The 72,089-nt window shown below is 38.9% G+C and overlaps 2 protein-coding genes across 6 annotated transcripts in view; one reads left to right on the top strand and one right to left on the bottom strand.

Moving 5' to 3' along the window:
- Window positions 1-8,592, top strand: part of p24-1 (transmembrane emp24 domain-containing protein) — a 15,344-nt gene extending 6,752 nt beyond the window's left edge. Inside the window, exons 3-4 of the mRNA XM_053770798.2 lie at window positions 2,803-2,919; window positions 5,925-8,592. Of these exons, the coding sequence (XP_053626773.1) occupies window positions 2,803-2,919; window positions 5,925-6,155 (348 nt within the window). The 3' untranslated portion in view covers window positions 6,156-8,592. The remainder of the gene's footprint in view (window positions 1-2,802; window positions 2,920-5,924) is intronic.
- Window positions 8,593-21,623: 13,031 nt separating this feature from the next.
- On the bottom strand, window positions 21,624-52,707 carry LOC128684541 (ERI1 exoribonuclease 3). Of its 5 annotated transcripts, none has more exons than XM_053770791.2 (7): window positions 52,676-52,707; window positions 44,406-44,512; window positions 39,338-39,483; window positions 37,367-37,501; window positions 29,893-30,093; window positions 27,958-28,054; window positions 21,624-22,080 (listed from the first exon to the last, which is right to left on the bottom strand). In XM_053770791.2, exons 2-7 carry the CDS (start codon window positions 44,416-44,418, stop codon window positions 21,926-21,928), a joined length of 747 nt encoding a protein of 248 aa, XP_053626766.2. In that variant the 5' UTR covers window positions 44,419-44,512; window positions 52,676-52,707; the 3' UTR covers window positions 21,624-21,925. The 5 variants fall into 5 exon arrangements, with proteins under 5 accessions (XP_053626766.2, XP_053626765.2, XP_053626767.2 ...); XM_053770790.2 differs by lacking the exon at window positions 52,676-52,707 and adding an exon at window positions 52,090-52,218; XM_053770794.2 differs by lacking the exons at window positions 21,624-22,080; window positions 52,676-52,707 and adding exons at window positions 22,489-24,032; window positions 52,090-52,213.
- Between the last annotated feature and the right edge of the window lie 19,382 nt (window positions 52,708-72,089).

Here is a 72,089-nt window from a genome sequence, read left to right on the forward strand (position 1 = left end):
ATTTCTGTTAGGACCCTTTGGCATTCTTTTCCTATATTTTGCCTACAACAGTTGGCTAATGCCCAGGTATCTGTTTTCTGCTAAATGAACAGATGCATAAGCGTTAGGAGACTTTTCCCATATCTCACCCCAGCGCAGGATTGAACCTTCAGTTGCGAGTGAAATGTACTATTTTTTCACCTGTTAATACGTAGGAAGGGTGTTGGTGTCATTTGATAGAATGAAAGACATACTACTGAAATAGAGATGATTTTTGTTGGTTTCAGAATGGAAGTAACTTGAAATCAGGCTCAAAGTAGCAGAAATGTTATATTTTTTAGGATTTTCCTGAGAACTCTTATTGGTTTTTATTAAGTCTGATTCACTTGTTGGGATGCTGTAAACCATGACTAATCATTCCTGGTTATATTTCATTATCTGAGAAATAGGGTAATTTTTTTTTTCTTCATGATAATGCATTTAAAATGGATGGCAGATGTAATACTGGAGAGGCTTTAGTGCCTGGAATGTCTACTGTATTTATTTTGGACTGCTTTTTTTTTTTTTTTTTTTTTTTTAATTAATTTTGTGTAAGTCACCAAATTACTGATTTCTGCACACCTATAGTTTTGATGAATGAGTGATTTCTTATGCTTAAGCAGGCATACTAGCAGAGCAGCTTACTCTTCTCCTTTGTAATTCTATAAATTTTCCATCAGATTTTGTATTTGTGATGTCATTACCTTCAGAGAAAGATTCTCTTCCATTTCAGAAGAAAACTAATTAAAAAAATGCTAACACTGTGAGCACTTAATTTCAGGGCTTCCAACAGTGAAGGGGTTTGATTTTATTTAAACAGTATTTAGATTAGGGTAAAGAGGTTTTTGTGGCATTTATGGATTTAGAAAAGGTGTGTGACAGGGTGGATAGAGGGGCATTGTGGTAGATGTTGCAAATGTATGGAATAGGAGGTAGGTTATTGTAAGCAGTGAAGAGTTTTTATGAGGATAGTGAGGCTCAGGTTTGAGTATGTAAGAGAGAGGGAGATTTTCCCAGTAAAAGTAGGCCTTAGACAAGGATGTGTGATGTCACTATGGTTGTTCAATATATTTGTAGATGGGGTTGTAAGAGAAGTGAATGCTCAGGTGTTGGCAAGAGGTATGGGGTGGGGTAAAATATAAAGAATTAACACAAAGTGGGAGTTGTCACTGTTGCTCTTTTCTGATGACACTGTGCTTTTGTGAGATTCTGAAGAAAAGTTGCAGAGGTTAGTGGATGAGTTTGGTAGAGTATGTAAAGGAAGAAAATTAAAAGTGAATATAGGAAAGAGTAAGGTGATGAGGATAACAAAAAAATAGGTAACGAAAGATTAGATATCAGATTGGAGAGAGAGGGGTATGGAGGAGGTGAATATATTCAGATATTTAGGAGTAGACATGTCAGCAGATGGGTCTATGAAAGATGATGAAGGGAAAAGAGCAAGTGGTGCATTGAGGAGTCTATGAAGACAAAGAACTTTATTCATGGTAGCAAAGAGGAGAATGTATGAGAATATAGTTATACCAATGCTCTTATATGGGTGTGAAGCATGGGTGGTGAATGTTGCAGCAAGAAGGCTGAAGGAAGTGGAAATGTCGTGTGTGAGGGCAATGTGTGGTGTGGATATGCAGAGAATTCGTAGTTTGGAAACTAGGAGGAGGTGCAGGATTACCAAAACTATTACCCAGAGGGCTGAGGAGGGGTTGTTGAGGTGGTTTGGACATGTAGAGAGGATGGAACAAAATAGAATGACTTTGTATAAATCTGTAGTAGAGGGAAGGCGGGGTAGAGATCAGCCTAGGAAAGGTTGGAGGGAGGGGGTAAAGGAAGTTTTGTGTGAGGGGCTTGGACTTCCAGCAAGCATGCGTGAACATGTTAGATGGGAGCGAATGGAGACAAACCATTTTTAGGACTAGACGTGCTGTTGGAGTGTGAGCAGGGTAATATTTATGAAGGGATTCGGGGAAACCAGTAGGCCGTACTCGAGTCCTGGAGATGGGAAGTATAGTGCCTGCACTCTGAAGGAGGGGTGTTAATGTTAGTTTTATAACTGTGAAAGCTCGCCTTTGGCAAGGCAGTGATGGAGTGAATGATGGTAATGCAATTGGGCTGATGTGTTAATAATAAAAATAATAATAATAATTAAACTTGTACAGTTGTACTATTCTTGTTAGTAATTTCTGTACATGGGGCTGTCCTGTGGATCAGGGTTCTCACTGACTTGACAAGCTCTGTGATTTCTGCTGAAAGTACACATCAAGAGTATGGAGCTTTTTAAGGTGTAAAGCTATAGTTTACATAAGAGCAGTATTTCTGATGCCTGCTGGTTGCAGGTTAAATAGTTTTCATTATCATACAAAAACTTTAAAAAAATTTAATTTTATTTGATGAGGGATTCTCGGGTTATAAATGAATTTACATCAAAATGGGATGAAAAAAAATTCAGGTAACAACTTAAAGGTTCCTCTTCAGGGATACCTAATGATAATGCAAAGTGCCTGAGGAATGAAAGACAATCAGGTTTGATCCAAGGAAGGCCAGAGTATCTCCAGTTTCTTGGAACAGGTTGACAGAAGTGATTGTTGACTGAAATTTGTACAAATGTGTCTTCAGTTCATGAAAGGATTTCCCTTTACATGTCAGCTACTGTCTTGTGACTTTAGCATTTTATTTTTGTAATTTCATGTCTACTTACAAAAATGGAATTATTCAATTGTGTTAGAATAAGTTGTTGCATTTTTATTTTTTTTAGCAATCATATAGTATAAATGATATATTTTACAGGTGTGCTTCAGTAATGAGTTTTCAACGTTTAGTCACAAACTCATATACGTAGATTTTCAAGTTGGTGATGAGCCTCGGTTACCTGGTGTGGGAGAACAATTTACTGCTATGACTCAGGTGAGTTAAAAGTTAATGAATCTTACAGCATTTTTCTTCCCCTTCAAATATTGTGTTCCAAGGCACTGACACTTTCTCCTGCTTCAATCATCTAGATAATAGAGCATAGCCCTCAGTCAAAACCTTAGTAGATATTTCTCTGCAGCTAGGCTTGAGCATTGACAAAAATTCTTCTATCTCCCTTTCCCTCTCACTCGCACACTTGCATGTGCACACACTGCAGTGGATCCAAGAATATCTTAGGGGAAGGAAGCAGAGAGTGACTGTCAGGAAAGATATCAGAATGGGGAAGAGTAACTAGCAGGATTCTCTAAAGATTGGTTTTAGAACCAGTACTGTTTTTGGTTCATGTGACTGTCATTCCAGATGGGATTGATTCAGATATATCCTGTTTCCTGATGTAAAACTAACGAGAATAAAAATAGATGAGAACAAAGACTCCAATGGATCTAGACACATTGCAAGAATTGTCAGATAGGTGGTTGATTAAATTAGTATATGCAAAGTAATGAAGATTGGGAAAGGAGCAAGAAGATTCAGAAATGGGGTATAGACTAGGGGAAGAGGCTCCAGACTTCACTCATAGTGAAAGACTTAGGGGTGAGTATAGTGCCCAGTATAATACCAGACTCGTATCAGCTGAATAACCTCTTCAGTCAGTGTTCGTCTGGCAAATCTAAAAATAGCCTTCATGCATCTTAACCATCATTCGGGGTTCTTTATTAGCCCTTTGAGGGTTTTGGACATACTAGTACGGCTTACGACCCAGGATTTTTGACGTACTAGTACGCCTAAATTCTAGCGCCCTCAAATCTAGTAGGAGAAAGCTGGTAGGAAAGAATGGGTCTATGTGGTCAGTGTGCACAGTCTAAAAAAAATCCTGCAACACACAGTGAATAATGAGAAAAAAAAAACTTTGACCATTTTTTTGGAATAAAACAGCGACTTTGCACTGTATGTTTGTATGGTATTTATTGTTGTATTCTAGTTTTCTTGGTCTCATTTTATAGAATGGAAGACATATTACAGAAATTGAGATGATTTTGACTGGTTTTACAATGAAAGGTACCTTGAAATTGAGCTCAAAGTAGCAGAAATGTTCGATTTTTTCCAAATTTCAAAAGTAAACAAATCGTGCCAAGCGTCCAATACACGTCAACTAGTGAGTCTAATATTCTTTCACAAGTGCGCCAATAATATTTATACCATTTTTTACACTAATGCAGTAGTCTGCATAACAGTAAATCTTATAATTTTTTGTGAGAATAAAAATTCAAAGTGGAAAGCAAAAGAATATAAGAGAGGCCTTGAGACGTGACTAATAACCAGAGGAAATGTCATTTTAGTGCCAGGAATGTCTTTCTTGTTTATTCTGAACCCTATTCGGAAATTGGCATCTTTTGAAATTTGTGTGAAATTGGCAAAATTGCTAAATTCTGACCACTGTACTGGATAGTTGAATTTCATAAATGGGTGGTTTCTTGCACCCATTCGATAGAAAAAAATGGAGTTCTAGCGAAATATTCATGTTTTTTGTCGATTAGTACAGTGGAATTGGACGAAAATGGGGCTCAAAGTGAGCAAAATCGCTGATGCGTAAACATCGCCGAGACCGCTAATTTTGCGAGAGCATAATTCCGTAAGTTTTCCATCAAATTTCAAACTTTTGGTGTCCTTATGATCGGGAAAAGATTCTCTATCTTTTCATAAGAGAAAATTATTTTATTTTTTTTTTTTAAATTTGGCCGACCCTGAGAACGAGTTTCGGAGAGGGCCTGTCGACCCTCAAAGGGTTAAGCATACGTTAGGCCCATCTTGGAGTATGCAATACCAGTATGGACCTGTGCCTAAAAGAGTATGTTAAGAAACTGGAGAAAAACAGAAGTTTGCAGCTAATTTTGCTCCAGAGCTAAGGGGCATGAGCTATGAGGAAAGGCTAACGGAATTTGGTTTAACAACATTAGAGTACAGAAAACCCAGGGAGTACATAATAACATACAAAATACTCGGAGGAATTGATAAGGTAGACAGAGATAGATTGTGAGGCAAGAAGTGGAAACTTGGGGACACTGCTGGATGTTAGTCACAGATGAGCCACAGGAATGTTAGAAAGTATTTCTTCAATCAGAATGGTTGGGAAGTGGAATGATCTTGGCAAGGAAGTATTAGTGACAGGCTTCATACATAGTTTTAAGAGCTGGTACTATCATACCTGCATGAATCTGAAGTGCCAAGAGGCACAGCCAGGATCTGGTAATCAACCTCTGCAACCACAAACAGGAGAGTTCAAATAGGCAAGCACAGTGATTAAATGAATGACAGTGAAGCGTTTCCTCCTTTTCAGGTCACCCTACCTCAGTGGGAGATGGCTGTTGAGAAGTAGACATTGACCTGGCCTCATAGAAAGGATTTTTGGCTGTAATAAAATGATTTAACACAGAAATGTCAGTTTGTTCCAACAGTCAGCATCTTTAGATTGACTCTCCTGTTGATCAGAGGTACTGCTGTCTTTGTTCTCAGTCTTTACCATCCTGCAATGTTCCTCTGGATGATTTCCTCTAGCATTCCCACCTCTGATGCTGATAGTCTTATTTTAACTGAAACTATTTTTTTTACAGACTGTGACTGCCTCCTTTTGCTTACTTTCAGTACTGCTTTTCCTTTTACATTTTAGGCTTAGCCCTTTTTAGTAAGTAGTAGGCACCAGACAAGCCTGGCCCATGGCCAGGTCGTGGAAGTAGGAAAACTCTTGAACTCGGTTACAGGTATATCACAAGCATAAAATAATCCTTCATTCTCTTTACATTTGTAGAGAAATTTAATGTTTTACATTAATGTAAAGAAATTGTCCTGCAACAGGAACATCCTACATAGTTTTATTTGGCTTAATTCTGATTCAAACACTTGTTTTTGAAAGACTGGAAAGAATACAATACTGTATGTAATCTTCAAAAATTTTATTTTTGAATTATAAATACTGTAGTGGTTAATTTGATTTCCCACAGATGGAGTCCTCATCACAAAAGATTCACGAGGACCTAAACTCTGTCATAGATTACCAAACTCATCACCGCTTACGTGAAGCTCAAGGTCGCAAGAGTGCAGAAGATCTCAATGAACGTGTTCTCTTCTGGGCAGTTGGGGAGACTTTAGGAATTCTTGTTATTGCTGTTGGTCAGGTGATGGTTTTGAAGAATTTCTTTGCGGACAAGAAGACAAATCAAGCTGCCTATTGAACTCTGTTGAATCCACTAGAACAGCAACGTACTTCTCAAGGACAAACATGCCAGCTACAGATTAAATATTTTGCAACATTATTCTGACTTAACACAGGTATGCCATAGCTACCTATTCAGAGTAAATTATAAAAAGGATCGAAATATAATTACATTTAAGTTTAAATTGCCTGCATGAATTTGCATATTGGTATCCATGTTACTTTTTTTTAAAGTTCAGTTAGATTCACCCTTTCTATAAGCTTCTCCTATGTTGCCCTAGAAACCTAACCCTAAGTATCTGTACTTATCATGTTTACCACACTTTCCATACTACTCCATTTTAAATAGATTTTCATGCCAATATTTCTTTGGGATTCATAAGTGAATGCATTAACCTGAGAGTAAACATTTAAGAACTGTGAAGGTAATTTTTTTTTCTTCTATGATTTTGAGTAGGAATGTCACAGTTCAAAAAAAATACAAATTTTTATTAGTGTGAAAATCTCTGTGGGGTTCTCTTTTCACAATAGAAACTAGTTACCACAAATGTATATCTGGGCATGTAGCTAAAAATAGTGATGTAAGCACATGGGATTACATCGCTGACACCTGTGACGTCCGACCATTGTTATGTCAAACATCATGGCGACGTATACCTACAGAAGACTAACAATAATCTTGGCTAATAGAACTACTTAATTTATGTAGTGGTAATTTGTAAATTTATTACAGTACTGTCATTTCTTTTTAATCCTGTATACTGAAAAAAAAAAATTGAATACCTGTTGATCTTTGAGAAGATGTAAATTTTAAGGATAATTTGGTAAAACAGATTTTTCTGCCTGCCAGTAATAATTTATAGACTGTTATTAAATAATAACAAAGTAGGAAAACTGCTCTCTGGAACCTACAAAGTACCAAGACATTCAACTTCTCAACTATACGATAATATGCAGATAAATTTCGCTAAAAATAATTTTACCAAAAAAATCTTGACAAGCTCTGCCAACCAGGTGTAAAAGCAGGTACACTTTTGATGTTACTAACCTCTAAATATTTCTCGTTAATTAAGCAATTGAAATTTTTGTTTACCTGTTAGTAACTAAATATGAAATAAATTTATCAAAGTTTGAAGTGCTCAGTTTAAGAATTAAATTTACACATTACCATTAAAAATTAGATTGGTTCCATTAAGTGAAAATGCCATTAGTCTTCTAAAGTAATGTGTGAGCTTATGCTAAACTTGAAATTACTTTTCTAAATCTGTGGCAATGAGTGGCTAGATCTGATGCTATTATGCTGCACATTTATGGGACATTTTCTCCCCAGAAATCAGTGATTAGATTAACATGTATTAAAATAAGTGGGCAGGCATTTATCAAAGAATTTATTCTGAAAATGTCAGTGATCCTCTTGAATTTTATTTGAAATGATGATGCAATTAGCAATCGTGCGAGGCAGTTAGTTAAAGATCAGTTGCATCAACTGTTGCTGTAAGCCACTATTGCTAACATGGCCTCTCTCTGGGTTTGCTATTGTAAATCATTTACTGATTATGTATTGACAACTGTCAGCTTCCATCACCTTTTGGTTTAAGAATATTGATTATTCTTGTATTTGTTGGGAAGAGCTGAACTTACAAGGGTCGTACAGCATCTGGGGAATGGAAAGTAATCTGGTTTGGTCCAGGAAAGGGGAGAGTAGCTGCAGTTCCTTGGATCAACAGCCCAGCATCATGGCATTTCTCCCTAGAAAGGTTTAAACCTTTCAAGGGGAAAAGCTTTAAATTGTGAGAATGAAAGACATTTCTGGTTTACCTTTGTATTTAAGGAAAGTGGGTTTGCAAGCTTCGAAGGTTGAAAGATACCTTCTAGATTATTATAAAGTTAAAGAATATATAGTTTTGGCTGAGCGAGTGACCTGTAAATATGGAAACTTGTTATATTTGAATGGCAGATTTAATTTAAATGCAAGTCAAAGTTGTATTGTACTAACATTTACTTCGTGATTCTAAGATTTGGAAGCTATTTACAGTATGTTGATGTACAAGTGATGTGACTAATTTTACTATAGCCAAGTAAATTTACCATAGGATGGAAGATCTTCAGAAAACTTACTTTGTATTTACGTATACCAGCAAAGAATTGTGAAAGAAGTGTACACAGTTTAGAACATTTCTTAAAGGAATGTTTTGCCAAAAGTGGCTTAATCAGTCCTCATAGACTTATGAAGCCACTTGTGAAAAATTCACTTTAATATTTGTCCTGAATTGTACACAAGTGTCCTTTTCCACAGTTTGCTAGTATCAGCATACCATTTACAACCTGTAAAGAATTGTATCAAACATTCTGGCATAAAATATAATTGTAAAAAAATAATGTATGACTTTGTGTGGCTTAGTGTGATACATTATCATTTTGTATGTAATGTAATAAAATATTAGTTTAAAATTTTTCATTTAAATTTCATTTTTACTCCTCAATTATTTTTGGTCTTTTGTAAGATTAAGACCCATATGATACCTGGGTGCCTTTTATTATGAGACAGTGCAAAACAGGCTTACATAGTGGAGCCAGTAGGAGGCAGCAACAAGTGGTAGGTATCACAGCTGGGCAGGATCCATAAGTGGAAGTAAGTCATGTCTATGTGGGTCGAGGTTAGCAGTTTTACATTTCTGTACCAGCATTCCACAGTGCTGCTGTCACAGCCAAGTGTCAGAAGAAGGCATACAATACCAACCAGTTTGTGAGCGAGATGGGCAACACCTGAACATCTGTATGATTATTATAATCAAAAAGAAGTGCTAAGCCACAAGGGCTATACAGCGCTACCGAACATCTGTATGAGATTTTGCCAGCGCAGCAGGCTTTTTTTCAATCTGATATAGGGACATGTCAGATTTAGTGGAGCCAGTAGAAAAGATGAGTTACAACTGTTATAGACATTACAGATGGGCAATGTCTGCAATTCCCATCCTCTACTTGTTCTATTAGTCAATGACATCATATCCCTTTATTACTGAAAAAGCCTACTGAGCAGGTGAGAAGTTTCTCCAATAAAGATACCAAGGTGTTGTATGTGTCTACCTTTGATGTAATGACACTTGTCTGTCTGACACAGCAACACAATGGAATCCTGGTACAGAGGATATATTCTACAATTCCATTGCCAACCTATGGACATGACCTACTTCCACTAGTGAATCCTGCCTGTGTCAACATCTACAACTCCTGCAATTTGCCTCTTTTAAAGATTTCATTTTAAAAATCTATATTATGTCCCAGTGTTTGATTTAGAAGCCAGCTGTGCAGGTGTAGCATCCCCATTATTATTATTATAATCAAAAAGAAGCGCTAAGCCACAAGGACTATACAGCTGTAGCATCCCCAATAAATATACCCAGGTGTTACACGTATATGTCTTATTCATTGAGACCCTGGGTGCAAACTTGCTCAGTGTCAAAGATTTTCAAAAAAAAAAAAAAAAAAATTCTTATGAAATGATAATCTTTTTCTGAAGGTAATGAAACCAAAAGTTTGAAATTTGATGGAAAACTTGCAGAATTACTCTTGCAGAGTTGGTGGTCTCAGCGATACTTACACATCAGCGATTTCGCCCACTTTTAACCCTATTTTGGCCAATTCTTTTGTTCCACTTGACCAAACTCAGCTCTTTTGCTAGAACTCCTTTTATTCTATCGATTAAGTACAAGAAACTGCCCATTTACCTATTTCAACTATACAAAAAAAAGTTCAGGAATTACTAATTTGGCCAATTTCACACAAAATTCAAGAAAGGGCAATTTAAAATAGGGGCCAGAATAAACAGTACAGACATTCCTGGCACTAAAAGAACATTTTCTCTGTTCATTAGTCATATCTTGAGGCCCCTCTTACATTACGCTTGCTTTTCATTTTGAATTTTCATTCACAAAAAAAAAAAAAAGATTTACTGTTATTCAGACTACTGCATCATTGTAATAATTGTATAAATAATATCAGCATATTTGTGAATGCATATTAGACCCCGCAGTTGACGTGTATTAGACGCGTAACTATGATTTGTTTACTCCTGAACATCGTTAAAAATCGAATACTTCTGCTATTTTGAGCTCAACTTCAAGACACTTTTAGTTGGTAAACTATTCAAATTCTGTAACATATCTTCCATTCTATCAAATGAGACCAAGAAAACAAGAGTACAGCCATAAATACCATACAAAAATACACTGCAAAGTCACTGTTTTAAACCAAAAACATGGTTGCAGTTTTTTTTATTATGCACTGCTTGACGCAGGATTTTTTATACAGGGCAAACTGACCGTGCAGACCTATTCTCTCATATGCAGGCCTACCAGCTTTCTCCTGCAAGATCTGAAGCCGCTAGAATTTTGGCGGAGTATTATGGGACCAACACTAGCTTCAAAGCCATAATGGGACCAAAACAGAAGGGGTTAATTACTCTTTATATTGAAACAGGTGCTTTGATGTTGATGGACTCTGGATCCAAGGAACTGGAGCTATCCTCCCCTTCCTTTAATCAAACCCGATTACACAAAACCCAAGCTCTGTATAACTCCTACAATTTTAGCACTTTACCATATTTTTTTTTTTTTTTTTTCAACAAGTCGGTCGTCTCCCACCGAGGCAGGGTGACCCAAAAAAAGAAAGAAAATACTTTCATTATCATTCAACACTTTCACCACACTCACACATTAATTATCACTACCCCTCTTTCCTTCCCCTATAGATTTATATGCTTTCCATGTCATTCTTTGATCCATTCTCTCTAAATGACCAAACCACCTCAACAACCCCTCTTCTGCCCTCTGACTAATGCTTTTATTAACTCCACACCTTCTCCTAATTTCCACACTCTGAATTTTCTGCATAATATTTACACCACACATTGCCCTTAGACAGGACATCTCCACTGCCTCCAACCGTCTCCTCGCTGCTGCATTTACCACCCAAGCTTCACATCCATATAAGAGTGTTGGTACTACTATACTTTCATACATTCCCTTCTTTGCCTCCATAGATAACGTTTTTTGACTCCACATATACCTCAACGCACCACTCACCTTTTTTCCCTTATCAATTCTAAGATTAACCTCATCCTTCATAAATCCATCCGCCGACACTTCAACTCCCAAGTATCTGAAAACATTCACTTCTTCCATACTCCTCCCCAATTTGATATCCAATTTTTCTTTATCTAAATCCTTTGATACCCTCATCACCTTACTCTTTTCTATGTTCACTTTCAACTTTCTACCTTTACACACATTCTCAAACTCATCCACTAACCTTTGCAATTTTTCTTTAGAATCTCCCATAAGCACAGTATCATCAGCAAAAAGTAACTGTGTCAATTCCCATTTTGAATTTGATTCCCCAAAATTTAATCCCACCCCTCTCCCGAACACCCTAGCATTTACTTCTTTTACAACCCCATCTATAAATATATTAAACAACCATGGTGACATTACACATCCCTGTCTAAGACCTACTTTTACCGGGAAGTATTCTCCCTCTCTTCTACATACCCTAACCTGAGCCTCACTATCCTCATAAAAGCTCTTTACAGCATTTAGTAACTTACCACCTATTCCATAAACTTGCAACATCTGCCACATTGCTTCTCTATCCACTCTATCATATGCCTTTTCTAAATCCATAAATGCAATAAAAACTTCCCTACCTTTATCTAAATACTGTTCACATATATGCTTCAATGTAAACACTTGATCTACACATCCCCTACCCACTCTGAAGCCTCCTTGCTCATCCGCAATTCTACATTCTGTCTTACCTCTAATTCTTTCAATTATAACCCTACCGTATACTTTTCCTGGTATACTCAGTAAACTTATTCCTCTATAATTTTTACAATCTCTTTTGTCCCCTTTCCCTTTATATAAAGGGACTATACATGCTCTCCGCCAATCCCTAGGTACCTTCCCCTCTTTCATACATTTATTAAACAAAAGTACCAACCACTCCAATACTATATCCCCCCCTGCTTTTAACATTTCTGTCATGATCCCATCATTTCCAGCTGCTTTACCCCCTTTCATTCTAAGTAATGCCTCACGTACCTCCACCACACTTACATTCTGCTCTTCTTCACTCCTAAAAGATGGTATACCTCCCTGGCCAGTGCATGAAATTACCGCCTCCCTTTCTTCCTCAACATTTAAAAGTTCCTCAAAATATTCTCGCCATCTACCTAATACCTCCCTCTCCCCATCTACTAACTCCCCTACTCTGTTTTTAACTGACAAATCCATACTTTCCCTAGGCTTTCTTGACTTGTTTAACTCACTCCAAAATTTTTTCTTATTTTCATTAAAATTTCTTGACAGTGCCTCTCCCACTCTTTCATCTGCTCTCCTTTTGCACTCTCTCACCACTATCTTCACCTTTCTTTTACTCTCCATATACTCTGCTCTTCTTATAACACTTCTGCTTTGTAAAAACCTCTCGTAAGCTACCTTTTTCTCTTTTATCACACCCTTTACTTCATCATTCCATCAATCACTCCTCTTTCCTCCTGCCCCCACCCTCCTATGACCACAAACTTCTGCCCCACATTCTAATACTGCATTTTTAAAACTATTCCAACCCTCTTCAACCACCCCACTACTCATCTTTGCACTAGCCCACCTTTCTGCCAATAGTGGCTTATATCTCGCCCGAACTTCCTCCTTCCTTAGTTTATACACTTTCATCTCCCTCTTACTTGTTGTTGCCACCTTCCTCTTTTCCCATCTACCTCTTACTCTAACTGTAGCTACAACTAAATAATGATCCGATATATCAGTTGCCCCTCTATAAACATGTACAACCTGGAGCCTACCCATCAACCTTTTATCTACCAATACATAATCTAACAAACTACTTTGATTACGTGCTACATCATACCTTGTATATTTATTTATCCTCTTTCATAAAATATGTATTACTTATTACCAAATTTCTTTCTACACATAGCTCAATTAAAGGCTCCCCATTTACATTTACCCCTGGCACCCCAAATTTACCTACTACACCCTCCATAACATTTTTACCCACTTTAGCATTGAAATCCCCAACCACCATTACTCTCACACTTGATTCAAAACTCCCCACGCATTCATTCAACGTTTCCCAGAATCTCTCTCTCTCCTCTACACTTCTCTCTTCTCCAGGTGCATACACGCTTACTATAACCCACTTTTCACATCCAGTCTTTATTTTACTCCACATAATCCTTGAATTTATACATTTGTAGTCCCTCTTTTCCTGCCATAGCTTATCCTTCAACATTATTGCTACTCCTTCTTTAGCTCTAACTCTATTTGAAACCCCTGACCTAATCCCATTTATTCCTCTCCATTGAAACTCTCCCACCCCCTTCAGCTTTGTTTCACTTAAAGCCAGGACATCCAGTTTCTTCTCATTCATAACATCCACAATCATCTCTTTCTTATATATATATATATATATATATATATATATATATATATATATATATATATATATATATATATATATATATATATATATATATATATATATATATATATATATAATTATGACAGCAGTTCCAGTACACCATACTAGCATCCACTTCCCTAGATAAACAGGTCAACAATAGTGAGTTTCTACCTTAAAATACAGCTAAAAGCCTAAACCTCTGAAATGCTAATGTTGCAAAGTTCATAATTCAATGCATCTAGCCTATATATTGAGTCAATGTGACACTTAAGATAAGTGATGCCTGTATGAACATAAATGTAAATAATGACTTGGAAAAACAATTACTCACAAATATCAAGAATTAATTGTCAAACATCACATTTTACATATGATATGAAATATAATGATATGACATATTAACATATGTGAAAAATCACAAAACCCAATTCTTACCATTGCTGGTACCATAAAGGCTATTCTTGAAACACATTACAATACTATAAAAGTATTTATATCTACAAGGAGAAACATTTTATGTATCTAAAGACTAGTAAGGAGGGACAAATAAATACTGTAGAATCACTACACCAGTGATATTTCAAAAAATGCTATAAAAAAGGTCTTAACAGAAAACATTTAGGCATATACCCAATCATAATGACACTTGGCAACTGAAATAGATCAGGAAAGAGCATTATGGACAAAACCAGAAGGCAGGGACAGTTCCAGAAGTTTTATATAGGTAGGGCAGTCTGGTTGAAAGAGGGAAGATTATTAACCATACCCCCGGCCGGGATTGAACCCGCGGTCATAGTCTCAAAACTCCAGCCCGTCGCGTTAGCCACTAGACCAGCTAGCCACAATAAGATTCATCCAACTAGGTATATTTCTACACCATAGGAAGGTTAGCTAGCTGGAGATTCGCCTGTAAAAACTTGCATTTGTGGTCACAGTGGTGCCTGTGCTAACCTTCCTATGGTGTAGAAATATACCTAGTTGGATGAATCTTATTGTGGCTAGCTGGTCTAGTGGCTAACGCGACGGGCTGGAGTTTTGAGACTATGACTGCGGGTTCAATCCCGGCCGGGGGTATGGTTTGTTTGCAATCGTGTCATTACGATTTCTTGAGTCAGGGAAGATTATTATTATTATCGTAACGAAGAGCTAAACCCCAGGAAGAAGGAAGAAATAGAGGACCTGAAGCAGAATTATTTTTATTTGGTGGGTGACTTTTTTTTTTTTTTAGCAAAACTGGATACGTAAGTAGTGTGCTGCTACTCTACTCTATATACGATTATTGCAAAGTGGAGAAAAAAGTTGATTGTGTGTCCCTGTCGTATTCCATCATGCAGGATAGGGTTTATGCAGTGTTAAAAATCTTGTGAGGACAATGATATTGTCATTCACAACACTAAAGGCTTATCAGCTCCTCCAGCAGCCTCTTGAGTTTTTGTTCCAGCAGAGCTGGATTTACTATCACTTAGAAATTACAATTTCTCAAAATAGCTTATCACTCTCTCACACACACACACACACACACACACACACAGTAGGGACAGCGAGCGCACGAGTCACGCCTTCCGTGCTCCGGGAATATAAGTGTTTTTGAGGGCTACCCAAGTGTTCTGCAAGGGTTGCTAAGTGTGTCAGGGTAGTGAACAATCCTAGAAGTGATTTTTAATCTGCCTGAGCCACATAAGTGTGGGGAGAGCCACAATTTTGTAAGTGATCTAGAAAATAAAAACGTTGTGGCGCAGAGTGGGCAGGCTAGTGAGGGTGGTAAGGCGACGTTGTCAAGTGTCACCCAAGAAAGATAATAAAGTGAAACAATCGTGTGACCAGTGAGAGAAATACAGTGAACAGGGTACATTATTAACGAGAAGAAATTGAGGTGGATCTACGCCAGGACGTCACATCGAGCTGGACAATCTACAGGCTGCAACAGCTGCACTACAAGTACTGTATCCACCTATGAGTGGTTGTTTGGGTGTGGGGTTCAAGTTCCAATTAACCGCCAAGCTGAATGTGAATGGTCTAACTCTCATAGCATGATAAAGAATAGGCACTCAAATATTCAATAAGGAATAGCAATTGGTAATCCACTGAACAAGGCAGGTGGCAGGTCAGGCATAGGCAACATTGTAAGTAGGTGAGCGTAAGTCCCAGGAGGGTGGGAGTCAGGTCACAAGAGGTTGTGGACACAAGCAACCACTGAGAATCCACATTACACTCCAAGCACAAGCCACCTACTTTTCAGACACATAATAAACCCACACATAATTCGACACATAATTACACACACACAACCTACCCCCCTAACCATCCCTCCCTCACACACACACACAACCTACCCCCCCCTAACCATCCCTCCCTCACACACACACACACACACACAAGGGCAAACACTCATAGAAGCTTTAGACCCTAGTAGCAATTTCTGCTTTTTATAACCCAGAATTACTGGTATGTATTAACAGTATCTCCCCCTCATACACACATACACGCACACACCTGTACTAGGAAAAATGGTAACTAACTAGGCGAATACACACACACACACACACACACACACTGTAAGTACGTGCCAGTCAAGTCCCAGGAGGTTGGGGGTCAGGTCACACGAAGTTGTGGGCAGCCAAGGACCACTGAGACTACATTACAACGCACAAGCCACCTACCTTTCAGTACGTAATAAACCCACACATAATTCCACACAAAATTACACACACACACACACACATATCCAGACTCACACATACACTCCCCGCCTCACCACCGACATCTCACTACTTCCCCTGATCCCTCCCCTCCCTTGTTCACCCTCCCCTCCCCTGTTCACCCTCCCCCTCCCCACTCTTCTCCCACATAGCCACAGTTCCTTCACTACCTCCCCCCCCCACACTCTGACATACACACTACTAACCTAACATACAGAACTACATAGGTTTCCCACTCTGAGGCAATCAGGATAAAACAAAAATGGGTTGCCAGAGAGCAACAAGAAAAACCAAGGGACAGGAGGAGGAAGCTGCAAAGGAAGATTGGGCAGCAGAGCTCATAAAAAGGGATCATGAATGGGAAAAGAAACTAGAAGAACTTAGCATGAGAATGGAAGAGAGGATAGATATGGAAAGCAGGAAGTGGGAGGTGCATGTCAAAGCAGCAGAGGCTAGGATACAGAACTTAGAAGAGGAACTGAAAAATCTGAAACAGCCTAAAGAACTAAAGAACATTTTGGGATTGACAACAGAGACTGCTACCTCAGCCACAAATAAGAGGACTGTAGGGAAAGAAGGGGCACAACTGCATGGAGAAGCTCTATCAGAGGAGACTAGTAAATGAAAGAGCTAAGCTTTATGTGGAGGCCCTAACAGACAACAACAGAGCCCAAGGAAAGCCGAGAAGGGAAAATGACAGGCCACTGAGCCCAAGTACATTAGCCAGTGAAACTGAAGAAAGGAAAGCTGCAGTGGACGAAACCAAATTAAATGAGGGGATACACAGGGATATGCAGTGGGAGAATGAAAGGGTGAGGTCAGTCTTTGTGTATGGGTTCCAGGAAGTTGAAGGGGAAACATATGAAGCTAGAAAACAAGGGAAAAAAAAAAACAATTGAAAGCATCATGAAAGCAATAGGAGAAGACGACACGACCCAGCTGGAAAATTTTCGGAGAATAGGGGGGTTTGTAAAAAAAAGAACCCGGCCAGTGAAAGTGACCTTCAAGGCAGAAGCGACTCGGACAAGGATCCTGCAGGAGAAAGCACGATTAAGGGACATGCCGGCATACAGGAAGGTGTATCTTGACCGCGACAGAACACAAGAAGAAAGGCAGAAACTGAGAGATGGTACAAAGGCGAAAAGAGGAAAGAGGGGATGGAGAAGACAGACAGGAGATCCCAGACCCAGGAAGAAGATCAAATACAGCCTCCCTCACAACTTCCTATAGAAGCCTCCCAACCAGGTCAACCCCAGTGCAACCAAACACTCTAAATCAAAACACCCATGCCACATCCAATGCCCCCACCCACTACATTACAAACTCCACCCCCACAGCAACAACCCATAGCTCCTTACCAGGTCTCCCACTTCCCCAACCCCAATATACCTCCCAGACTACAGTCTTAGAAAAGAAGTTGAAGGTGTGGTATACAAATGCAGATGGAATAACAAACAAGTATGAGGAGTGGCACAAAAGAATCAAGGAGACATCCCCAGGCATAATAGCACTCACAGAAACAAAACTCACCAGAATAATAACAGATTCAATCTTTCCATCCGGATATCAAATCCTCAGGAAAGACAGAGGGAGGAGAGGGGGAGGAGGAGTTGCACTGCTCATTAAAAACCAGTGGGGTTTTGAGAACATGGAAGGAATGGATGGTACGGGCGAAAGGGACTACTTAGTAGGAACAATCCAGTCTGAGGGACATAAGGTGATAATTGCAGTAATGTACAACCCACCACAGAACTGCAGGAGGCCAAGAGAAGAATACGATGAGAGCAACAGAGCAATGATCGACACACTAGCCGAGGTGGCCAGGAGAGCACACATGGGGGGAGCAAAGTTACTAGTTATGGGTGATTTCAATCACAAGGAGATTGACTGGGAAAACCTGGAGCCCCATGGGGGTCCCGAAACATGGAGAGCCAAGATGATGGATGTGGTACTGGGAAACCTCATGCATCAACATGTTAGACACACTACCAGAGAGAGAGAGGAAAGGATGAACCAGCAAGGCTGGACCTTGTATATACCTTGAGTAGTTCGGACATCGAGGGTTTCATGTATGAAAGGCCCCTGGGAGCTAGTGATCATGTGGTTCTGTGCTTCGACTACATAGTTGAGCTCCAAGTGGAGAGAGTAGCAGGAATAGGCTGGGAAAAACCAAACTACAAAAGGGGGAACTACTCAGGCATGAGGAACTTCCTTCAAGACATTCAGTGGGAGAGGGAACTGACAGGAAAACCAGTACAAGAAATGGACTATGTGGCAACAAAATGCAAGGAGGCAGAGGAGAGGTTTGTTCCCAAGGGAAACAGAAATAATGGGAAGAACAGAACGAGTCCTTGGTTCACCCAAAGGTGTAGGGAGGCAAAAACTAGGTGTACTAGAGAATGGAAAAGGTACAGAAGAGAGAACTCAGGAAAATAAAGAAATCAGCCGAAGAGCCAGAAACAAATATGCACAGATAAGAAGGGAGGCTCAGAGACAATATGAAAATGACATAGCATCAAAAGTAAAGACTGACCCGAAGCTGTTGTACAGCCACATCAGGAGGAAAACAACAGTCAAGGACCAGGTAATCAGACTGAGGAAGGGTGATGGGGAATTCACAAGAAATGACCAAGAGATATGTCAGGAGCTCAACACAAGATTTAAAGAGGTATTTACAGTGGAAACCAGTAGGACTCCAGGAAATCAGAACAGGGGGGCACAGCTGCTATGCGAACTTGACACCTCAAAGGCGGTGGGACCAGACAACATCTCTCCATGGGTCCTTAAAGAGGGAGCAGAGACACTGTGTGAGCCATTAACAAAGATCTTCAACACATCATTTGAAACTGGACAACTCCCTGAGGTACAGAAAATGGCAAATGTAGTCCCATTTTTAAAAAGGGAGACAGACATGAGGCACTAAACTACAGACCTGTATCACTAACGTGTATAGTATGCAAGGTCATGGAGAAGATCATCAGGAGGAGAGTGGTGAGGCACCTGGAAAGAAACAAGTGTATAATTGACAACCAGCACGGTTTCAGGGAAGGAAAATCCTGTGTCACAAACCTACTAGAGTTTTATGACAAGGTGACAGAAGTAAGACAAGAGAGAGAGGGGTGGATCGACTACATATTTTTGGACTGCAAGAAGGCCTTCAACACAGTTCCTCACAAGAGGTTACTGCAAAAGCTAGAGGATCAGGCACACATAAAAGGAAAGGCACTGCAATGGATCAGAGAATATCTGACAGGGAGGCAACAACGAGTCATGGTACGCGACGAGGTGTCAGAGTGGGCACCTGTGACAAGCGGGGTTCCACAGGGGTCAGTCCTAGGACCTGTGCTGTTCTTGGTATATGTGAACGACATAACGGAAGGGATAGACTCAGAAGTGTCCTTGTTTGCAGATGATGCGAAGTTAATGAGAAGAATCAAATCGGATGAGGATCAGGCAGGACTACAAAGAGACCTGGACAGGCTACAAGCCTGGTCCAGCAATTGGCTCCTTGAATTTAACCCTGCCAAATGCAAAGTCATGAAGATTGGGGAAGGGCAAAGAAGACCGCAGACACAATATAGTTTAGATGGCCAAAGACTGCAAACCTCACTCAAGGAAAAAGATCTGGGGGTGAGTATAACACCGAGCATATCTCCTGAGGCGCACATCAATCAGATAACTGCTGCAGCATACGGGCGCCTGGCAAACCTACGGATAGCGCTCAGATACCTCAGTAAGGATTCATTTAAGACTCTGTATACCATTTACGTCAGGCCCATACTGGAGTATGCAGCACCAGTTTGGAATCCACAACTAGTCAAGCACGTCAAGAAATTAGAGAAAGTGCAAAGGTTTGCAACAAGACTAGTCCCAGAGCTACGGGGATTGTCCTACGAAGAAAGGTTGAGGGAAATCGGCCTGACGACACTGGAGGACAGGAGAGACATGATAACGACATATAAAATACTGCGCAGAATAGACAAAGTGGACAAAGACGGGATGTTCCAGAGAAGGGACACAGACACAAGAGGTCACAATTGAAAGTTGAAGACTCAGATGAATCAAAGGGATGTTAGGAAGTATTTCTTCAGTCATAGAGTAGTCAGGCCGTGGAATAGCCTAGAAAGTGACGTAGTGGAGGCGGGAACCATACATAGTTTTAAGGCGAGGTATGATAGAGCTCATGGGGCAGGGAGAGAGAGGACCTAGTAGCAATCAGCGAAGAGGCGGGGCCAGGAGCTGTGACTCGACCCCTGCAACCACAAATAGGCGAGTACAAATAGGCGAGTAAACACACACACACACACACACAAAATGGAATTTTTATGAGGATATCAAGATATCTCCAGCATCCCAAAGCCAGGGTAAGAGAAATTATATATAAGAGACAGAGAAAAGAAAGGGAGGGGGGGGGGTGAGAAAAATATGGATGACAATACGGTATATGTACAGTAACTACATACATGCTTTAATGTACAACAATGTAGTCATATATGTATACATATATTAGTGTACAACAATGCAGTCATTATATGTCTACGAATATATAATTGAACCTCGTGAAAAGCTTTCTTTAAAATATCAACATTGGATACATCAGGGAGTGCTGACAGAATTTTGGGGGACTTCAGTGCCCCTTGGTGCTGCCACTGCCAGAGGAAAATGTAGCAGAGACCAACTTACCTCTAGGCTAGCTAGCATCCAGTTGCTGTTGTGTCCCAGACAGCTAGAAACAAGCCCTCATAAACAGCTTGGGGAGTCCTTGAACCGATGCGTGTTAACATGTCCACCTTCCTGTCAATATAAAACTACAACAGCACAGCACTTTTTCCACTTTTCCTTAATGCTGAAGGACTCTTGATCCAAATAACAGAAGCTACCCTTCCCTTCCATATATCAAACATGATAGCCTAAAATTTCTTAGATGTTTAATGCTTCCAAATGAAAATTAAAATATAAGACAAAAATTTCCACTAAAATCCTTGGCATCTTCCCGAGCACTGTATGACCCACATGGGTTTAGTGTTTCCTCCTTCACACATAATCCTTCATACACAATTCCTTCACCATCATTCACACAGTGATTATGTGTGAATGAAGGTGAAAGTGTTTCTTACTTTTATGGATCATCCTGCCTCAGTGGGAGACAGCATGTTAAAAATTCCTTTCCAACACTTCATTTTCTTGTTGTATGGTATGGGGTAAAAGTTTGAAATCACTGAGACATCCTTAAATGAATCCCAAAATGTTTGAAACTTTGTATGGAAAGTCTGTTCTTCGAGATGAACATAACGACTAAGACAATAATGACTCAAATTTTTATTTTTGTGGACTACCCTAAGGGACATTCATTCATATACAAATATTTATAACTAATGCCTGACAGAAATGGTTCTAAAATTAAAAAATAAGCTTACTAAGAAATTTCTAGAAAAGTGCAAGCCATCAATGATACAAGAATATTCATTTAAAAATAGTACGTACATACATTCAGAAAACCTTCAGGTTATCATTATGCATTATCTGCAATTAGTGAATTTTATTTCCCCCCCCCCCCCAAAAAAAATGCTTTGCCCAGTTATACTCCTCAACTCATGAATGTGAAGTTTTAATAATAATAAAATATTAATAAAATCAGGAATTCTATGGTATGGTGGTTTAATACTGGGTTGAAGGGTTGCAATAACACTACATCCATATGAGTCCAACTGTCAAGAGCACTGGAAGCATTTGACCTGTCACAGTTTGCCATCACCTGTAGATCTGAAAAAGGTACACGTGAGGGGCAGGATATCATCGACAAACAAATCAAAGCTCTTCCCTCAAAAATTACCTACAGAGGACAGTGTGAGCAGTAAGGAGCTGCAGATATGAGCTGGAAATGCTACACCATGATCAGCTGGGAGGGACACCATCAACAGTGTGCTGTTGATAAGCTTGAGACAGAGTTAAGGTACAAGGCAGGAATAACTATGGTGATTTACTCACCAAACTGGCATATGACTAAAGTTTTCTACATTTTCATCTTGTACAATATTTATTCTATTTCAGGCCAGTCAGGGTTATGACAGCCCAAGGGATCATGAGAACCATTACATCATAGGTTCAAATCCCAATCTATGATTGTATTCCCTTTTATTAGTGTTAAAAAGGTTTATTCATAAAAATCTATTTAGTTCATTCTCATTTTATATTTCCCACAATTACTAATACATTTAAAATATTTTATGTACACACAGTGTAAGTAAACACAACAACAACCACAGCAGAGAAGACAGCACTAACATTATATAAACATGCAAGTACATACCAGCACAGGTTTTCCTTGCTTTATGCTGATTTGCTATGTGTGATTTTGATTATATGCAGTAACCCCATTTTCACCATTATAATGGGTTTGCTACATGCGATTTCACTTTATACACCAACAATCAGGACTACATCTCTCACATAAAGCAAGGGGACACCTGTAATTCATTTTTAGCATTGGCTGATTATCTACAATTAGAGTTGCACCTTATTAACTTTAATCTGACTATTTGATGCCCAGTAATACTTAATTTGTTTTCTCCTTGCCAAAATGCTTTGCATATCTATGAACTTTTCCCTGTGTGACACAACCAAAATTAACCAATTACTTTGACATTTTTTCTTTAACACACTGGTTGTCTCCCACCGAGATAGGGCGACCCGAAAAAGAAGAAACACTTTCACCATCATTCAATCACTGTTTGGCCAGAAGCATGCTGATGGCACAGGTCAGGTGACCCCTTACAAACTGCAACATCCCCACCCCTCCTTCAGAATGTAGGCACAGTACTTCCCATTTCAAGGACTCAAATTTGAAAGACTGGTTTTCCTGAATCCCTTCACAAATGTTGCTTTATTCACACTCTCAGAGCATGTCAAATCATAAAAACCACTTGCCTCCACTAACTCCTATTTAACAGGTTCACATGAACTTGTTGGATGCCCAAGCCCCTAGCACTCAAAACCAGCTGCAGGCTGTGGGTGTGCTGATCCCAGAACACCCTCCAGGTAGGTAGACTCCCCCCCCTCCAACCCTTCCTGGGATGAGCCATATCCTTCCTTCCTTCCAACCCCTATTTACATGCCCTCCTAGTCATCCTATTTTGCTCCATCCTCTCTATATGCCCAAACCACCTCAACAACCCTTCCTCTGCCCACTGAATAGTACTTTTGGTAACCCCACCCAAATGTATCTTAGAAAACAATTTTGCATTTGTAGTGAAAAATTAGTATATGACTGGCAAGTCAGTGCTGGCAATTTCTGTGCAATTCTTCACTAAATAAAATATTAAAAAGCAAACCTAACTATATCTAAACAAAACTGAAATCCCATAAAATAATCATATTTAAATATAAATGGAAAAACTAGCTTTAGTACTTTTAGTTGAAAATAAATTTTTTGTACTTAAAATGTACCCTTAGACTCATTCCATGAAATATGTAAAAAAAAAAACACTACAGACTGAAGCCATATTACTCATGTCTATTAATGTCTAATAATATACTGTAGCTAACCTGAATTAATCACTTTTGACAATTTCTTAAAAGTACCAAAAACCACTGCTGGATCAATATAAAATAAGAAAAACTTATTTCAATAAGTTAATCAATGGCCATCGTAGGTAGGAACTTGCAGCCTTGGTCTGCCAGAGCTCTCAGAATGTTGGCAATGTTGCGACAGTCATCTAGAAAGTCAAAATCAGTCACCTTAATTACATATTTTAACATGATCTTTGAACACTTGTATGTTAGTTGTCACATTTCAGTTTTCCAGTACAGTGCCATAAAAAGTATTTGTTTTAATGGAATTAAATTATGTAATCCACAAGGATTAAATACAAGGATACGAGGGTAAATGTTCATGTTTTATCCCTCAAGAGAAAAAGAAAACAAATACTCCTGCTAATGCACTTCTCAAATCCCACTTTTGAACCAAACCAAACAATTCTTGAATTTAAAAGTTTTCTTTACACAAGTGTTCGTTGAACATTACTCCTAAGAATGAATACTGTAACAATTCTCATGCTGAAACAACTCCAGGTGGAATGAAAAACACTGCAGTACAAATTAGACTAGAGAAATTAACTAACCTGAGCCATACGACTAGAAATTACAGGGTCAGGTTCTTTTATCAGTATTCACACACAGAAAACCTTCCTAGCAAATTACATGTAGTTGATATTCTGGTGGTGTGCAATATTTTTATATAGCAAAGACTTCTTTCAGACATTCTCCAAAATAAATAAGCTTCAATCCTGAATATCAGGACTGTAGTTTCTCAGCCTTCTTAATAATTTAATAACTTGATTAAGAGGGATGTAGGTAGTAGGTTGGTAGACAGCAACCGCCCAGGGAGGTACTACCGTCCTGCCAAGTGAGTGTAAAACGAAAGCCTGTAATTGTTTTACATGATGGTAGGATTGCTGGTGTCTTTTGTCTGTCTCATAAATATGCAAAATTTCAGGTATGTCTTGCCACTTCTACTTACACTTAGGTCACACTACGCATACGTGTACAAGCATATATATACACACCCCTCTGGGTTTTCTTCTATTTTCTTTCTAATTCTTGTTCTTGTTTATTTCCTCTTATCTCCATGGGGAAGTGGAACAGAATTCTTCCTCTGTAAGCCATGCGTGTCGTAAGAGGTGACTAAAATGCCGGGAGCAAGGGGCTAGTAACCCCTTCTCCTGTATATATTACTAAATATAAAAGGAGAAACTTTAGTTTTTTCTTTTGGGCCACCCTATCTCGGTGGGATATGGCTGGTATGTTAAAAGAATTAAGAGGGAATCACACACTACATCTCCTTCCTTGGGACATATTTTAGCTCCCAACATTTTTTTTTTTTTTTTATAGCACAATGGCCATCTCCTACCAAGGTAGGGAAATTCCTAACAAATATGTTGACCTAATTCAAAACTGGCTATCTCCCACTGAGGTAGGGCAGCTGCTAACAAATATGGTAACCCAATTCAAACATTTCACTCAGCCTGCAGAGCAAGCTGAGGTGGGGTTGGGGGGAGGTTAGGAAACAAAGAATTTAGCTCATTTGGCAATAGGTACTACCATCATCTACTTAGCTGACAGTAGCCATACATATAATTTTGACATTTATTCATTTATGTCACCATGGTTTTAACCCTTTCAGGGTTGGTGCCGTACTAGCACAGCTTGCACGCCACGGATGGTGCCGTACTAGTACGCATAAATTCTAGCGCCTTCAAATCTAGTAAGAGAAAGCTGGTAGGCCTACATATGAAAGAATGGGTCTATGTGGTCAGTGTGCATGGTATAAAAAAAATCCTGCAGAACACATTGCGTAATGAGAAAAAAAATCTCCGACCATGTTTTTGCTTCAAAACAGAGACTTTGAAGTGTATTTTCGTATGCTATTTATGGTTGTATTCTAGTTTTCCTGGTCTTATTTTAGAGAATGGAAGACATATTACAGAAATTGAGATGATTTTGATTGGTTTCACAATGAAAAGTACCTTGAAATTAAGCTCATAGTAGCAGAAATGTTCGATTTTTGCCAAAGTTCAAAAGTAAACAAATCATGCCACGCGTCCAATACACGTCAGCTGGTGAGTCTAATATTCTTTCACAAGTGCGCTGATATTATTTATACCATTTCTACACTAATGTAGTAGTCTGCATAACAGTAAATCTTCTATTTTTTTGTGAGAAAAATTCAAAGTGGAAAGCAAAAGAAATGTATGAGAGGCCTGGGGACATGACTAATGAACAGAAAAAATGTTTTAGTGCCAGGAATGTCTGTCTTGTTTATTCTAGACCCAATTTGGAAATTGGCATCTTTTGAAATTTGTGTGAAATTGGCAAAATTGCCAATTTTTGACCACTTTTTTTTTTTTGGATAGTTGAAATCAGTAAATGGGTGGTTTCTTGTATTCATTCAACAGAAAAAATGGAGTTCTAGCAAAATAGTTATGATTTTTGTCGACTGGTACATTGGAAATGGCTGAAAATAGGACTCAAAATAGGGCCGATGCGTAAACATCGTCGAGACCGTTAACTTTGCGAGAGCATAATTCCATAAGTTTTCCATCAAATTTCATACTTTTGGTGTCATTATGATTGGGAAAAGATTCTTTATCATTTCACAAGAAAGAATAGTTTTTTCGATAAATTTCCGACCCCTGAGAACAAGTTTAGGAGAGGGCCTGCCGACCCTGAAAGGGTTAATAAATTTATAGAAGGGGTTGTAAAAGAAGTAAATGCTAGGGTGTTGGGGAGAGGGGTGGGATTAAATTATGGGAAATCAAATACAAAATGGGAATTGACACAGTTACTTTTTGCTGATGATACTGTCCTTATGGGATATTCTAAAGAAAAGTTGCAAAGGTTAGTGGACGAGTTTGGAAGTGTGTGTAAAGGTAGAAAGTTGAAAGTGAACACACAAAAGAGTAAGGTGATGAGGGTATCAAATGATTTAGGTAAAGAAAAATTGGAAATCAAATTGGAGAGGAGGAGTATAAAAAAAGTAAATGTTTTCAGATATTTGGGAATTGACGTGTTAGCGGATGGATTTATGAAGGATGAGGTTAACCATAGAACTGGTGAAGGAAAAAAGGCGAGTGGTGCATTGAGGTATATCTTCTTCTTCTTTCAACAAACCGGCCGTATCCCACCAAGGTAGGGTGGCCCAAATAGAAAAACGAAAGTTTCTCTTTTTAAATTTAGTAAGTTATACAGGAGAAGGGATTACTAGGCCCCTGAGGTATATGTGGAGACAAAAAACGTTATCTATAGAGGCAAAGAAGGGAATGTATGAAAGTATAGTGATACCAACACTCTTGTATGGGTATGAAGCTTGGGTTGTAAATGCTGCCAGCGAGGAGATGGTTGGAGGCGGTGGAGATGTCCTGTCTAAGGGCAATGAGTGGTGCAAGTATTATGCAGAGAATTCGGAGTGTGGAAGTTAGGAGAAGGTGTGGAGTTGATAAAAGTATTAGTCAGAGGGCTGAAGAGGGGTTGTTGAGGTGGTTTGGTCATTTAGAGAGAATGGATCAAAGTAGAATGATATGGAGAGCGTATAAATCTGTTTGGGAAGGAAGGCGGGGTAGGGGTCATCCTCGAAAAGATTGGAGGGAGGGGGTAAATGAAGTTTTGTGGGCGAGGGGCTTGGACTTCCAGCAAGCGTGCATGAGCATGTTAGATAGGAGTGAATGAAGACGATGGTATTTGGGACCTGACGAGCTGTTGGAGTGTGAGCAGGTTAATATTTAGTGAAGGGATTCAGGGAAACCGGTTATTTTTATAGAGCCGGACTTGAGTACTGGAAATGGGAAGTACAATGCCTGTACTTTAAAGGAGGGGTTTGGGATCTTGGCGGTTTGGAGGGATATGTTATATATCTTTATACGTATATGCTTCTAAATTGTTGTAGTATTCTGGGGACCTCTGCAAAAACAGTGATTATGTATGAGTGAGGTGAAAGTGTTGAATGATGAAAGTATTTTCTTTTTGGGGATTTTCTTTCTTTTTGGGTCACCCTGCCTCGGTGGGAGAGGGCAGACTTTAAAAAAAAAAAATAGCTACAAAAATATAAATGCATCAGTATTAAGGCATACTTATTAGCTATCTTACCAAGACCTCGATGAAGGCAGCCAATGTGAACAAGGTTGAGACCGTTAATCATTGGCATCATGCCTTTGACGTACTCTCCTGTCATCACTGCATAAGACTGAAATAATTGTTGTTGTTAACTCTCATAATACTACATTTGATAAGTTACAAGAAACATTTTTTTATTGTAGTATCAGCACCACTGTTGGGTCATAAGCCAGTAAAAACATTGTCACTGTCTTTTGGTACAACACAGACAAACATCTGATATACACAACTTGTGGGTTTAGCACTTCTTTTTTATTATGATTATAATAATATCATTCACTCTAAAATGGTGTGTTGCATGAGAATGGGAGTGTTGCTGTTTATTTATTCTTCCGTACTAACTTGTCAGAGCATCATTCCTTCTAAAAATGATGTTACATAAGAATGGAAGTGTTGCTCTTTATTCTACTGTACCACTGTGGAGACATCTTGTACACAATGTAAGGTTTTTATATGAATGTGTATGAACCAAAACAAGGTGTGTTTGTCTGTTTACATAGTACTCTGCAGTTTTGTCCTCATACTTGTTCTCTCCCTCGTTTATTCGTTTTTATCTCGCTTACTCACCTCTCACCCTACATTAAGACTACAAATATTTTTAGCTAAATAATGAGTGTACTGTGTGTGCATTTTACTTTTTATTGTTTTTTAATGCCTAGTGCTACTGCTAACTTAATATATATTAGTGTAATCTTGTTATCTGGTATTTATATGCATTTGTAAGTGGAAAAAATGGCATTCTGCTTTCCAGCGATGTCTGCTTTCTAGAGGTAGCCTGGAACCTAACCTGCCATATAAGTGGGGCCCTACTGTATTTATTAATTAGAAAAGTACTTATCTACATTGCACTGCACTATGTAATTTGTAAACCACACATTGTAAGCTTTGCAAGGAAATAAACATTTTCATTTTCAACACAAAGTCAGAGTTTTGCTTGTCCAATCATACACGCATTGTGGGGGGAAAGGATTTATGTTACACAGTGCACACTCACTACACATCCATTCTCTCATGTATAAGCAAAAGTTTACCATTCACAACTTGTCTGAGGAAGCTGATCTCAAAACATAGATCTACATAAGTGACCCTGGTATCAAAAACATACAAGACAGTGAACAGGGTAATAAATGGCAAATAAAGCAAAAGTTAAAAAAATAAAAATAAGAGAACCAGGTAGATGAAAAGTATGAAAATTGTCACACAGATTATTATGTTTTGTAATGAACTACTACAGTATTATAATTACAGTAATATCTGTAATAGATTTGTAATAAGCTAGAAGAAGCCTTTTTTATAACAATTATGAGCAAATAATGCTCACAAAAAAGAATTATAGGTGTTAACAGGAATCATGCACTTTTTTTTTTTTGTATTAGTTTAGTTCAATGCACAACAAGCAAACTTTGAAAAGGACCTTAAAATGCAATAGAATAACACTGTATAAATGTTAATTTGATGCTCAATGGATGAACAAATACAGTAATTTTTATATCTTAGTAATGATATGACAATGATGTACCCTATGAGAGACAGATAGGGTGACTTGAAAACAGGCAGTATGACTTGAAAAAGAAAGCCTTATAAAGCTTTTCTCCTTACATTTAATAATTTATACAGGAGAAGGGAGGTTATGAGTCCATTACTCTCAGCATTTTAGTTGCCTCTTACGACACGCATGGCTTACGGAGGAAGGATTCTTTCCCGCTTTCCTACGGAGATTTTTTTTTTAATGCACCAGCTGTATCCCACTGAGGCAGGGTGACCTAAAAAGAAAACCTAAAGGTTTCCTTTTTACATTTAGTAATTTATTCAGGAGAAGAGCTACTAGCCTCTGCTCCATGTACTTTTGTCCCTCCTTACAGAGGAAGGATTCTTTTCCACTTCCCCATGGAGATTGATGGTATTTACCTTTTTAATATTGAGCCATGTCTTGCAGTATACAGGTACCTGGTAGTTCTCTAGGTCGCACTGACTTGGGAGCATAGTTTTCAGATCCCAGTCTCCACATGTGACAAAAAGAAACTTTGAGTTCAGTCCCACATCCTCTTGTATCCACTTATCAAATTCTTCAAAGACAACGGGAAACGGTTTTCCTGCATCCACCTCTTCCTGGTAAAACGTTATTAGAGCATATTGATAAATTTTATCAAAGTTATCCACAACTGTGCATGTCAATATTTTTAATGCACCAGCCATCTCCCACCAGAAACACATTCACCAACATACATTCAATCGCTGTCTTGTCAGAAGCATGCTGACATCACAGTTTAGATGATCCTTTGAACTGCAACATCCTCACCCAGTGCCAGCACTGTATTTCCCATCTCCATGATTCAAGTCTAGCTAACCGATTTTCCTGAATCCTTCACAAATGTTACCTTCCTCATACTCCAACAGCACATCAGGTCACAAATACCACTTACCTCCACTCACTCTGGTTTAAAGTGCTCACCCAACTCTGTTGGACAATCAAGCTTTTAGCACTTAAAACTTCCTTTACCCCTTCTAACCCCCTCCTTCCCAGCACATCAAACTAGCATACCTTCCAAGTTATTCTATTTTGCGCCATCCCTCTAAGTGCCCAAGTCACCTCAACAACACCCACTCAGCCCTCTGTATTATACTTTTGGAGGCACCAAACCTTCTATTCTCCATGCTCCTAATTCTTTTTTCAACACACTGGCCGCATCCCACCAAGGCGGGGTGGCCCAAAAGGAAAAACAAAAGTCTCTCATTTAGTAATATATACAGAAGAAGAGGTTACTAGCCCCTTGCTCCTGGCATTTTAGTCGCCTCTTACAACACGCATGGCTTACAGAGGAAGAATTCTGTTCCACTTTCCCATGGAGGTAAGAGGAAATAAACAAGAACAAGAACTAAAAAGAAAATACAAGAAAACCCAGAGGGGTGTGTGTATATATATGCTTGTACATATATGTGTAGTGTGACCTAAGTGCAAGTAGAAATAGCAAGACGTACCTGAAATCTTGCATGTGTATGAGACAGAAAAAAAAAAAGACACCAGCAATCCTACCATCAATGCTCCTAATTCTCTGCATAATATTCACACCACATATTGCCATCCAATATGACATTTCCACTGCCTCTAGCCTCCTCTTTGCTGCACATCAAAATAAACTATAATGGAAAATACTGCATTCATTCACAATGTAATAAAGGAAACATGAAGAAAAAATAAAATTTCTACTGTTTACATTTGTCCATTAATTACTGACCACACACAGACTGTTGATAGCTGAGGACTCTCTAACAAAGAACTATGTAGAATAAAGTAACTGATATTTTAAATGATGAATAACAAATTTTACATAAAGAAGTAAAACATATTACAAATAATAATTCTAGGTAAAATCATTCAATTATTTTATGCACTGATGACAATGTCTGACTTAAGAAGGGTGCCGGTGGAGGAAGTACGTGGGTGGAGGGGTAAGGATGTTGCAGTTTGCAGGACCATCTGAACTGCAATGTAAACCTGATTTGGACAAAAAAAAAGAGAATGAATAAATGACAAGCTCATTTGGTACTAATCAATCAAGAATCCAGAATTTTAAAACTGTTTCAACTGGTAATAGGATTAAAATTTGGATTTTACGTTTTCCTATTTATCAAACTCACTGATATTTTGTATGAAAATTTGTTTTGTATGGAAATTATCACAATTATTGATCAAACTTGGTATTAAAAATAAACCCAACAAAATCTGCAACTGGAATTTACATTATTTGCAACACTTTCCAAACTTAATGTGGTCTGGATTAAAGTGCAATTAATGCACCTGCCCAAGCTGTGGTATTTTGGAAAGAAATGATATAAAACACTGACACGATGAACAAAAACACAAATGCAGTATAATGCAATGTTTTACCTGCAGACAAATAAAAGTTTTTGCATAAGCAAAACTTTGTCAATAAAGGAACATATTATACTGCATGTCTCTTTACCCACTGAGAAATTTTGAAAGATGATATACCTTAACTTTCAGGGTTGGTCCTGTGTATGTAAGGCTTGATAGCCAGTGTCGGTCCTGTATTTATATGCCAAAATTCTAGCGCCTTCAAATCTGGTGGACGAAAGCTGGTAGGCCTACATATGAAAGTATGGGTCTGCATGGTCAGTTTACCTGGAGTTTACCTGGAGAGAGTTCCGGGGTCAACGCCCCCGCGGCCCGGTCTACGACCAGGCCTCCTGGTGGATCAGAGCCTGATCAACCAGGCTGTTACTGCTGGCTGCACGCAAACCAACGTACGAGCCACAGCCCGACTGATCAGGAACCGACTTTAGGTGCTTGTCCAGTGCCAGCTTGAAGACTACCAGGGGTCTGTTGGTAATCCCCCTTATGTATGCTGGGAGACAGTTGAACAGTCTCGGGCCCCTGACACTTATTGTATGGTCTCTTAACGTGCTAGTGACACCCCTGCTTTTCATTGGGGGGATGTTGCATCGTCTGCCAAGTCTTTTGCTTTCGTAGTGAGTGATTTTCGTGTGCAAGTTTGGTACTAGTCCCTCTAGGATTTTCCAGGTGTATATAATCATGTATCTCTCCCGCCTGCATTCCAGGGAATACAGGTTCAGGAACCTCAAGCGCTCCCAGTAATTGAGGTGTTTTATCTCCGTTATGCGCGCAGTGAAGGTTCTCTGTACATTTTCAAGGTCAGCAATTTCACCTGCATTGAAAGGTGCTGTTAGTGTGCAGCAATATTCCAGCCTAGATAGAACAAGTGACCTGAAGAGTGTCATCACGGGCTTGGCATCCCTCGTTTTGAAGGTTCTCATTATCCATCCTGTCATTTTTCTAGCAGATGCGATCGATACAATGTTATGGTCCTTGAAGGTGAGATCCTCCGACATGATCACTCCCAGGTCTTTGACGTTGGTGTTTCGCTCTATTTTGTGGCCAGAATTTCTTTTGTACTCTGATGAAGATTTAATTTCCTCATGTTTACCATATCTGAGTAATTGAAATTTCTCATCGTTGAACTTCATATTGTTTTCTGCAGCCCACTGAAAGATTTGGTTGATGTCCGCCTGGAGCCTTGCAGTGTCTGCAATGGAAGACACTGTCATGCAGATTCGGGTGTCATCTGCAAAGGAAGACACGGTGCTGTGGCTGACATCCTTGTCTATGTCAGATATGAGGATGAGGAACAAGATGGGAGCGAGTACTGTGCCTTGTGGAACAAAGCTTTTCACCATGCCTGCCTCGGACTTTACTCTGTTGACTACTACTCTCTGTGTTCTGTTTGTGAGGAAATTATAGATCCATCGACCGACTTTTCCTGTTATTCCTTTAGCACGCATTTTGTGCGCTATTACGCCATGGTCACACTTGTCGAAGGCTTTTGCAAAGTCTGTATATATTACATCTGCATTCTTTTTGTCTTTAGTGCATCTAGGACCTTGTCGTAGTGATCCAATAGTTGAGACAGACAGGAGCGACCTGTTCTAAACCCATGTTGCCCTGGGTTGTGTAACTGATGGGTTTCTAGATGGGTGGTGATCTTGCTTCTTAGGACTCTTTCAAAGATTTTTATGATATGGGATGTTAGTGCTATCGGTCTGTAGTTCTTTGCTGTTGCTTTACTGCCCCCTTTGTGGAGTGGGGCTATGTCTGTTGCTTTTAGTAACTGTGGGACGACCCCTGTGTCCATGTTCCCTCTCCATAGGATGGTAAAGGCTCGTGATAGGGGCTTCTTGCAGTTCTTGATGAACATGGAGTTCCATGAGTCTGGCCCTGGGGCAGAGTGCATGGGCATGTCATTTATCGCCTGTTCGAAGTCATTTGGCATCAGGATAACATCAGATAGGCTTGTGTTAACCAAATTCTGTGGCTCTCTCATAAAAAATTCATTTTGATCTTCGACTCTCAGTCTGGTTAGTGGCTTGCTAAAAACTGAGTCATATTGGGACTTGAGTAGCTCACTCATTTCCTTGCTGTCATCTGTGTAGGACCCATCTTGTTTAAGTAAGGGCCCAATACTGGACGTTGTTCTCGACTTTGATTTGGCATAGGAGAAGAAATACTTTGGGTTTCTTTCGATTTCATTTATGGCTTTTAGTTCTTCCCGCGATTCCTGACTCCTATAAGATTCCTTTAGCTTAAGTTCGATGTTTGCTATTTCTCTGACCAGTGTCTCCCTACGTATTTCAGATAGATTGACCTCTTTTAGCTGCTCTGTTATTCTTTTCCGTCGCCTGTAAAGAGAGCGCCTGTCTCTTTCTATTTTACATCTACTCCTCCTTTTTCTTAGAGGAATAAGTCTTGTGCATACATCGAGTGCCACCAAGTTAATCTGTTCTAGGCATAAGTTGGGGTCTGTGTTGCTTAGTATATCTTCCCAGCTTATATCGGTTAGGACTTGGTTTACTTGGTCCCACTTTATGTTTTTGTTATTGAAGTTGAATTTGGTGAATGCTCCCTCGTGACTAATCTCATTTTGTCGGTCTGGGGCTCTGCGCATACATGTCTGAACCTCAATTATGTTGTGATCTGAGTATATTGTTTTTGATATGGTGACATTTCTTATCAGATCATCACTGTTAATGAAGATGAGGTCTAGTGTATTCTCCAGTCTAGTAGGCTCTATTATTTGCTGGTTTAAATTGAATTTTGTGCAGAGATTTAAAAGCTCGTGTGAGTGTGAGTTTTCATCAGAGCTGCCTCCTGGTGTTATTACTGCAACAATATTATTTGCTATATTCCTCCATTTTAGGTGCCTTAAGTTGAAATCCCCCAGGAGCAAGATGTTGGGTGCAGGAGCTGGAAGATTTTCCAGACAGTGGTCAATTTTTAACAGCTGTTCCTGGAATTGCTGGGATGTTGCATCCGGAGGCTTGTAGACTACCACAATGACTAGGTTTTGGTTCTCGACCTTTACTGCTAAAACTTCCACTACATCATTTGAGGCATTAAGCAGTTCTGTGCAAACAAGTGACTCTGCAATGTACAGGCCAACCCCCCCCCCCCTTTTGCCTGTTCACTCTGTCACATCTGTATAGGTTGTAACCTGGGATCCCTATTTCGTTGTCTAAGTGATCCTTTATGTGGGTCTCAGTGAAAGCGGCGAACATTGCCTTTGCCTCTGCAAGCAGTCCACGGATGAAAGGTATTTTGTTGTTTGTTGCTGGCTTTAGACCCTGTATATTTGCAAAGAAGAATGTCATCGGACTGGTGGTATTGTTGGTACTGGGGGGGGATTTTTTTTCCGGCATTAGTATCTGTATCTGTTGGTTTGGAGTGGAGGCCATTGACTGTGGTTGCACTCCAGGAATGACTGGATTTGGTGTACAATTTCTGCCATTTCCTGCCAGTATAAAAATAAGTCCTGCAGTACGCAGTGCATGAGAAACAAAGCTCCTACAGAGTTTTTGGTTTAAAACAGCGAATTTGCAGTGTATTTTTGTATGGTATTTATAGTTGTATTCTTGTTTTCTTTGTCTCATTTAACAGAATGGAAGATATATTTCTGCAAGAGATATTATTTTCATTGGTTTCATAATAAAAAGTACAGTACCTTGAAATTGAGCTCAAATTAGTGGAAATGTTTGATTTTTGCCGATGTTCAAGAGTAAACAAATCACGCCACACGTCCAATACATGTCAACTGGCAAATCTAATACGTATTTTTTCAAAAGTGCACTGATATTATTTATACCATCTTTACAATAATACAGTAGTTTGCATAACAGTAAATCTTCTATTTTTTGAGAATAAAAATTCAAAATGGAAAGCAAGAGTAATATAAGAGGGGCCTGGAGACATGACTAATGAACAGAGAAATGTTATTTTACTGCCAAGAATATCTGTCTTATTTATTCTGGACCCTATTTTGAAATTGGCATCTTTTGAAATTTGGTTGAAATTGGCCAAATTGCCAATTTCTGACCACTTTATTGGGTAGTTGAAATAGGTAAATGGGCGGTTTCTTGTACTCAATCAATAGAACAAATGGAGCTCTAGCAAAAGAGATATGATTTTAGTCAACTGGAACAATGGAATTGCCTGAAAATAGGGCTCAAAGTGGGCAAAATCGCCAATGTGAAAACATTGCCGATATCACTAATTTCGTGAGAGCATAATTTCGGACTTTTAGTGTCATTACCCCCAATCCTGAAGTGTCTCCTGGTGTCGCAAAATTTATAAAAAAAAAAAAAAAAAAAAAAAAAAAAAAAAAAAAAAAAAAAAAAAATCTTATGAAATGATAGAGAATCTTTTCCCGATTGTAATGACACCAAAAACGCAAAATTTGATGGAAAACCGACAGAATTACGCTCTCGCGAAGTTAGCGACCTCGGCGATATTTACAAATTGGCGATTTCGCCCACTTTGATCACAATTTTCTTCTAATTCCATTGTTCCAGTCGACCAAACTCATAGCTAGTTCTTTAGAACTCCATTTTTTCTATCGATTGAGTACAAGAAACTACCCATTTACTGATTTCAACTACCCAATAACGTGGTCAGAAATTTGCAATTTGGCTAATTTCACGAAAATAAAAAAATATGACAATTTCAAAATACGGTCCAGAATGAACAATGCAGACATTCCTGGCTCTAAAATAACATTTTTCTTTGTTCATCAGTCATGTCTCCAGGCCCCTCTGATATTACTCTTGCTTTCTATTTTGAATTTTTATTCAAACAAAAACTATTCTATTTACTGTTATGCAGACTACTGGAATACCGTAATAATTGTATAAATAACATCAACACATTCACGACTGCATATTAGAATGGCTAGTTCGACATTTATTGGATAATAACATTCACGACTGCATATTAGAATGGCTAGTTCGACATTTATTGGATAATAACATCATTTATTTACTTATGAGCATCGGCAAAAATCAAACATTTCCCCTACTTTGAGCTCCATTTCCAGGTTCTTTTTATAGTAAAATTAATCAAAATCACCTCTATTTCTATAATATGTTTTCCATTCTATCAAATGAGACCAAGAAAATGAGAATACAACCATAAATACTATACAAAAATAGACCACAAAGTCGGCATTTTAATTTAAAAAAAACGGTCGGTGTTTTTTTTTCTCATTATGCACTGCATGCTCCAGGATTTTTTTTATATGGTGCACACTGACCACACAAACCCATTCTCTCACATGTGGGCCTACCAGCTTTCTCCTGCTTGATTTGAAGCCGCTAGAATTTATGAGTATACATACGTCAAACACTGTACCTCGTAAGACGTATATATATACGACGTCGACAGTCAAAGGGTTAAGGATCGGGGGTCTCGACCGTCAAAGGGTTTATAATAGACACTATACCATCATACCTAACTCTGTTTTAAATGAAAAGTGCAGACTACAAGTTATGCAAACTGACTAATAAATTGAATTACCTGCGTTATTGTAGTGAGTTTCATGCAGAAATCAGTCAATTTAGGGTTATGTTTTGGCTTCACAAAATGGTGGAACTGAGAATCAACTTCATAGGTCTTTGCATTCACTTTCAGAACTGGGAATTCAATGATTTCCTGAGGACAAAATCAACAACTTCAGAGATGGGAAAAATCTCTCAAGAAGAATACAGATCAATACAGCTGAAGAGGCCATGTGACTAAGAAACAATGCTAATTATCTATCTTATTGAATAATGATTTTCTATTATCAAATTGCTTCAACTCTTACAGCAACTCATTTTAATACTTTCCAAGAAAGATGGGAATGGAGAAAAGAATGACTTTGCTGAGACAGTAATTACAGAGAGGACTTTGTCATTATCAATGCAACTGGCAACATAATTTTTTTTTTTTTAAATTTCATGAAGCCCTAAACTATTTTGGGTCATTCATCAATGATAAAAGCTCAAGCTTCTATCTGGTAATCAAAGCGTAGTCTCTGACCAGTCAGGCTGTAGGCAAAAGCTAGCAACATATCAAAGCGTAGTCTCTGACCAGTCAAGCTGTAGGCAAAAGCTAGCAACATGGAAAAAAAAAATGTGCTTCACTGTATTTACTTTAGCCTCTAAATAAGTTAATGTCATCTCTATAAGATGGGATGCTTCAGATGATGGCTTTACTGATGCTTCAGATGATGCTTTTAGGCACATCTTAGCAAATATGCTCTCAATCAAAACTGGTCAAGAATCAAACTCAGGTATCTTAAGGATCTATATGTCCAAACTGTGGTGATTCTTAGTGTCATTTAAAAGACAGCAAAAAAATCTACCAATTTCACTTTGATAACTTAGAAATACAGTATCATGACTCATAATTTTCAAAGACTGAGAAACATATTTTGTCAAATACAGAAACAAATTTCTTGAAGAAATTGTATATTAAAAATAAATTTAGCATATCATTCATGTTTATCATATGATGATGGCATTACAAGACCTTGGAACCTTAACTGCTGACTTGGCCTATTACACAACATCTACCTCCCATTCCAACCAACCATATAATTATGGTACATATAATTAATAAAGTCTATTATTTAAAAATGTTTACAGGTTAATGCCATTTCAAAATATTTTTATTTAAGCATATCACTATGGACGTGTTTTACAAGCAAATAAGAGTTGTGATACCATGATATACGAGCGATTCAGTTTTTACATCATCTATTCTTACACTCTTAGTGAAACAAATTGATTTACTGACGAAAACTTGCAACTTCTTTTTTTACAAGTCCTATCTTATTTCCATACAGTATTTGACAGTTATGTTATCTATGCATTCAGGGCAAAGTCATCAGTAAACAATTTACATCTTTCATTCTTTTCCATCTCTTTATATATTTCTCATTCTATATAACCTATCAAGTACGGCCCCCATACTTACTCATTCTACAAGTACGTAATTTCCAAAACTTCTGACATCAACGCTGACAACAATACAGTATCTGCACTATCTCTGAGCAATTTTATTACACATCATAAAATCTTGACAAAACTTTTTGTTTAAAACTCCCTCCCAATTTGTATTGTTATTATATGCATGGAAAGCACTAAAATGTAAGGATCAGACAGTGCTTAGAAAATGGAAGGTGGTCAGGTGGGATCCAATTCTATGGATCAATCTTAATGAGCAAAAAGGCACAATTCCGTGAGTGGAACAATACACAAATAACCAGCACACAGGAGAGAGGAGCTTACGACGACGAATCATCATCGAAATGTACGAGTTATTTATGGATCGATCTTAATTATGTGTATATAATATATATGATACATAGCTCCAATAAATGCAACCAATGCATTTTTAATTATTAATGACTGTCATACTAATATATCTTGTTATTGTTTTGACTGCCATACTAATACATCTTGTCAATATTTTAATAGGCCTATGACACATATGCTGACTAACCTGCGGATGAATTTTTTTTCCATCATCGCATGTGGCCTCAAAATCAAGCACAAGAAAATATTCAAATTGCTGTGGTATTCTCTTTGCCATTCTTGATTGAAGTAGTCTAATACGAGAATTGAAATGTCGTAATGGTATCCTCTTCGCTGTAACATAAAAAAAAGGTTACAATAATTCTGACAATTTACAAAATTACTATACAGCAATCCCTGACATATTTCCATGTGATGCTTGCATATGGTGAATATAATGTTAATGAGAGAAAGTAAAAACAATGATTGTGAGGTTACAGTATTAAAAACTTCTGCAAAAAGGTGATCCACAGATAATTTACATGGATAAACATGATACATGGATGGTGACATGATGAAAATGCTACACAATGTACACTATACAATGTACACTACACAATGTTACATTCCTAAAAATGCTGTTAGATAAAACCGTGTTAAACTGAAAAACTTAGAGGAAAAATAGGGTTAAGTTCTTGGGAGCCCCCAAAAAGCCAAACAACTTTCTTTTTTAGACCAACAGATCTTACAAAAATAAAAGTGAATATGTAATTGTAGTTCACTGTTGCGATATATTACATTTTTACTGCTTAAGACTACAAATGCAACAGAAATAATAGTACAGTGGAACCTCTACTTATGAGTTTAATCCATTCCATGACCTTGCTCGCAACTGGATTTGCTCATTTGCAGAGTCAATTTTCCTCATTTAAATTAATTGAAATGCAATTAATTCATTCCAGTGGAATTCCAGGCACCAGAAAATACTTTAATAATTTCCCTAATATCATCTCTACAGCTTTTTATCTATCACAATTCATGTAATATGACATAAAAAACAATATTAATAACATAGAAACATGATATATACACTAGAATGAATAAAATACATGTCATTAGGTATGTGGCTAGTGGTGGTGACAGCAGCCATTGCTGTTGGAGTTTATAGGGCCACCAAAGTGGCCATTCCTGCTCCTGACTACATGTGTAGAGAACCTAGGATAACCCAAAAAAGTCACACAGAGTGACTTATAAGTGTTACACTCTTAATGCTACACTTAATTGCTACACTCGTAATGCTACACCTTGCCACTGCTGCTTCATGTTGTCTGCCACTGCTACCTCATGATGTCTACCACTGTTGCTTCATGTTGTCTGCCACTACTGCTTTATGTTGTCTGCCACTGCTACCTCATAATGTCTACCACTGATGTCGCCAAAGAATCGAACATTTCTGTTATTTTGAGCTCAATTTCAAGGTACTTTTCATCGTGAAACCAATTAAAATCATTTATTTTTGTAGTACAGTGGAGCCCCGCATAACGATTACCTCCGAATGTGACAAATTATGTAAGTGTATTTATGTAAGTGCGTTTGTACGTGTATGTTTGGGGGTCTGAAATGGACTAATCTACTTCACAATATTTCTTATGGGAACAAATTCGGTCAGTACTGGCACCTGAACATACTTCTGGAGTGAAAAAATATCGTTAACTGGGGGTCCACTGTATATCTTCCATTCTATCACAGGAGACCAAATAAAACGAGAATACAGCCATAAAAACCATACGAAAATATACCGCTAAGGGGAGGCTAATGGCTGAGAAGTGAACTCCATTATTTATGGTTCGATTTCTTTCATTTTTGGTGTACGTTAAGAAGCATCTTTTCATCATACATTGCCCAAGTTTCAATAAGATAGTCCAACAAACAACCGAGATCCAGTTCCCAAGATCAAGAGCAAGGGCCCCCTCACCAGTGTCAATTAACTTCCCTCGAGGCCGGTCGCATCTGGAAATTTTGCTCACGTCTGGAAGCAAAAAATCTACAGAGCAGCTGCTCGCATCTGGAAAAACTCGCAAGTGGATGTACTCGTAAGTAGAGGTTCCAATGTATTTCTTGCCTTAAATTGTGGCTGCTGGTGTATGTACGGGGGCCCTGTGGCCTGGCTGGCAAAGCTCTTGCTTCACACACGGAGAGCCCAGGTTCGATTCCTGGCGGGTTGGAAACGTTTCGACACGTTTCCTTACGTCTGTTGTCCTGTTCACCCAGCAGCAAGTAGATACCTGAGTGTTAGTCGACTGGTGTGGGTCGCATCCTGGGGGACAAAATTGAGGACCCCAATGGAAATATGACAGACAGTCCTCGATGACACACTGCCTTTCTTGGGTTATCCTGGGTGGCTAACCCTCCAAGGCTAAAAATCCAAACAAAATCTTATCTTATCTCGTCAGTGGCTGTGAAGATAGCGGAGATTCATGGTTTGGGCCTACTGGGCTGAGGTGGATGGTTGGTGGTCGTTGGCAGAAGTGGATGGTAGAGGTTCTGGTACTAAAGTCGATGGTTGTATTGGAGTATGCATAAATTCTGTAATGGATCTCTGCGTTCTTGTACCCTGCAGTACATTATACAGCTGACGGCAAGGCATCATCAGCTGGTTTAAACCCCATTTCAAAGCACTGCTTCTAGATTTGTCAGGGTCCTCTTCAGTGAAAAAAGTCTGCTAGTTTAGCAGCAACATGGAAATGCTCACATAACTGCTGCAATGTTAACTGTTTTTCTACAGGTTTTTCTTCTATTATGTGGCTCCCTTGTATCTGTGCATCTAAGAGCTCATTCACATCTTCATTCATATCTTCAAAACCATCACCACCTTGCCAGCTGAAGAATTTCCTGAACCTGACTCTTAAGCAAGGGAAAACCAGTGAAAGAACAAACTACAGAAGGCCATAACTTTCCCCAGACTGCATTTAATGTTGATTGGGAGCACTTCATTCCAAGCACTTCTAGCATAGCTGATGGCATCTGCAATGCTAAATTGATTCCAGAAACTTGGTACTGCCAGGTTGGAGTCAAGAGTCCATTGATGCAACTAGTTTTTTCATAACTTTTTTTTGTGTAGTACACTTGAATGACTTAATAACTCCCCGAGCCAGTGGTTGTATTAAAGATGTTGTATCTGGAGGTAAAAATACAACTTTTACATGTGGGGTCACATCCAGTGGGATTATCAAGAATGAAGAGAGCCTTGAATGCAAGGTTCTTGCTGTGCAGGTAAAATTTTTTCCCCTCCAGCAAACCAAACTGTGTTAAGTTAATTTTACGAAATGTTGTATAAAATTGTGCTACAATTATTCAATAGTGCAATAACCAAAACATGCCAAACAAAACTTGTACTATAACAGTCTACTGTACATCAGACAAACTTAAATATGCAACCATAGTATAATATCCACATCTTTTATTTCTTCACAAAGATGACGATGTGTGATTCACAGTTTATAAAATGTTGTTAAGTACACCTACCATTCGACTTACAACCGAGCTTGGTTCCAACTAACCGGTCAAAATGGACACAAGTTGAACCTTACTACTGAATATCAGCTTCACATTAAGTAATGATTTGATATTATTGTTTTATTTTGGTATTTCACTTTTTACTTTACTTTTTATACTGTTAGTACTGTATTTTATACTTTAAGGTTTAGGAGAAACACTGTGTACAACACAAACAGTTGTTTATTTCCCAGAACATTTGCATACAAAACACGGTCGTAAGTTGAGTGGTCATATGTCGAGCAGGTCGTAAGTTGGATGGTAGGCATACAAATTAAGCATTTTGAGCAGACTAAAACAGAAAAATCCTAAAATGCTACAAAATGACTCCTAGAGCTAGGAAAGTTGAACTACGAAAAAAGAAAAAGATTGACAGAACTGACAATGCCTTCACTGGAAAAGAAAACACAGTAAGCCATAGTAGCCACATAAAAAAAAAAAAAACATTGGATAATAGTTGCAAATAAAAAATATTCATCTTTGACAAGAAGATGAAGCCACAGTTATGGTATAATTATAGCATATTGTTGGAATGGGATTTAACACGACGTAGTACAATATTTCCTAAAATCACTGAAATCTAAAAAACATGTCAAAATAAATATGTACTGAAAATGGGACATAGCTCTGCTTTGGTACAATATTTACTATGTGGTAACAGAGTTAGGATAAGATCTGTAATAAAACAGGTGAAACAGAGCATGCTAACACTATTAGTAGTACGTGCTTTAAGCACATCAGCAATCTCCCACCAGGCTAGGATGACCCCAACAAGGAAACACAATCACCCTCATTCATTCAACCGCAGTCTTGCCCAAGTGCAAAGACATCACAATTCAAATGATCCTCAGAACTGCAACACCCTCACCCCTCCTTCATGGTGTAGGCACTGTGCTTGCCACCACCCCCTCCAGGACTCAAGTCTGGCTAAACAGTTTCCCTTATTCCCTTCCTACATGTTAATGTGTTCACTCTCCAACAGCACAATCAAGCCATAAAAAAGCACTTATCTCCACTCCTTCCCAACACATTCACACATGCCTGTTGAATGCAATCTAAACCTACTTTATCTCCTTCCAACCCTTCATGGGATGACCCTACTCCTCCTTCCTACCACCCCAGATTTTTTCATCCAATTGATCATCATACCTACTCTATAGTCTCTAAATGCCCAGACTATTTCAACAACCCCTCCTCAGCCCTCAAATCATACTTTTGGTAATCCAATTCTCTCTTCTATTCTCTATGCTGAGAAATATTCTACATAATATCCACATCACACACTGCTGTCAAACATAATGTCTCTATGCCTTTAGCTTCCTTTTCACTGCAATGTATAAAGCTCATGCCTCTCACCAATATAAGAATTGGAAGAAATATTGAGTGAAACCATTGTGTCAAGTAGTCTTGCAAAAAAAAAAAAAAAAAAAATACTATGGTCGGTTACAGTGGTTTTTGAATACTACACTTTACTGCACATATATATTTATCACTTATGAAAATAGTAATGCTGAATGATAAAAAAATAAAGTTTGTACTTTCCACAGAAATAATCAAGTAATAAAAGAAAAAACTGCTATATAAAGCTTAGTGTAAAAAATTTACTATATAAAACAATTGTAAAAATTAAAATCATGCACAATTCTTAAATAAAAGCTTAATTTAAGCTCACAAGCAGTGAAACAGTAAGAAGAGAGGAACAAAATGCACTAATAACTTACTGTTCCTGAACATGAAGACTGCACACCCACTGATAAGACTGATAACCAACAAGATAGTGATCACTTCACTTCAGAATATGTGCAGTTTGCTTAGAGGGTCCTGATAACTGATGAAACACTGATTGTTAATAATTATGACTAGACTTTTTACAATATTTAATAGTTAGATATTACAAGGAGCTCAATGGAAATAAGTCACTTAGACTTTTGGTAGGTTTTCCTCAATAATTTACACATACAATGTTATGCAAGGCATTTTCCTTGATAATTTGCACCTATATATCGTAAGTAAGATGTTTTCTTTGAAAATTTACACACACATATTGTGAAAGATGTTTTCCTCAACAATTTACACATATACAGCCTCTCCTCACTTAACGACACAGTTCTGTTCCTAAGATCACATCAGTAAATGAATTCGTTGCTAAGTGAGGAGCCTACAGTACGTACTATAATGGTAGTGGGTCTGTGTCAACCATCTTCGATATTATTTTAACGTCACCTTTGAACCATATACGTATAACATTTCTGGTATAATTTTAAATGTTTATTCGGTAGAGTACTGTATATTGTAATAAACAGTATCGAGGAAATCAGCTCTAATATACATTTTTTAGGTATGCAAACTGGTCAGAGAGCCTGTTGTAAGTCAGAGTCATCAGTACACGAGAGAGTTGCTAAGTGAAGAGAGGCTGTACTGTTATGCAAGATGTTTTTCCTCGATAATTTACACATATACATTATGCAAGACGTTTTTCTTGATAATTTACACACATTATGTAAGATGATTTCCTTGGAAATTTGAACATATATTGTTATGTAATACAATGTTAATAAAAATAAATTGTTTAACTGTACTCAAAAATCAGAGGATCTCGCCTTCAAAGACCACAACAATGTATCTACCTCATCTACTAGAAAATGATAGGATGGATAATGAGAACCTTCAAAACTAGGGATGCCAAGCCCATGATGATTCTCTTCAAATCGCTTGTGCTCCCTAGGCTGGAATACTGCTGTACACTAATGGCTCCCTTAAAGGCTGGCGACATTGCATACTTGGAGAGTGTACAAAGAACTTTCACGGCACACATAAGTACGATAAGGCAACTAAACTACTGGGAACAGTTGAAGGTCCTTGATCTGTATTCCCTCGAACACAGGCGAGAGAGATACATGATAATATACACTTGGAAGGTCCTGGAGGGATTGGTGCCAAACTCGCACAAGAAAATCACTCCCTATGACAGCAAAAGACTCGGCAGGAGATGCAACATTCCCCTGATGAAAAGCAGGGGCGCCACGACTACATTGAGAGACAACACAGTAAGTGTCAAGGGGCCAAAACTGCTCAATTGCCTCCCAGCATACATAAGGAGAATTACCAATAGACCCCTGGCTGTCTTCAAGAAGGCACTGGACAGGCACCTAAAGTCAGTACCTGACCAACCGGGCTGTGGTTCGTACGTCAGCTTGTGTGCGGCCAGCAGCAACAGCCTGGTTGATCAGACCCTGATCCACCATGAGGCCTGGTCTCAGACTGGGCCGCGGGGGCGTTGGCCCCAAAACCCTCTCCAGGTAAACTCCAGACAGTCGTCTCCTCCCACTATATGTGTGGAAAAATTTTTTTAATTTAGAGAAAATTAATATTCTAATAATGAAAATGAGTTATACACCTGGAATTAATTGAACAGATGTATTTGTACACAAAAACATTTAGATTAATTCATGTTAAACGCCAAACCCATGTGGGTCACTCAGAGCAAGACGTTGTAAAGGCTTGATCCTCCGTCTGCTGAGCGCCAGACAGATGCACTTCCTACTTGTACTCGCCTACATGTCCAAAACAAAAACAAAAACAAAAATTAGAGAAATCAAAAAATGGCTGAACCTATAGATTAACTGGATTGTGTGGCAGAATTTGACTGTGGGTAATCGAGGCTGATGGAGGGTGTATCAGCAAGAACTGGGACCATGAAGGGATCAGATACATTGTAATCTGGTCATAATAAGCCTGATAATGAAGATACAATACAATTTTTATTCCCGTGCAAGTTTACATTGAGATTCTGTAATTACAATAATGAGTTGCATTGCAAAGAAAGCCACTATCATGCCATAGCATTATGGGCAGACTAAATTAATGGCTTACAGACTAATTAATACTAGAGAAATTGATCATAGTCTGTTTAAGTTGTGTGAAGCGTGGGTGATGAATGTTGCAGCGAGGAGAAGGCTGGAGGCAGTGGAGATGTCATGTCTGAGGGCAATGTTTTTATTTTATTTTTTTTATTATCACACCGGCCGATTCCCACCAAGGCAGGGTGGCCCGAAAAAGAAAAACTTTCACCATCATTCACTCCATCACTGTCTTGCCAGAAGGGTGCTTTACACTACAGTTTTTAAACTGCAACATTAACACCCCTCCTTCAGAGTGCAGGCACTGTACTTCCCATCTCCAGAACTCAAGTCCGGCCTGCCGGTTTCCCTGAATCCCTTCATAAATGTTACTTTGCTCACACTCCAACAGCACGTCAAGTATTAAAAACCATTTGTCTCCATTCACTCCTATCAAACACGCTCACGCATGCCTGCTGGAAGTCCAAGCCCCTCGCACACAAAACCTCCTTTACCCCCTCCCTCCAACCCTTCCTAGGCCGACCCCTACCCCGCCTTCCTTCCACTACAGACTGATACACTCTTGAAGTCATTCTGTTTCGCTCCATTCTCTCTACATGTCCGAACCACCTCAACAACCCTTCCTCAGCCCTCTGGACAACAGTTTTGGTAATCCCGCACCTCCTCCTAACTTCCAAACTACGAATTCTCTGCATTATATTCACACCACACATTGCCCTCAGACATGACATCTCCACTGCCTCCAGCCTTCTCCTCGCTGCAACATTCATCACCCACGCTTCACACCCATATAAGAGCGTTGGTAAAACTATACTCTCATACATTCCCCTCTTTGCCTCCAAGGACAAAGTTCTTTGTCTCCACAGACTCCTAAGTGCACCACTCACTCTTTTTCCCTCATCAATTCTATGATTCACCTCATCTTTCATAGACCCATCCGCTCCCAAATATCTGAATACGTTCACCTCCTCCATACTCTCTCCCTCCAATCTGATATTCAATCTTTCATCACCTAATCTTTTTGTTATCCTCATAACCTTACTCTTTCCTGTATTCACCTTTAATTTTCTTCTTTTGCACACCCTACCAAATTCATCCACCAATCTCTGCAACTTCTCTTCAGAATCTCCCAAGAGCACAGTGTCATCAGCAAAGAGCAGCTGTGACAACTCCCACTTTGTGTGTGATTCTTTATCTTTTAACTCCACGCCTCTTGCCAAGACCCTCGCATTTACTTCTCTTACAACCCCATCTATAAATATATTAAACAACCACGGTGACATCACACATCCTTGTCTAAGGCCTACTTTTACTGGGAAAAAATTTCCCTCTTTCCTACATACTCTAACTTGAGCCTCACTATCCTCGTAAAAACTCTTCACTGCTTTCAGTAACCTACCTCCTACACCATACACTTGCAACATCTGCCACATTGCCCCCCTATCCACCCTGTCATACGCCTTTTCCAAATCCATAAATGCCACAAAGACCTCTTTAGCCTTATCTAAATACTGTTCACTTATATGTTTCACTGTAAACACCTGGTCCACACACCCCCTACCTTTCCTAAAGCCTCCTTGTTCATCTGCTATCCTATTCTCCGTCTTACTCTTAATTCTTTCAATTATAACTCTACCATACACTTTACCAGGTACACTCAACAGACTTATCCCCCTATAATTTTTGCACTCTCTTTTATCCCCTTTGCCTTTATACAAAGGAACTATGCATGCTCTCTGCCAATCCCTAGGTACCTTACCCTCTTCCATACATTTATTAAATAATTGCACCAACCACTCCAAAACTATATCCCCACCTGCTTTTAACATTTCTATCTTTATCCCATCAATCCCGGCTGCCTTACCCCCTTTCATTTTACCTACTGCCTCACGAACTTCCCCCACACTCACAACTGGCTCTTCCTCACTCCTACAAGATGTTATTCCTCCTTGCCCTATACACGAAATCACAGCTTCCCTATCTTCATCAACATTTAACAATTCCTCAAAATATTCCTTCCATCTTCCCAATACCTCTAACTCTCCATTTAATAACTCTCCTCTCCTATTTTTAACTGACAAATCAATTTGTTCTCTAGGCTTTCTTAACTTGTTAATCTCACTCCAAAACTTTTTCTTATTTTCAACAAAATTTGTTGATAACATCTCACCCACTCTCTCATTTGCTCTCTTTTTACATTGCTTCACCACTCTCTTAACCTCTCTCTTTTTCTCCATATACTCTTCCCTCCTTGCATCACTTCTACTTTGTAAAAACTTCTCATATGCTAACTTTTTCTCCCTTACTACTCTCTTTACATCATCATTCCACCAATCGCTCCTCTTCCCTCCTGCACCCACTTTCCTGTAACCACAAACTTCTGCTGAATACTCTAACACTACATTTTTAAACCTACCCCATACCTCTTCGACCCCATTGCCTATGCTCTCATTAGCCCATCTATCCTCCAATAGCTGTTTATATCTTACCCTAACTGCCTCCTCTTTTAGTTTATAAACCTTCACCTCTCTCTTCCCTGATGCTTCTATTCTCCTTGTATCCCATCTACCTTTTACTCTCAGTGTAGCTACAACTAGAAAGTGATCTGATATATCTGTGGCCCCTCTATAAACATGTACATCCTGAAGTCTACTCAACAGTCTTTTATCTACCAATACATAATCCAACAAACTACTGTCATTTCGCCCTACATCATATCGTGTATACTTATTTATCCTCTTTTTCTTAAAATATGTATTACCTATAACTAAACCCCTTTCTATACAAAGTTCAATCAAAGGGCTCCCATTATCATTTACACCTGGCACCCCAAACTTACCTACCACACCCTCTCTAAAAGTTTCTCCTACTTTAGCATTCAAGTCCCCTACCACAATTACTCTCTCACTTGGTTCAAAGGCTCCTATACATTCACTTAACATCTCCCAAAATCTCTCTCTCTCCTCTGCATTCCTCTCTTCTCCAGGTGCATACACGCTTATTATGACCCACTTCTCGCATCCAACCTTTACTTTAATCCACATAATTCTTGAATTTACACATTCATATTCTCTTTTCTCCTTCCATAACTGATCATTTAACATTACTGCTACCCCTTCCTTTGCTCTAACTCTCTCAGATACTCCAGATTTAATCCCATTTATTTCCCCCCACTGAAACTCTCCTACCCCCTTCAGCTTTGTTTCGCTTAGGGCCAGGACATCCAACTTCTTTTCATTCATAACATCAGCAATCATCTGTTTCTTGTCATCCGCACTACATCCACGCACATTTAAGCAACCCAGTTTTATAAAGTTTTTCTTCTTCTCTTTTTTAGTAATTGTATACAGGAGAAGGGGTTACTAGCCCATTGCTCCCGGCATTTTAGTCGCCTCATACGACACGCATGGCTTACGGAGGAAAGATTCTTTTCCACTTCCCCATGGACAATAGAAGAAATAAAAAAGAACAAGAGCTATTTAGAAAAAGGAGAAAAACCTAGATGTATGTATATATATATATATGCATGTGCGTGTCTGTGAAGTGTGACCAAAGTGTAAGTAGGAGTAGCAAGATATCCCTGTTATCTTAGCGTGTTTATGAGACAGAAAAAGAAACCAGCAATCCTACCATCATGCAAAACAGTTACAGGTTTTTGTTTCACAGTCATCTGGCAGGACGGTAGTACTTCCCTGGGTGGTTGCTGTCTACCAACCTACTACCTACAATGTGTGGTGTGAATATAATGCAGAGAATTCGTAGTTTGGAAGTTAGGAGGAGGTGCGGGATTACCAAAACTGTTGTCCAGAGGGCTGAGGAAGGGTTGTTGAGGTGGTTCGGACATGTAGAGAGAATGGAGCAAAACAGAATGACTTCAAGAGTGTATCAGTCTGTAGTGGAAGGAAGGCGGGGTAGGGGTCGGCCTAGGAAGGGTTGGAGGGAGGGGGTAAAGGAGGTTTTGTGTGCGAGGGGCTTGGACTTCCAGCAGGCATGCGTGAGCGTGTTTGATAGGAGTGAATGGAGACAAATGGTTTTTAATACTTGACGTGCTGTTGGAGTGTGAGCAAAGTAACATTTATGAAGGGATTCAGGGAAACCGGCAGGCCGGACTTGAGTCCTGGAGATGGGAAGTACAGTGCCTGCACTCTGAAGGAGGGGTGTTAATGTTGCAGTTTAAAAACTGTAGTGTAAAGCACCCTTCTGGCAAGACAGTGATGGAGTGAATGATGGTGAAAGTTTTTCTTTTTCGGGCCACCCTGCCTTGGTGGGAATCGGCCGGTGTGATAATAAAAAAAAAAAAAAAAAAAAAGTAAGTTTACTGTCTGCTTTAAATAAAAATAGACAGTAAGTTACAATCTGGACATGGTGATGTTGACTACTGCAAATACTACAATAATTCATGTTCACCTCCTGGTGTGAATGTAAGTCTGACACAACAGGTAAGGTAGCTAGTTATAGGACAATACAGCAGACCCTCGAATTTCATCATCCCTTTTCTGTAAGTAAAACTATAGTTATTCTCTATATTAGTGTACCTGCCTACAGGAAGGCATTAGCAGACATCACCAAGATAATACCTTGGTAAGTAAGTTATTTGTTCTTCACAATGTAATTGAACCACTGTGTTGTATAGTTAATGCATAAGAAATTACTTAAGCAAGTTTATTCAAGTATACACATATACAGTTACATACACAGATTATCATACATAACAGCATATGTGTAGAGAACCTAGGATAACCCAAAAGAGTCAGACAAGATGACTTATTTCCACTGGGGTCCTTCATTTGTCCTGTATTTGTGTATACCTGAATAAAGTTACTTACCGACATTAATTTTGAAGGTCCAGACGTGAGAGTTGGGGAGCTGAGGCGGTGGGCAATTAATTAAGGAGGGGTAATATAGCGACTTATTCTTCCTAAAGTCTCACATGTCTCCGAGGTACATCAATATCAGAGAATATAATTTATTTTTGATGCAGCAGAGTTCTCAGTTATGTGGATGAAAGGTTATACCTGGAGTATACCTGAGGAGAGTTCTGGGGGTCAACGCCCCCTCGGCCCGGTCTGTGACCAGGCCTCAGTGGATCAAGGTCTGATCAACCAGGTTCTTACTGCTGGCAGCATGTAATCCAACATATGAACCACAGCCTGGCTGGTCAGGCACTGTCGTTAGGTGCCTGTCCAGTGCCTGTTTGAAGACAGCCAGGGGTCTATTGGTAATCCCCCTGATGTATGCTGGGAGACAGTTGAACAGTCTTGGGCCCCTGACACTTACATACTTATAACAATTCATCCACAATTTTTCACAGTACGAGTAGTGATATATCTTCCTCTTCTCTGCTTCTTAAGGTGTTTCAACAAGAGTAGTGATGTAAGAGCATATAGATACTTAAATAACCTACACAAATTTATGGCGACGTTACGGTCCTACTTGAACCATTAGTTAATGTGGCTAGTTAATGGTCCAAGTCGGACCGAAACGTCGCTATACATTTCTCCTATGTGTGGGTTATCTGTGTATTGTTCCAATCACCGTACTATACCTTTTTTATTCTTTCTATACTGGTACTCGCCTCTCCCACATACTCTTCTTCTGTTGGGTTTATGAGGGCCATTGACAGCATAAGATGTATCGAGGCCGGTTTCTCGATGGTACGAGCGCTAAACCCATAGGATTATACAGCGCATGTGGGGGGATAGAAGGTATTCAGGCTCAATTCAGGAACCGGAGCGCAGATCCTAAACCCTAGATCAAGAGCCCCTCACCAACATCAAGGAACCTCCCTTGAGAAGATGGTACGAGGAAAAATTGTTGCCCAAGGCTGGGCGATGAGAGAAAAGGAACAAAAGTTCCTTTGTAAATAGAGATACAAACTTGAAGTTTCTAATTAGATCCGGTGGACGCCCTTGCCAAGCCCCAGCAGAGAGGGACGCCCACACTACCACCTGAGTCCAGTAACCGGCTTCCCAACAAAGACCGTTAAAGAATTTTCCGCAGAACAGAAAAAAATAAAGCTGGTGCCCCTCCTGTAGAGTGCCCGGCGGGCAAAATAGATGAGAACAAGCGTCCCAGAGAGAACGGGGGAAATTTGTCACTGATACTTAGGCGAAAGAGAGAGACGTCCACACCCGACAAAGGCTGGGGCAGAAGTCCTTCTTCTTCTTCTTCTTGGGGTTGTAAAAGGTCTCTGATAGCTTGCGCCTTTTTGAGTCCTGCTTCCCTGTAGTCCGGGAACAATCTGATACTCTAATGGTTGAGGGAATTATAAAGGAAACAAGGTTTCCTCAGTGTAGAACACCTGGCCTTATTGGAAACAATAAGTACTCAAATAGATCAGGTGAACCCACTTGTTTGTTTGAGAGTTTGCCTAGCTACTTTTTAAAAAAAATAGACTTCAGTCTGTGAGCTCCCTCTAGTGTACTAAGCAAATTTCTTAAACTTGCTTGTAAGTTTATTCAGGTTAACACAAATACAGTTACATAGATTATCATACATAGCAGCACATGTGTAAAGAGCCTAGGATCTCTCACCTAGGATCTCTCACCCTAATCTTGCCACCCTCAACACCATTGTTAATGAGGAGCTGATCAAAATATCGACTTGGATGACAGCCGATAAACTTACGCTTAACACTGACAAAACCTACTACATTATGTTTGGTAGCAGAGCAGGAGATGCGCAAATTAACATTAAGCTCGACAACACTCTAATTGCCAGGCATAATGAGGGCAAATTCCTAGGCCTATACCTCGACAACAACCTGAACTTCAGCACCCATATCCAACACATAACCAAAAAAGTATCCAAAACGGTTGGGATCCTCTCCAAGATACGATACTACGTGCCGCAAACTGCCTTTCTCACACTATACCATTCACTTATATATCCATACCTCACCTATGCTATCTGTGCGTGGGGTTCAACTGCAGCAACACACCTAAAGCCAATAATAACCCAACAAAAAGCCGCAGTAAGAATAATCACTAAATCCCATCCCTGGCAACACCCTCCCCCCCACTCTTCATAGATCTAAACTTACTCCCTGTTCAGTACATCCACACTTACTACTGTGCAATCTACATCTACAGGACCTTAAATTCCAATATTAACCTTGACCTAAAACGCTTTCTTGATAGTTGTGACAGAACCCACAGGCATAACACCAGACACAAACATCTCTATGACATTCCCCGTGTCCGACTAAACCTTCACAAAAATTCAATGTATGTCAAAGGCCCTAAAATCTGGAACACCCTACCTGAAAATTCTAAAACTGCAGACACATTCATCACCTTCAAAACTACCATCAGAAAACATCTTATCTCCCTGATACACCCTGTCAACTAATTATACGAATACCACCTGGTGGTTAACACTTACACTCACTCGCCCATTTGACCATAAACAGAAATATCAATCTCAATCTCAAAATAATGAATCTTAACTAGTCATAAGTTGGCCTGTGATACTCCAATACTGAAACTATGTATAGTGCCAAAACAAAAGCATTCACATTGCTAAACTCACAAACTAGTATTTAGTCACTTAGCCATAATACCAACTTACCTCATAATTTTGTAATATTTTAAACTTAAGATTTAATTTAAGTCTGCCCAAAATGCCTAGCCATGCTAGGTGTTTTAGTGGTACACTCTGTAATTATTATTTTACTACATGTAAACCACACAATAACCAAATTCTGTAAACTCAGCATTGTAATCCTTATAGAGAATAAACTTTGAATTTGAATCTGAATTGAAAGGAAAAGGTCAGACAGAGTGGCTTATTTCCATTGGGAAAGATAAGTGAATTGTAGATATGTAGTTATAAATCCAAATGTACACCTGTTAACCCTTTTAGGGCCTAATTACTAGGCCTTTTGTGTATCCAGATGCTCTTGTGCTACCGTCCACAGGATGGATATGGGGTGCCACTTCGGTGGCAAAATCTAATCTAATCCACTAGTCCCTATTTGTATGAGGTTCATTGGCTTCATATCAAGGCACGAAGTAGATTTAAACTCTGTTTATTTAAAGCTTTAAAGAACCCGAACATCTTACTGATATGTTTCTACCTTTTTACATCGGGCTCGGGAATGTCTCTATGAAATGCTGCTGACCCTTTCAGACTGACTGAGCTACATGATGTTAGGGAGAAATCATTTTCAGAAACAGCCTTTTCTTATGTATCTCCTAGCTGATATAACACGTTACCAGTATCTGAAAAGTCAGGAACCCGTAGCTGGATAGCTAGCGCACTCAACTCACACTCTGAGGTCCGGAGTTTGAATCCCCGGTACGTGTTTCCATAAGACACCTGCTGTCTATGTTCACCCATCAGTATAAAATAGGTACCTGGATGTTAGTCGACTGGTGTGCGTCGCATCCTAGGGACAAAATTAATCTAATATGCACGAAACGTTCTGCATAACAAGCGGTTTTCTATATACATGTATAGCAGTATATCACTGATGTCAGTTAGGTCTGTATAACTTGTACATGTACTTGTAGAGATAAAGATATTAGTATTAGTATCATTATTATTTTAAGTCTCAGATGCAAGCACGTCTCATTGCTAGAGTTTTCGATTTAGTAACATTTAAATAAAAACTCAAGTATCTTTTTTTATTGTAATTGTTGGGCTATAATGAGCTCTAATGCAAATAAAGTCACATTATTTAAGAAAAGATAAGATTTTCTTGTTTTTTTTTTTTTAACCCAGGAGGGTTAGCCAACCAGGATAACCCAAGAAAATCAGTGCGTCATCGAGGACTGTAACTTATTTCTATTGGGGTCCTAAACTTATTTCCATTTTACTTTATCATAGCTTAATTTCCCCATAATTTATTAGGTAAGACCATTGAAAAAGTGTTGACACATATATGAGGCCTAAGTAAAACTTACTTTTCAGTTTCTGGGGAAGAAAATGCCTAAACTTAGAAGGGAATTGGGAGGGAACAAAAGTTTCCTTCTCTTATCAATGGAGAAAGCCTAAACCTCAGCAGAGCCAAATTATTATAATCAAAAGAAGCGCTAAACCGCAAGTGTTATACAGCGCAGGCAGAGCCAAAGATCCACACTCCGGCTTTTACCAGGCCGTTGAAGTCCGCAGAGAGGGTGTATGGCGCCTGACCAACTGTTCAGCGGCCAGTACATGATGAGGACAAGAATCCTAGGGAGAGAATGATGTGCCCAGCGGAGAATTGGTTGCTAACGTTTAGCGTGTGGTAGAACAAGACATCTACACTCCACTGAGGCTACTGGTGAGGTTTAAAACGCTTGCCCATTTGCCTTGAGAGCAGACTTATGTTTAATTAAAACATCCAGCACATATCTAAGAAGTTATTAAAACAGTCGGCATTCTATTTCCTCAAGAGAGATTACTTAACGAAAAATTAGAGTTGAGATAAATTAGGTGGTTCAAGTGAAGAAAGTCTGTAAAGGTCACACTGACTTGTGTATGAGGAGGACAGAGAAAGAGTGCGGGAAGCTTGGAGTATAGTTCTCCAATAAATATAGAAGTGTGTGAGGGATAATAGTGTGGTTGCGAGCTCTCTATGTGAAAGGTTTGGGAAGTCTTTGAGGCTGTGGTGTGTCTCTGAGATTGTGGTGAAAGTGTCGAAGAGACTGCTGGAGAGGACTACTTGTAAGTTAGGGGCGGTGTAAGTGACAGATGTTGAAGAGGTGGGAACATCAGTGTTGAGCTGCCTAACAAAAATAAGTATGTGAGAAGGCACTACTGGACGTTGAAGGTGCTGGCAATTTCTGAGATGGTGCAAGGTATTCACCACTTCAGACACAGTTTGGGTTACTGTATGTTGTATGGCAAACCTTTTTCTTTCAAATGCCAGATTTCGTTTTCCCGAATGATAAAAGGGCACCAACAAAAATATGAAGGATGTACTTCTTTGCAGTAAATGCAAGAAGGGAGAACAGTCACAAGTGGGGTCATCATGATTTTTTCTTCACAGGCTGGACCTTCTTCCTGTGATGTGCAAAGTTTAGCCGGGTAGTCACAGTTCCAGCATTTGCAGCATTGCTACGGTTTTGGTTTGAATTACCTCACTGACAAGCGTTGACCTGCTATGTATACTGAGGAAGAAAATCCATTAATATCAAACGTTAGTTTAACTATAGTTCAACTGCCTCCCAGCATACATAAGGGAAATTACCAGTTGACCCCTAGCTGTCTTCTGACCCACCACGAGGCCTGGTCATGGACCGGGCCGCGGGGACGTTGACCCCCGGAACACCCTCCAGGTATTGGTTGGGAATCGTCTCTGTCCAAGAGATGGGTGGAAATAAGTCTCGATCACGGTGACTGGGAGTTTTCCTAATTCAGTTTGTTTTTGAATGTTCAAAATAGTCTACGAAGTCTTGCTATATCACCGTGTGTGAAAGGACAATAATACCACTGCTTGAATTGAGGGGTAATATTGGTGTACAGTCACTGTGGTATTGCCAATGGTGTGGATATCCATTAATTTATCGGCCAGGTCAGCGTCATTAGGTATCCCCTTTAAGAGGTTCCCTGATTTTTTTTTTTTATTATTTTCTTCCTTCAACTTTCATTTTTATTTCACTCAACTCGAGAATGTTATTATTATTATAATCAAGGGGAAGCGCTAAACCCGGAGGATTATACAGCGCCTGGGGGGGGATGTGGAAGGCATTCAGGCTTAATTCGGGGAACTGGAGCACTGATCCAATTCCCTAAATCAAGAGCCCCTCACCAACATCAAGGAACCTTCCTTGAGGGGAACTCGAGAATGGCTCGTCAATCAGGTTCAATTTTACAAAGCTTGTGTAGGGTGACCAGGACCAAATTCTTGAAACAATTGGCTTGTTCATGTGCCCTTTGACCACTGTAGTAGAAGCCATGGTATAAACCTTGGTTATGGATACTAACAAATTGGTTTATAAAGATACGTGGGCAAACAATAAGACATATTTATCAAAATAAAAAAAAAGTTAAAAAGAGATGCCAAAGATCGATGATAGCGGAGAGTGAAATTCAAATGTGTATGTGAAGATTTGACTTTTATGTGGAAAACAGAGTGGAATTTTTATTCCCTTAAATCAAGTTCAATTATTCTCAGTTTGCCTCTCCTGACTGGTTTCAATATTAATGGCTGAAGCATATGAGGGCCAGGATAGTGTTAAATAGTTTAACACCTTAATTATGCACCCCATATCCATCCTGTGGGAGCCCAAGATAGTGCCCATTAAGTTTTGTTTGCGTGCATACAGATTTGTTGATGTAATAAAATAATTAAAAAACTTGGAATCATTGTAATCCATACTTTAAGTTTGGCTTGGAAAGATATAAATGAAATAACCAGGAAAAAGACTGGCAATGTTGCTCATCCCTTTCCTCTTGAAAAAGCAAATGACCTTATAAATGACTGGTCCAAAACATCCAGGCATGAAAACCTTTCATCACATATTAGAAAAAATTTAGAGAGTGCTTCTGAAGAAATGTTGAAACTGATTAATTTTATGAGCCAAAATACTGATGAGAGTGATTGCCTCTTCACCGAGTATGAATTAAATAACGCATTAACTAAAGGTCGATCAGCTAACTGCTCCTGGAGAGGATGGTATACCTGGAGACCTGGAGTTTACCTGGAGAGAGTTTCGGGGGTCAACGCCCCCGCGGCCCGGTCTGTGACCAGGCCTCCTGGTGGATCAGCGCCTGATCAACCTATGATATTCTCAGAACTCTAAGGCACGTGCCTGATAATCCTTTGTTGGAACTGTATAATACCAGTTACATTGAGGGAGTTCTTCCTATTTCCTGGACCAATAGTCTCATTGTGCCTATCCCTAAGCCCCAACAGCCTGATACATTTAGACCGATCTCCTTAGGTAGTTGTCTTTGTAAAACTTTTGAAAGAATGATACTTAACAGACTGTACTTAGAATCAGACACCAACTTTCCCCCTACCTCTATGGGTTCATGAAAGATAAGTGTGCAGAACTGTATTTCCATCTTTCTCACTGCACACACCTCTACTAGTTTTACCACATTTCTTGATCTAAAATCTGCATTTAATATCGCGAACAGAACCGTTAAACTAGCCAAAACGAATACATGTATTGGTGGTAGCATACTTTGTTGGATAACAGGATGCCTGTCAAATAGAGTATCCTCTGTCCTCTACCAAGGCTTTAGAAGTGAGTCTAAAGAAATGTCCCTAGGTACACTGCAGGGAGTTCTCAGTCCCATGCTATTTAATATTCTGATTAATGCTCTACCTGCCTCACCTAAACATATAGCTACAAGCTATGCTGATGACATCATGATCCATACAATAGGGTATAAGAAGATGAGTACCATTCTTAATGAAGTTCAAACAATTTGTAATCAACTAGCCCTCATTATATCTTCCTCTAAAACAAAGATATTAACAAGCAAACGACATCCCCCACCCATGTATTTGCAGGGTGAAATCATTAGTTACATTAAAACTTACAGATATCTTGGTATAGATGTACCCTTTAACAAATCCACTATACCACAACTAAATAAGAAATGCAAAGATAGGCTAAATGCTCTCAAAGCTGTTGCTGGCTACAACCCCAACTATGATACTAATGTGAAAATCGTGAGAATGATGGACATAGCTAGAGAAAGTTCTCTCCGACCCTTGGAGTTATTGCAAAATGAAGCTCTCAGAATTATTCTTGGCTGTCCCAACTTTACAAAGGTTCTTAATATGAGGAAGGAGCTTGGTATTCCTAGTATCAGTGATAGGATTGTTGAGATTAACACTGTACTCGGTATTAGAATGTTAAGAAATGAACCAGACACTGTTACAATAAATCTTGCTAAGTTTCTAGAAGTAAATACACACAGATCTAAATGGATTGTGAAAATGTGCAATTACATTAGGTTTTATAACCTGCATGAACTGTATCACTGTAGACAACAAGAGCATTTCACCCCACCAAACCATACCCCCGGTTTGCAATCGTGTCATTACGATTTCTTGAGGCATTTCACCCCTCTGTGGAAGAAGTGTTCATTTAATATCACATACCTGCAAGTCCCTCCCAAGAAGCTCATTACTAGTAATCCTTCCTTAAATCACTTGTTAAAGCAACTGCTCAAGAAGAAATTTCTTGCCTAGCTGGTAGTAATAAGTTATCACAAGTAATATACAATGATGGATCTAAACAGGAGTCTTCTGGCAGGGCTGCATCTGCTCTTGTTGCCACCTCCCTAGTTAAGAACGAAAATAATCTTGTTGAACTAGGCATAAGAATGAACAACTGGGCGTCTATACTGCAAGCTGAATTGTTTGCAATCCTAATGGTGCTAAAGCAAACTTATGACTGAGCTTGACTCTATCATCATTACTGATTCTATGTCATTACTGAATGCTCTTGACTCCTATAATGACTCCAACAACATGTTCATTGGAGAAGCCAGGTACAGATACTTAAAAATCCTGGACAAATGAATTAATGTACAATTGCTATGGATCCCATCACACATTGGATTACTCCTTCATGACAAAGTTGATATGTTAGCCAAGAAGAGTACCCTGAAGGAGAATGTAGAATATAACTTTGGTATATATGTGTCTAGCATTGAGAATAATATATTAGAAGACAAGTAAATAATGAAAATTATTGTTATAGGAATGCAGTTAGAAGCCTGAGTAGATCTATAACCCACTTTGATAACATGAACACAGATAAGTATGTTTATGGAGCAACTTGCAGTGTGAACAGACTGACTGATGTTGTAGTGGCCAGGCTTAGGCTTGGTTACAAGTACTTCTGACAGTTTGGGAGACACAGATGATGATCAAACTACATAAATGCAAATTATATGATCAGGCATATGGTCACTGCCTTGAACACTATGTGCTTAATTTTCCACTTATTGAGGGATACAGAGACAGACAGTATAATAACCTATGTGACATGTCTAGATATCTTATTAATGAAAATAAGATACCAGATATACTAAGTAAATTTCCTAAATTTGCTTGTAAAAGATAAGTGAACTGTAGATATGTAGATATAAACCCGTATGTACACCTGTTAACCCTTTTGGGGGCCTAGTTCCTAGGACTTTTGTGTATCCATATGCTCTTGCGCTACCGTCCACAGGATAGATATGGGGTGCAAAATAAACTAGCCACTTCGGTGGCAAACTCTAAAAATCTAAACCATACCATAACTGCAGAATGGCTCATATGATTGACTTCTACTTTTTTACTGCTGGTTTGGTTTCCTGAATGCAAGGTTCATTCTCTTATTGAGTAGCATAAGTCGCAATTTGCCAGTTTTATTTAATAAATAGTGATATTTATTTATAGTCGATAACTGAAGAATGCTTCTTCTGTTCAGTTTCAAAATATTAATGGTGATGCATTCTCTAAGAAGGATAATGCCCCTAAGTTGAGTCTGAGTACCGATAGATGTAAATTTGCAATTATACTGAAATTGTTTAAAAAACTTGAAATCAGATAATTTACTGGAGAATGCCTTTTTTGGTTGGCTTCAAACTTTCACCGTTGTTTTTTTTTTTTTTTTTTTAAAGCTTGGCATTCACTTTGGGCTGTGTAAATTTCAATTTACACATTTTACTAGATAAATTGTTTCCTAAATAATAACTACAGAATGCTTATTCTGATCAGCTTCAGACCCTAAATGTTGATGCTATAATTTAAAATATGTTTCTTTATTGATTTTGGGAAGTGTGGATACGAATATGCCATTTTAAAAACAATTTCATTAACTGGACATTCTAAAAATATATATATATATATATAAATATTTTACGGGATTGTAGAAAATTAGAAAAAAATCTCGTTTATATTTAATGAGAAGAGACTACGATTTTCAGGATACATTGTAGGTCTCTCGTAGATATTTTTCTTAATAGAAGGTTTGTGTGGAAAATTAAATTTACCTGGATGTAACTCATAAGGTACATACCAGTAAATGGTAACAAAGATAATTATTCTTTATTAAGGTTACAGAGACAAGTAGGAATTTTAGGACACCTAGGTTGCATAAATGTCCCCCTTCGATACCTACTACTGTCATATCCACAAGTCACTCTTGACCTATATTAATTTCAAATGAAATATACATTACCAGGAATTATGGTAAACATTAATATAAATATGTGGACTGTATGTTAAAATTAATAAATGATTACATATACACATTTATGTAACAGAAGGAGAATTTATCTTAATACCACTCACCAATTAGTCTGGAGATTACTGTGTGTCATGTACAGAACCCCCTGCCTAAAATATGGAGAAAATACTGGCCAGAATTTCAACATAAATATATAGACATGACTTAGCTGGGGTAATATCCTGCTTCCATCTAATTACGGAGTCCTGTCCAGTCGCCTAATTTCCCACGTTATGCAGGACTGCAATTCCAACAATTTTGGCTCCTATTTGGGAAGTTTCAAACACAATTTAACTTCCAGAGTGATGAAATTTATGCACATTTCAATAGTGTGCCTGTACCACATTCAAAACAATGGCGTCTCTTCCCCAGCGACGCTCACCCATCGCTGGCTCTTTATTTATTTACAAATTAATTTTTATTACCTACAATATAGGCCATCAATTTACATATAAAATACTGTATTTCCAGAAAATATATACAGTATTTTCCACAGTTTGAATTATATTTGGCTTGTGTATATCCTAATATGCCGTTTTTATTGAAGGAATTGTGATATTAATTTCCGTATGATGGCTTGTGAATGCCTCTTCTGACTCACTTCATATGTTCAATGCATTACAAATTTATGCTGAACTACATTATTGCACTCACATGCACTGAGGTACATACAAGGGACTGGAATTCGGCAATACAGGGATGTCTTCCTTGGTTTGTGCAGTGGCTAAAATGCATCTGGTTAATTCTGATGTTGGTAGTCCAACTTTTTTAAGAGTATGGAAGGAGATGTCTTGACAAAAATGAGTCATAAGTTCTTGTGCATCTGGTCACTCGGGTATGCATTCAGGTTTTTTTTTATTGGGAGTGAAAAAATCTTGTCTAATGCTGTGTTTGGAAGATTTATGTTAGCGAGAGAAATCTCTGATTGGTGTATTCTAAGTGTGAAATCAAGGTGGCTAGTGGCTTTTCTTTATGCTTAACAATATTTGAGGACATGGAAACTACACATTGTATATTATGCAGAGAAATAAATTTTTGAATTTGAAGGTGTGTACTCACCTCACCTAATTGTACTCACCTAATTGTGGTTGCAGGGGTCGATACTCAGCTCCTGGCCCCACCTCTTCACTGAGTGCTACTAGGTCCTCTTTCTCCCTGCTCCATGAACTTTATCATACCTCATCTTAAAGCTATGTATGATTTCTGCCTCCACTACCTCACTTGCTAGGCTGTTCCACTTCCTGGCTACTCTATGACTGAAGAAATACTTCCTAACATCCCTCTGACTCATCTGGGTCTTCAACTTCCAATTGTGACCCCTTGTTTCTGTGTCCCCTCTCTGGAACATCCTGTCTCTGTCCACCTTGTCTATTCCACGCAGTATTTTGTAGGTTGGTATCATGTCTCCCCTAACCCTCCAGTCCTCCAGTGTCATCAGGCTGATTTTCCTTAACCTTTCTTCATACAATATTCCCCTTAGCTCTGGAACTAACCTTGTCACAAACCTTTGCACTTCCTCTAATTTCTTGACGTGCTTGATCAAATGTGGGTTCCAAACAGGTGCTGCATACTCTAGTATGGGCCTAGCGTACATGGTGTACAGTGTCTCGAACGATTCCTTACTAAGGTATCAGAACGCTATTCTCAGGTTTGCCAGGCGCCTATATGCTGCAGCAGTTATCTGATTGATGTGTGTGTTGCGAATAAGAAATTTTATAAAGAACTTCAGAATGTGATCTGTTACTATTTTCTTCATAGGCAACAAGATTTTGGATCAGAGTTAGTTAAAGGTATTTTAGAGTCTAGGGGAAATAATTTTGACTGGGAAACTCCATAGAATAATATTCAAATTTATTAAAGTATTTAAATACAATACTTTATCTTCTCTCTGTACCTAATATTATATCTTAATACTTTATGTACAATAAATTTACAAGAAAATAAATAAATAAATAAATAAATATATATATATATATATATATATATATATATATATATATATATATATATATATATATATATATATATATCGGTGGGAGACGACCGACTTGTTGAAAAAAAAAAAAAAAAAAATATATATATAAATATATATATATATATATATATATATTTTTCAAAAAGTCGGTCGTCTCCCACCGAGGCAGGGTGACCCAAAAAAGAAAGAAAATCCCCAAAAAGAAAATACTTTCATCATCATTCAACACTTTCACCACACTCACACATTATCACTGCTTTTGCAGAGGTGCCCAGAATACAACAGTTTAGAAGCATATACGTATAAACATACACAACATATCCCTCCAAACTGCCAATATCCCAAACCACTCCTTTAAAGTGCAGGCATTGTACTTCCCATTTCCAGGACTCAAGTCTGACTATATGAAAATAACCGGTTTTCCTGAATTCCTTCACTAAATATTACCCTGCTCACACTCCAACAGATCGTCAGGTCCCAAGTATCATTCGTCTCCATTCACTCCTATCTAACACGCTCATGCACGCTTGCTGGAAGTCCAAGCCCCTCGCCCACAAAACCTCCTTTACCCCCTCTTTCCAACCCTTTCGAGGACGACCCCTACCCCTCTTTCCTTCCCCTATAGATTTATATGCTTTCCATGTCATTCTACTTTGATCCATTCTCTCTAAATGACCAAACCACCTCAACAACCCCTCTTCTGCCCTCTGACTAATGCTTTTATTAACTCCACACCTTCTCCTAATTTCCACACTCCGAATTTTCTGCATAATATTTACACCACACATTGCCCTTAGACAGGACATCTCCACTGCCTCCAACCGTCTCCTCGCTGCTGCATTTACCACCCAAGCTTCACATCCATATAAGAGTGTTGGTACTACTATACTTTCATACATTCCCTTCTTTGCCTCCATAGATAACGTTTTTTGACTCCACATATACCTCAACTCACCACTCACCTTTTTTCCCTCATCAATTCTATGATTAACCTCATCCTTCATAAATCCATCCGCCGACACGTCAACTCCCAAGTATCTGAAAACATTCACTTCTTCCATACTCCTCCTTCCCAATTTGATATCCAATTTTTCTTTATCTAAATCATTTGATAACCTCATCACCTTACTCTTTTCTATGTTCACTTTCAACTTTCTACCTTTACACACATTCTCAAACTCATCCACTAACCTTTGCAATTTTTCTTTAGAATCTCCCATAAGCACAGTATCATCAGCAAAAAGTAACTGTGTTACTTCCCATTTTGAATTGATTCCCCATAATTTAATCCTACCCCTCTCCCGAACACCCTAGCTTTTACTTCTTTTACAACCCCATCTATAAATATATTAAACAATCATGGTGACATTACACATCCCTGTCTAAGACCTACTTTTACCGGGAAGTAGTCTCCCTCTCTTCTACACACCCTAACCTGAGCCTCACTATCCTCATAAAAGCTCTTTACAGCATTTAGTAACTTACCACCTATTCCACAAACTTGCAACATTTGCCACATTGCTCCTCTATCCACTCTATCATATGCCTTTTCTAAATCCATAAATGCAATAAAAACTTCCCTACCTTTATCTAAATACTGTTCACATATATGCTTCAATGTAAACACTTGATCTACACATCCCCTACCCACTCTGAAGCCTCCTTGCTCATCCGCAATTCTACATTCTGTCTTACCTCTAATTCTTTCAATTATAACCCTACCGTATACTTTTCCTGGTATACTCAGTAAACTTATTCCTCTATAATTTTTACAATCTCTTTTGTCCCCTTTCCCTTTATATAAAGGGACTATACATGCTCTCCGCCAATCCCTAGGTACCTTCCCCTCTTTCAAACATTTATTAAACAAAAGTACCAGCCACTCCAACACTATATCCAACCCTGCTTTTAACATTTCTGTCATGATCCCATCAGTTCCAGCTGCTTTACCCCCTTTCATTCTACGTAATGCCTCACGCACCTCCACCACACTTACATTCTGCTCTTCTTCACTCCTAAAAGATGGTATACCTCCCTCACTCCTAAAAGATGGTATACCTCCCTGGCCAGTGCATGAAATTACCACCTCCCTTTCTTCCTCAACATTTAAAAGTTCCTCAAAATATTCTCGCCATCTACCTAATACCTCCCTCTCCCCATCTACTAACTCCCCTACTCTGTTTATAACAGACAAATCCATACTTTCCCTAGGCTTTTTTAACTTGTTTAACTCACTCCAAAATTTTTTCTTATTTTCATTAAAATTTCTTGACAGTGCCTCTCCCACTCTTTCATCTGCTCTCCTTTTGCACTCTCTCACCACTCTCTTCACCTTTCTTTTACTCTCCATATACTCTGCTCTTCTTATAACACTTCTGCTTTGTAAAAACCTCTCGTAAGCTACCTTTTTCTCTTTTATCACACCCTTTACTTCATCATTCCACCAATCACTCACTCACTCACTCACACACTCACACTCTCACTCACTCTCTCTCTCTCTCTCTCTCTCTCTCTCTCTCTCTCTCTCTCTCTCTCTCTCTCTCTCTCTCTCTCTCTGTCTCTCTCTCTCTCTCTCTCTCTCTCTCTCTCTCTCTCTCTCTCTCTCTCTCTCTCTCTCTCTCTCTCTCTCTCTCTCTCTCTATATATATATATATATATATATATAATATATATATATATATATATATAATATATATATATATATATATATATATATATATATTTAAATACAATTCTTTATCTTCTCTCTGTACCTAATATTATATCTTAATACTTTATGTACAATAAATTTACAAGAAAATAAATATATATATATATATATATATATATATATATATATATATATTTAGTTGAAATTCATGGAAGTATCACATTAATAAGGAAGATAATTTTTCTTCCTGTAATTAAGTCTTCACTTACATCTACGTCTTTGCCTTAACAAGACCGTGTAAACTCAAACTACAAAATGTTTAAGATTCAACAAGACCTTTGAATCCGGCCGTAAAGGAGGCATAAAGCAAGAGTTTGTCTGAGTAGACGTATTTCTAAGGATTGCTGAACTGACCAAGAATATAAATATCAGAATCTTCAGAGCAATGAGGAACAAACTGAGTTGGCTCTAAAGCCTAATTCTCAAACCCATTCAAACTGTATACACCTAAGAGAGAACCAATATATGATCAGTAGTCAAGGCTAGAATAGGGAGCGGACTGACTACCTGCCAGTCTGTTGACCCGTCATCAGGTTGGATCACGTGACCCAAACATCAGTCAGCCGGACATAAACAATTGAACAATTTACCTAATGGTTCCGAGACTTTTGTATGCTCTATATACATAAGAAATCCTACCTAACAATAATAATAATAATAATAATAGCTAAAAATCATCAATATTGATAATAATAATAGTGATAATACCATGGTATATTTTATATATTAACAGATAATAATATAACGCCGAAAGTCTCTATTTTAGCTATAAATGGGGACTTTCGCGCTATAATATTGAGTGATGATCATATTCTCTTACAATAGTTAAATATCACAGGATGACCAATCTCCAAGATACAACAGTGTGCTTCCGGAGACGTGCTCGGTGTTATACTCACCCCAAGATCTTTCTCCTTGAGCGAGGTTTGCAGTCTTTGGCCACCTACCCTATACTCCGTCTGCTGTCTTCTTTGCCCTTCCCCGATCTTCATGACTTTGCATTTGGTGGGGTTAAATTCGAGAAGCCATCTGCGAACAGGGACACTTCTGAGTCTAACCCTTCCATCATGTCATTCACATATACCAGAAATAGCACTGGTCCTAAGACTGACCCCTGTGGGACCCCACTCATCACAGGTGCCCACTGTGATACCTCATCACGTACCATGGCTCGTTGTTGCCTCCCTGTCAGGTATTCTCTGATCCATTGCAGCGCCCTTCCTGTTATACGCACCTGATCCTCTAGCTTCTGCACCAGTCTCCTATGAGGAACTGTGTTGAAGGCCTTCTTGCAGTCCAAGAAGATGCAGTCAACCTACCCCTCTCTCTCATGTCTTACTTCTGTGTGTTATGTTAGCATTGCTGCTTGCCTGTCATCGTCTCTTGGCAAACTTGTTATAATCATAACCATGATTTTTAAAAGAGGTGGAGTGGTAAGCCAGCAGAAGGTCTTGTTCGGTTGACCAAAAGCTCCAGCTGTGGGTCATCATATGACAAAGACCTGCATCAGGAAATACTTGTCCTATGAATCACTGTTGAGTTGTGGGGAAAAAAACAGCTCCATGGTTTAGGTAAAGCAGGAGTCAGAGATACTAAAGGTGATAGGTAGGATGCCTGTGCTGGCCATGGGCAACAAATGATTGCCTGAAAGGGGCTTCAGATTCTTAAAAGAATCCATGGTTGTGTGGAGGTTGGTAAAGAATGTTGCTGTCATTGGGGATCCAAGAGAATAAGGTAATGTATCATTCACTATTAAAAATGGAGTTGTGGCAGCTTTGAGAACAAACTAAAAGAAACTACAGACCCACCTTGAGCAATTATGCCGTTGCTTCCAGAAACCACCTCCTGTCCTACCTGCTGCACACCTGCAGGATGGCACCTTCAGAATTGACTGAATAAGACTTAGTAAAACTGCCTGTTTAGACAAGAGCACAATCTGTGCAATTGTGTTTTTGGTTAATAATGGCAGACAAACTGGAACAAACTTCAGAGCCAATACAACTTCATATACCTCTTTTGAAGCTACAGGCAACCTCCAGTAGTATCTCCATCATTAAAGGTGCCACCGATAATGTAGGGTCAGCTGATACACCCTAGGATAATTCAATTTCTAATGGGTGGAATAGCACAATTATCACAACACTATTAATGAAAGAAACGTATAACAGAGCCAGATAGTGATCCCTTTAACCCTTAAACGGTCCAAATGTATATATACATTCTCTCGCGTAGCACCCCAAACATATGTATATGTTTCCTTTGTCATTCATTCAACATTGGCACGATAGGCCTGAGTCACCTAGACATGAGAGAATGGGTGTGCGCACTCAGTGTGCACCATATGAAAAAAATTGGGGATGCCTGGGTACCAAATGCTCTTTTATTCTAAAAAAAGAAAAAAAAAATTTTCTCAAAATATTCGGGGTGCTACGCACATGAACGTATATATACGTTTGGACTGTTTAAGGGTTAATTCAGTTTAGAAGAAGGATATCATAAGAGAAAATATTCCCATTAAAGAGATCAAAAGGAGAGTGTAGGTTGCATGGGACAGTGGATCCTGCTTGATGACCATTTGCTTAACTTAGTTTTGATTTTTTATTAACACATTGGCCATTTCCAACCAAGGCAGGGTGACCCAAAAAAGAAGAAACACTTTCATCATCATTCATTCCATCACTGTCTTGCCAGAGGTGTGCCTACACTACAGTTAGAAACTGCAACATTAATACCCCTCCTTCAGAGTGCAGGCACTCTACATCTCACCTCCAGGACTCAAGTCCAGCTAACTGCTTTCCCTGAATCCCTTCATAAATGTTACTTTGCTCACACTCCAACAGCACGTCAAGTCATAAAAACCATTTGTCTCCACTCCTATCCAACATGCTCACACATACTTGCTGGAAGTACAAGCCCCTTGCACACAAAACCTTCACCCCTCTCCCTCTGACCTTTCCTAGGATGACTCCAACCCTGCCTTCCTTCTGCTATATATTTATATGCTGTCCAAGTCATTCTGTTTTGTTCCATCCTCTCAAAATGTCTGACTTGATTATAATAATAATAATCTAAATGTCTGAACCACCTCAACAACCCCTCCTCAGCCCTCTGGATAATACTTTTAGAAACCCTGCACCTCCTTCTAATCTCCAAGCTACGTATTATCTGCATTATGGTCACACCGCACATGGCCCTCAGCCACAACATCTCCACTGCCTCCAGTCTTCTCCTCGTTGCAGCATTTACCACCCATGTTTTACACCCATATAACTGTTGGTACTACTATACTCTCATACATTTCCCCTTTGCTTCCATGGATAATGTTCTTTGTTTCCAGAGACTCCTCAGTGCTCCACTCACCCTTTTCTCCTCACAAGCCTAGAACCCTTCCCCACTTAATAGCACTTACAACTTGTGCAGTGACCACATTCCAGGCTGCGAACTCCCTCCCCTCTCCTCTTAATGATTACTTCTGCTCATACAATGACACAGTAATATTTATAAATACAGTAGAGTCATATAACAAATTGGTTACATTCTTGAAAACAGCATATTACACACTGTTTACAAGAACTGAAGAGTATGTAGGGAAAATAGAGTAATGTTCCTGACATCTTGAAAATGAAGATGCAGTACATCTAAAAAAAGTTACATAAAACAATTTTTCTTACCTTAAATTTTGGTTGCTAGCACAAGTCAATCTTGAAAGGCATGACTTGTTTTTTTTTTTTTTTTTTTTGTCATGTGACCCTACTGGGCTGATGTTGGATGGTGCTGGTTCTTGGGCTGAGGTGGATGACTGTGATTAACTGATTGAGGTGGATGGCTTTGGCTTCTGAACTGAAGTGAATGACTGTGGTTCTTAGGCTGATGTTGATGCAAAGTTGTTAACTGATAATTGTACTGGAGTGTTCAGGTATTTCATAGTGCATCTCTACTGTGTTTTGCCATGCACTACTTTATATAGGTGATGGTAATGCATAACCCCTTGCTCCAGAGCCCACTTCACAGCACTGCTTCTAGATGTTGGCCAGCTACTATTGAGTTAAAAAGTTGTAATGGCTAGGGACAGTGCAATATTTCAATACAACAAGTCAACATCCTAGAATCTGTCACAACCCCTTAACCAAACAGTAACAAAAAACTATGTAATGTTTCCTGAAGATAATCTTTTCATATGTTTTTGTGTTATGCACTCATCAAATGGGGTAAAATGATGCACTGAGACATGTGAAGAGACAGAATTTTATCTATGGAGACAAAAACAAGGGGGAATGTACTAGTGTAGAGTGGTACCAGAGTATTGTGAGGTATGGGATTTAAGAGTTGCAGCGATGAAGAGGCTGGAGACAGCAATATTTTGTTTGAAGACAATGCATGGTGTGAATATTAAGCAGGGGGTTTACTTTATTTTGATTCAATCCAGAGAAGGGAGGATGTCCAATTCCTCAGACCAGGTGTCCCTTTGCTACTGCAAGGGACCCTACTTGAAAGGGCATACAGTATGTATATTACTACTACCTTCGAGGAGAAAATGCCATACTGGGTTTGTACATAAACACAGCTTTTGGTAGAATAATACACATAATATTTAAGTATATTTATTAAAAGTTTCCTTAAAATACTAAGTACTTGCTCCAGTAGACAACAACTATTTACAAGATACCAAAAATACAAACGACCTAGCTTTATGAAAAATCCTCCATAGCACACATTACAGTTCATTTTGATTTGTAGGTTTCTTTTATTAAGTTGTAATTCTTTCACGAGGAATAATTTTTGTAATCACCTTTCGAGATTCAATGAGGCGAGAGATTCCAATATTTTCAGTGACACCAGGTAAGGATTTCATGACTCAGATGGAAGGAGTCAAACTAATCTGGTAGACCTGGTGGAATTCGAGAGTCATGCTCCGAAAAAAAACAAAGTGTGTAAGGACTAGTGATTTGGCTTGCCGGGGTGGACTGATATGGGCGCACACGGGCGTCTGGGAAGCATGGGCATGTTGCGGTGGTGTTATACACAGAACACTTGTCTATCCCAATACTTTCATTTCATTACAAATATAAAACCATCTTTGATGCTTCATACTAAAATTACTGTATGTAATGGAATTTTTTCATGGTAGTGTGTGAATGTATGTATGTATATGGAAATACACATGCACACACACACACACACACTCACACACACACACACACACACACACACACACACACACACACACACACACACACACACACACACACACACACACACACACACACACACACACACACACACACACACACACACACACACACACACACACACACACACACACACACACACACACACACACACACACTATATTATACTTAAACAAGGAAGAAATTTCATGAATGATATTCGAATGAACAAGGTTTCAGTGCATCAGGAAAAAAAGAGAGGTGAGTTGCGCCCATGCGCCCCTGACGGCACAAAGCCACGCCCATTAGCCTCTGTCAATGTCAGCACCCTGGACGGTCTCTGCTGCGCTCTGCACGGGGGGTTCCTGAGACCACTCACCCTCTCGCCCACAAACCATAAATCTCTTTCAATATGACAATATATAAAATTTAAATAAATATAAATCTTTATAAAATCTCTGACATAGAGAAAAATAAAACAAATTCTAATATTTAGGAGTGATGGTGCAGGCGAGTTGGAAGGGC

Source organism: Cherax quadricarinatus, chromosome 4 (genome assembly GCF_038502225.1).
Source record: "Cherax quadricarinatus isolate ZL_2023a chromosome 4, ASM3850222v1, whole genome shotgun sequence".
NCBI classification, from domain to species: Eukaryota; Metazoa; Arthropoda; class Malacostraca; order Decapoda; family Parastacidae; genus Cherax; species Cherax quadricarinatus.

What these genes read in the sequence shown, in the direction of transcription:
- LOC128684541 (XM_053770791.2), bottom strand. An exon ending in GAAAAAAAATTCATCCGCAG is followed by an intron (nt 37,502 to 39,337) that starts GTTAGTCAGCAT and finishes TTTTGTCCTCAG; the next exon opens with GAAATCATTGAATTCCCAGT. An exon ending in CTGCCTTCATCGAGGTCTTG is followed by an intron (nt 22,081 to 27,957) that starts GTAAGATAGCTA and finishes TACCTTTTTCAG; the next exon opens with ATCTACAGGTGATGGCAAAC.